General features: G+C 42.0%; 1 protein-coding gene and 1 long non-coding RNA gene across 4 annotated transcripts; one reads left to right on the top strand and one right to left on the bottom strand.

Moving 5' to 3' along the window:
* Positions 1-15,637: 15,637 nt before the first annotated feature.
* Positions 15,638-24,322, bottom strand: LOC146589872 (uncharacterized). 3 transcript variants are annotated; one of them, XR_014897097.1, is made up of 2 exons: positions 23,015-24,322; positions 15,638-22,126 (listed from the first exon to the last, which is right to left on the bottom strand). It is a non-coding gene; the product is annotated as an uncharacterized LOC146589872 (long non-coding RNA). The 3 variants fall into 3 exon arrangements; XR_014897098.1 differs by having other exon boundaries at positions 15,638-22,079; XR_014897099.1 differs by having other exon boundaries at positions 15,638-18,256.
* A 2,251-nt stretch (positions 24,323-26,573) lies between these two features.
* On the top strand, positions 26,574-48,595 carry TSNAX (translin associated factor X). The gene is made up of 5 exons (XM_085315479.1): positions 26,574-26,761; positions 28,053-28,167; positions 29,704-29,834; positions 45,228-45,355; positions 46,801-48,595. The coding sequence occupies exons 1-5, from the start codon at positions 26,746-26,748 to the stop codon at positions 47,164-47,166; spliced, it is 756 nt and encodes a 251-aa protein (XP_085171605.1). The 5' UTR covers positions 26,574-26,745; the 3' UTR covers positions 47,167-48,595.
* The last annotated feature ends 23,494 nt before the right edge of the window (positions 48,596-72,089 follow it).

Below are 72,089 nucleotides of genomic sequence, written 5' to 3'. Positions count from 1 at the left end.
AGCAATAGTATGCGTTACAGAACTGTAATTAGGGCTGAGTTGTATCTGAGTCTTCCTATCACACTACATCAGTTTGTCACTGTTAGAATTATTACCCCTGAACCTGTTCCTTGCTCACCCAGCTAGCTAATTAGTGACCTAGAGATAAGATGGCATTTATTGGTAGTAGAAGAAATGGCCTTTCATTTTTACACAGAAGCAAAAAAACAGGTCAGCAAGCAGTTTACACATTCTTCATCCACCCACAGTGCAATGGAAGATGATAATGCTTATCTTTTCAGGAGGCAGATTTCACTTTTTTCCTTACTGTTCCAACAGGTTTGCATTTTCTCCCTTGCACTATTCTTTTCTTTTTTTCTTTCTTTTTTTTTTTTTATATTTTTTTTTATAACTTCAGACTGTGTCTAATGCTAGGACCATGTTCAAGATTTTTCATTAAAATAGATTCCTAGGAGGGATCCTCAGAATACAGTTTCCTTACTATGTGATATAGATAGAGTTGAACTGGAGGGAATAAGGAAAGAACAGATAGARACTCTGTCCTCGCCTATTTACCAAATTGCAAGTGTTGTTGAAATTTGGGTGGGAGGCACAGCTCCTCCCTTGTGCAAACATATCTTCCATTAAAAGCTATGTGGTGTGAGCAAAAGTGGGTAACGGCTTTCTTTTATTTATTTATTTTTTWAAATAAACAACAACTTATCGATGCAAGAGGCCTAAGATGGCTAGCTCATATACACACAAAGGCTTGTGTGTCTGTGGATATGCCTACTCTGCACACCCAGCCTGCCATCACCTATTTTAGCTAGGGTGACCATTCCTCCCCTATTTTAAGAAATATTCCTTATTTCATTTGTCACATGAGTAAAAAAAAATGCTGAATCATATCTTTGTAGAGCAACAYTCAGCAATGCCTCTGTTAATTGAACCTTAGTTTTAGTTTAAAAATACCAGCCTCAAGAGACTGAGTCTTGTAAGAAAAAGCTACAGCACAAAGCTAAAAACAGTTCTTCCTCTGTATTATCTTAAGATAGCACAGAGTTGCACACCTAGAATAAAAATTGGGAATCTGGGTTCCYATTTGAGAATCTGCCCCAAACCTCTGATTTTGTGTTTGTAATCCAGATGAGGAGGAGGCACAGAAGGAAGATATTTTTTTCAAAGGTTCGTTAATGGCAAGGTAAACATCATGCTTGCCTCATACATGCACTATGTATTTTACTGCAGAGGTTTAGCGAATGCTAAATGCAAGGGAAAGCTTTGAAGCATGGTAGCAAATTAGTTTGCCTTTGTAAACCTTCAGTGCAGCTAGATGGGAGCTCTTCCAGAAAGCTCCCTGGAAATTTTCATCCAGCTTCAGCAATCTATAAATAGAGGAGGTCTTCATCTCCTAGGAGGTTTTGCAATGCCGTTGTGCAGACGAGCTCCGAGCTCCTCYGGAGGCCACAGAGGGCAAGTTACAGAGCCATATGTTGGTGCCGGGAAGCAAAACAGGCTCTCTTTGAATTTAAGGTGAGATCTGCTGACAGGTTCAGAGSAGAATTAGCATGGAAGGCTTTTCCTGAAAATGTGCATGTGTGTGAAAGGAGAAATTCCATTAGATCCTGCACTGAATGTGCTGCTGTAGACCAAAAAATCCAGCCACAATGAGCTTCAGTTGCAAATGACTGAGAAAGATATCTGAGAAAGATGACTGTAAGACACTCTTCCTGAAAGCTGTTTCATTTCTCACAGAATAATAGTTCATGTTTAGGCTGAACATTTAAAATAGAAGTGACTGTCATGGAAATACAAAAAGGTGAGTTTGAAATACATTCCCAGAACAACAACTTAAAATAGCTGCACCAATGTTTTCCCCATATGTGTACCTTCTCGGTATCAAAGATAATTTTACACCATGGGCAGATTCTGGCTGCATGGGGCACAGTATGAGCCATCTAATTACCCAATATACCCAGCTCAGAGCCAGCTGTTACTATTCTCTTGGATGGATCACAGCCCTGATTACAGTACTAACATTCCCTCAATCAGTCAAGAAACATCCCTGAAGAGGAAAAGACTTTCCAGAATGAATGGAGAAATTATTTCACTGGTATCAACGAAAACAGCAATAAATGCCATATGAATTACTGTAGCTTACAGAGATGAATTTTTTTAATTGCTCAGATGCAGTATCATGTGTGAGATAATACGCCAATCACAAATACAACTCCAGAGTACGTTCCTAGAGCGAAATACTTGAACCTTGTTTCTAAGAAATAGGTAGATATAAGAGAGAAACAGCTGACTGCTACAGAAGCTAGAAAAGTATGTCCTACTACCACCCATTTTCATTAAGATGGATCCCTTGATCATGATGGCGGATTAAAAAGTATTGTCTTCCAAAATATAGTTTAAATGTGGGACAAAAATCTTGATAGGGTCAAACTTTGCCTATTATTTTCAAAAGAAATAACTGTAATTGTGACTGAAAAGGGAAAATCTCCCTCTGCCACTTCTGATACCTCAGAATTCTAGAAATACCAAAATCTATGTTGCTACACATTTGAAAGAAGAATTGTACATTATTTCCTTGATTATTTTCTGGTAACTTCAATAGGGAAATCTGAAAATATAAGAGGAGGCTTGATTTTGACAGAGCACTGTAATTTGGAGCCAGTGATGGTAATTTTGGAGACAACAGTCTGTCTACAGAAGAATGAAAATGAAAACAAATCATTTTCCTGCTCACAAATTGCATATTGAACAAATTGRACTGTAGATAAGTTATCGTTTGATCTCCAAAACCTTTGATATGCAATCTTAAACATTTTCCTTCCTGCCAATGGAGTTTCAGAATTAAATCTTTATTTTGTTGATATAAAAAGAATATGAGAATGATAATATGGGAAGATAAAGCCCTTGCCCCATAGGATAGCCATCTCTTGGCCTTCCTCAAAGTGTCAGCTGGGTACAACTTATTTAAAAGTAAGGGAGACTAAATTTCAGTGTCAGAACATTACTCATTTCTTTCAGTGTGCTACAGGTTTTATGTTCATCTTAAAATTGGAACAATCTGACCTTACATGTGCTAGAGTGTATGATACAATGTGCTAATTAAAAGGTACATTAAAATAAAAATAATAATGGCAAATTACTTGGTCACATGGATGTTTCTTAAGTAAAAGTACATCATAATAAAACATGAAAAAAATGGAGAAGTATTTCATGCACTAGTAGGCACTAACTACCAACCATTTCCCTTTGCATATTGTTTCCAGTGAACATAATTACCCTTGGCTGTTTCACCTAAAAAAAATGGACCTTTCAGAAAACAACTAGCCATTCCGAAGGGCTACATCTTACTAAAAGTCTGCATTATTGTTACTTTGTATGCTGATGTGTACTGAGGCATTCAGGAGAGCCCATGTCTGCATGTGTCCAGAAAGTCTTGTATGAGGAGGAATTCTAAAATACAAATTTCAAGTCCTAGTTTTCTCAGTTTCTTAAACTCGTGGATTCCTTGCCTAGTGCAATCTCAAATGCAAGAGTGGAAGGAGTTTTCATTCTGTAAACAACCTTGTTTACATACATATGAAGAGCAGTTATTCTAATGTTAGTGTAATCCTTCTGAGCAGCTTCACAGAAACCTTAAGGGTGTACTTTCTAAGTGGTGCACACGTAGCTCAGATGTGTACAGTGGTTTTCAGAATATTTTGCTAAGTACTGAAATACGTTGTTCATAAGTTGGTCTGGCTGCACACTGTGTTGGTGTGAGTGTGCCTGAGAAGGAAGGGAGAGGCCAGAACTTTCCAAATGGTTTAGTGAATATTAGACTCTCATATCCAGATAAAAGCAAATAACCTGATATATGCATTACAACAGTGCACAGTCTCACGTTCTCCCTCCTCGCATCGTATTTCCTATCTGGGTCATGGTGCAGTGCGAGGCTGTTGGTTTACCAGATGTTTCCTCACGTTAACCCAGAGGCGGTGATGCCAGGCATGCTTGCAGGTTGCTTATGTGAACCACTGGCGTCTCGAGCCTGCTCCTGGCACAGATTCCTACCTTTTTCCTTGCTGGTTAGGTGCCTGGTACAGCTTGCCCAGCCTTACAGAGGGAATTGGCTATACTGACATCTGAATAGCTTTGCAGATAAAGCCATCTTGCTGTCAGCCTGTCAAGCATAAATTCCATCACTATCCTGCTACTACTTTTTAATTAAATTTCCTGCCAGGCATACTCTGGTTTAATGAGTTTCGTGAGTCATGGCAGCAACAGGAATGGAGAGTCCCTCAAAACAAGAATGGGCACAARCATCTTCTTGATAATCATCTTATTTGGAGAGAATAAGGTTCTTTCTTGTCCAAAGAAGCAAACAGCAGCTCTCCTCAGACCCTTTGTCAAGGCATCTCACACTGATGCTCACCAAAATGCCCAGAGAAAGTGATTTTGTGGTTCTGAATCACATAAAACTCTGATTATGAGCACACACAAGGAAGCTGGCTGTTTTGATGGTGCAGTGTATCAGCATGAGAGCGCTTGAGAAGGAAGGAAGGGGTGATAGCATGCAAATGCGGATATATGTTCTCATAAGCTCAAACCCAAACAAGTCTATATGCCAGGACATTTATTACATGTGTGAGAAGAGCATTTCTCACTCCCTTACCTTGCCAGATCCTGGCAGTCAAAATCCCAGAGTTTAAAGCAGCACAGAAACAACTCCTTCAGAGGTACAAGAAACTAAGTGTGTGAAATGTTTTGGTGCACAAAGGCAGCTCTGTGACCCCATTCTCCTGACCCTTGCAGAGGCAGAGGGGTGCATGCTGTGTGTCACCAGGACCAGCCACACTCCAGTGCTTTCATACCTTGCTCCAGCAGATAAGGTCTCTGTCCCAGAAAACTTCCACAAGGCAGTGTGGCTTTGCTGGCCCCGCAGGGAACTGTACCATTTAGCCTTAGATATCTGCCAAAGCAGGGAAGAGGCAATCCAAGAGTGCATAGGGATGAGAGCGAGCTGTGCACATCTGGAATCTACCTGACCATACTCTCCCTCTCAGTGTAGCATACATCAAACATGATGAGCAATCAAAAGCAAGAGTCGTGTGCTGTAGCTACTTTATGCATGGAGCAAGCTACCAAACTGGTGCATAGGCCAATCTTTCAGCTCCAGTTTTGTCACCTGAACAGATTACCATCCTGCCAAGCAGTCAGATCCCTCCCCCCACTGCCACCAGCTTTCCTTGACCCATTTACTAACAATGAACTAGATTCAGGCAGACCTTGTATTTCAACTGTTCAAGCTAACTTGGCTCATTTTAACTCCAGAAGTCTGAGGGAAGCACACACAGGCATTTTGGCTGACAGACTTGGGAGAGCAGCTCCAACGAGCAGGAGAACAGYGATGAGCAGCATGGGGTAAGCAGGGGGCACTAACCGCTTCAGTTAGAGCAGGAAGAAGACTTGGGTCTCCAGCCGGGTTGTAGCCATGTGGCTGGGCGCAGGCTATGATTGTCCCAGGAAGGGCTTTGAGAAGGGTTGTTGCCTCTCCTTCTTTCCCCATGGAGCCCAGAAGGTGTTACARGTGCCCTGCCTGCTCCCCTGCTGCTGCCCTGTGTCCTCATGGCATTGCCCAGGRCAAGCGCTGTGTCCTTACACAAGGCTGAGACAAACTCTTCTGAGCCAGCTTGTGGCTGGTGCTGGCAACGATGCACAGCACGAACAATGYGGCTATCTGCCTTCCGCTCGAAGGGGTGAGGGTCCGCCACAATCACGGTCCCTCTGCTCACCTTGTCCTTTCACCTTAAGCTCTGTCTTGGCCCTTTGCAAATGCCAGATTAAACCCTTAGTGCCCTTGAGCAGGGATGGAAGGTTAAATCAGATGAAAGATTACAATACCAAAGCAGGATTTATGCTGAACTAAGTCTAAAACTGAAGTCCCAAGTGCCCCTGTCAGCTGGCTACGCTGCTGGTGGTGCTCCTTCTCACCGACTTCTCCCCATACGAGTCATTAGCTCCCAGCCGGAGCTGCTTTTGTGGGGGCAGCCTGACGCCTACCTGTTCAATGTCAGGGCACTCGCTGTTCTCTCACTTGAAGCCTCATTTGGTAGGCATCCTAATACCTCAACAGGAGCACAGGGCACAAAAATAATTTGCAACTATTTTCTTCCAGTATCATGGTGGTGTATTTGACAGGGGCTTAGTGGTTTGAGCACTCATGCAAAATCCTAGTGTCCGAGGCCCATTTTCCCCCACACCCAAAGCAGTAGCATCAAGTCTTGTGATCAGAGTACTTCTGAGGGAGAAGTGAATTTAATCCTTCTCAGGCTTGCAGTGTAAAGGCGGTGTGTTTGTTTTTTGATTTTGAGTGAGGCTTCTACCCACAAGCTCTATAGAATGAGAGAAACACCAGGCATTTTTTTAGAAGTAGCAAGTGAACTGCTGTCAGTTTTCTGAAAGCCAGCTAGTAGGGGAGATTCAGCAATACAGACCCCATACAAAATCCCATAGTTTATGGAGTGCAAAACTCTGCAAACACGAGCTGGATGTGTGGCTTGCCAAAAGGAGTAGGACTTCACACACAGCCTTCTCTTCTAAACACAGCTAATCATTTGCTTCTCCCATTTTCAGCCCACCAGGTAGTTCTTAAGATACCTGCTTGAGGTGCTAGCAGGAAACAGGCTTGTGCAAGCAGGAAACATGACGCATACATGAGAAGCACAGAAGGTCTAGCATACAGCTCGCTCAGTGTGTACGTGCTAGGAAGAATGAAAAAAAAAACAGTAAAGAAAACTGCTTGTTTTGACTAGAGATTGTGACTAGGTAATATCATTTAGTATAATTTAGTTTTAGTTTCTTGGTCTTTTATAAGCTGTGAAGCTCATGTTGATTTTCTGTATCTCGTATGATTTTCTGAATCTTCATAGGCATCAGCTTCAATTCTGACCTCTTTTTAAATCTTGACATTCATGCTATTTTTAGCCTTGCGGATTATTTTTGGATAATAACTCCAAGATACGGTCTTTCTTATCCCACTTTACAGCACAACTGTGCCACACTCTTCTTGTTTTGCTTGCTACAACATCCTTTTCTCTTGTTCTGAGACACATATGCTGTTGCCTTGCTGATATTTATTCACAGTGCTGCTGCAAAGATTATTTTCGTTGCCTGCCACTTTGTCGCCCCTTGCTGTGTATCATTCCACTGACATCGTTACCTCCGTAAGAGAAGCACTCAATCTGCTTGGCTACACAAGCCTGTATGTCTTCTGGCTCAGTGTACTACTCTATACGTGCAGGTTGATTGTCCACACATGCAGAGCAGATCAAGCGATTTTGCTACACTCCAGGTTACTGCGGGAAAGAGCATGGCTGGAGGTGCCCTGCTGCTAGCGCGCTGTTGAGCGCAGGGCTCGAGGGGAGGGAGCTGCAGGCCATTGAATTGCTGACAGTGGCTGTTGGTTTCCAGCACCGCCTTTCCTGGTGTCCCAGGGGCCCCATCACTGTCACATCAAGGATATGCACCACTCCCAGGATGGGTGGGAGCACAGGGAGCCGTGGGGAAAGGCRGCTGCAGGGTGCCAGAACAGGCTGCCACCGCTGGAACAAATTCCTCCAGCCTGCAGCCTAGTTGCTGTGAGATCCCAGCTGCCTCAGGAAACAGGTCACCAACCAAGGGCTCTAGGCCAAATGATCTGATTTTCGCTTGTGTAATGCATGAATTGGTCACTCCGAAGCAAATTGCATATTCAGGTGGCCCAGAGCCCCTTCCTCTCTAGTAGTTTCCCTGAGAGGAACCTGCACGGACTCCTTCTCCTTCACCAGGGCTCCTGTCTCGGCTCTAACATCGTACACATTACTTGGAGACTTATTTTAAGGAGCAGCACAGCACGAAGCTGTTCTAATGTACCTGCTATACATGTGGAAATACCGCAAAGCTGCTCTCAACAAGCACAGATTGAGYATCCCCTGGTTTTATATTATCAAACACAGCTGCATGTCTTTGCTTTCAAAGCCCTCCAAGCCAAGCCTATATCCATTCCCTTCACTGACAAATACAAGGTGAAATCCCACCTCCAAGGACGCAATGTTCTCAATCCCTACCGCGTACTTCTTACATTTTATGCCTGCAACTTTGTGCTCTCTGTCATGCAGCTTTCTGCTTTCAGGAGATGCTTGCAGTGAACATCCTCTTTCTAAAAACTTCTTAGAGCCATCTGCAGCCAAACTGATAATGCCAAGGCTGCTGGTACCCCCGCACACACTGCCTCTTTGGCAGGCCAGGCACTGACAAGTGCAATAGTGACACCGCAGCGGTAGCGTATTTCCAAAAGGATATGCTACTAAGTAGTATCACATATAGAAGGCATGTTGCAAACAGATTAACTCAGATTTCAAAAAAAATTAAACAGAAATATATAGGTTCTGGGTTCAAGCAGCTGGTTGTTCATGTAGCTTGGGATATAAAGATCCCAAGCCTGATAAAAAAGCGGACACATTCTAGATTTCTTTGTGACTTCTATTTTCTTGTATCAGATGAGATTTGCATTGCAGATTAATTTCCTGGGGCATCAATCTACTTTATTTTTTATAAGATAGTAGTTTTTCCATTCCAAAACCATGTTCTAATGTTAGGATTTAACAAARTATAAGAAATATTTAGACATTTTAGCTTGTCTGTGATATAGAATGGTATTGTTATAATGATGCAGAAGTAATGATCCCCACATATTGTGCAGACAGAATGAAACAATTTTATACTAGAATAGCAATTCCCATATGGTAACTGAAAGAAATTTAACAGTATAAGTCACCTCTCTATCATCCAAAATAGGCCTTTTGCCAGTATAAACTAGTTTGGTTACAAAACATCACAGCCCTACTGCAATTATTATACTAGGAAAACTAGTAGATCCAGACTGCCTGCAGAAACGTGACTCTAGCAGCCACCAATATCCTGAGGACTTGTTATGCCAAAGTCAGGCCAGTTGTAACTCTTGATTTCATTAAAAGTTATTCCAAGAATCACTTTGTCCCACTGGACTGGATTCCCTTTCATAACAACAGGGTAAGTACACTTCTAGTAAAATCATATATGCCAGGAAATGTGTAAAAAGTAAATTTTTTGTGGTTGGGGAGGGACTGCTGTGTGCAAATGAGTCATTTAGGTCTTGCTGCGGGAATTTTGCCACTCTAGTAAATATCCAGCCTCCTGTGAGGATGCTAGCCCTGCTATTTTGCAGGCTCTTGAGATTTTGCAGCTCCAGCCGGCCTCTTTTTTTTTTTTTTTTTCCTCCTAGATAGTACAGCTTGGCCTTAGAGTCAAAAAAGCCAGCTCAACAGAACTTTTTTTAGCCTGATAAATATATCTGCCGTGAAGGTGTTGCCCAGTGTGTGTGCCTCCTGAYGGGGCTGAGGTGCGGGCTGGGCAGCGAGCAGCTCGGGACGTAGCCGGCCACGTGCTCAGCAGGAGGCACYGGCTATCCCCGCTGCAAGAGAGAGGCTGGGATGCGAGCGTTAAAAACTACTGCCCCTGCTCCCATCTCCGCTCTGTCCCCCTCCRCCGATGGCATTAGGGGCGCGTCTTCTTCCAGCTCCCTCTTCCAGCTCAGCCGTCCCCGTCCTCCCGCGGCTGGTGCGAGCCAGCCCCAGTCCTGAGCTCCTACCCGTGAAGCGGCCGAGCCCGCTCTGCCGGCTCCGCTGAGCAGCCCGGCGCGCCAGCTTCGCCCCGGCAGACCCGGCCGCGCGTRCCCCGAAGTGCCGCGCTCCCTGCGTGTGCGCCAACAAGCCCAAGGCCCAGAGATAGCACGTTTTGGTAAGYTTTCTTCGCTCGCAGCTAATGCTCATTCGTTTTCTTTCGTGCTGCAGCAGCCGGGGAGAGCGCCCGCGGTCCGTGCCTAGACCTCAACTGGGAGGATGGTCAGGTATAGAAACGCCTTCGCTCCCGGCCTTTGCACCGTGCGTCAGACGCTGTGCTCGCAGCTGAGGGGTGCTCGCCCAGCCCAGCACAGGCAGCATCTCCCCCCGGGCTGCCCCACGTGGCGCTAGCTCGGACTGTGTGCACGTAGGTSTGGGGCGCTCTGGAGAGACGCTCTGTTGGCAGGACGTGTGCAGCTCCACGGGATCTATGGCATGGCGAACCCCCTCGCAGGCGGGGGACCTGCTCTGCCCTGAACATGGCCCAGACTCTCCGTGTCCCTCACCACACCGGGYGCCCGGGGCATCTGCGCACAGCGGGTGCAGACTACCACCGTTCATATTTACAGATGACTTTGCCCTGATACAAGCGACTCTGTCACCTGAGGTGGTTTACCTCAGTGGAGAAACATGCCTTGGACTTCTGTGCACCCCCTTGCCTGGACTGGGGTTACTCCTGCCCGCTGAGGCTGCAGACTTGCAGACACAGGCAGGCATAAGCGGGAGGACTGAGCGACCACCCAGCCCGCTGCTCCCCTCTGGAAATCATTCCCCCCCACACCCCATACAGCTGAGCCCTGCGTGAAGCAGGTCCTGAACCACTGCAGCTTACGATCTGCTGTATTAACCTAATTCCACATCAGTGTCAGTTTGTTGTAACATGTCAGATTGTAAGCTTTGGTGGTACAGGAGCTGCTTCACATGACGTTCAGCTACCCCATCTCAGTGGAGCAGCCTTCAGGGCAAGAGGAGAGTGGAAAGTGAAGCAGAGACCCTGCATCTACGGGACTCTGCCTGTGTGGATGAGTTAACTTTCCTTGCCTGCTTTTGTAAAACACTGCATGGTTTATCCACGGCATTAGGATAGGATGTTACCTTTCTGTTACAAACCTCGTGGGTAGTCCCCTTCTTTATCCGTTGCGCAGAACTGTGGTTTCTCCTAACTTGGCATTTGGAAAAATTTTGTCACCCAAGTAACATTAGCAGAAGGTGAAAGCAAACAAGGAGGAAATAAGGACAACTGCATTTATTCCATGTGGGTAGATTACTTGTTCTTTTTCTGTGGAACAACTGTGGATGTTTTCTTAGTAAAAAAAAAAGARAAAGAAAAAGAAAAAAACAAAAGAAAATACAACACAAAACCTCTGGCTAACTACCAGCTTCAGCTACACCAGCTATACCCAGCTGTAAGCGTGTAGCTGAGTGATCCCTCCGCAGAGCAGGACACATTCCAGTTACTTGGCTCTTTGGGATTAACTGTCCCTTCCATCAAGTTGGCTTGGACTAATGTTGCTGTTGATCATGTAATGCAAATCTTCCTGAGAAAGACATTTAGGCTATTGATTACAAAACATACGCATTTAAACAACCATTACATAACAAAAATTAAGCCCTAGATGTTGCAGACATTTGTTATAATTAATAGCAACTGTTTACTGATCATGGCCAGATACGTAAATATGCATCCTTTATACTACGTGAGCTTGAATATCTAGTGTAGCAAGATGAAAGTGATCATTGATGTCACTTGGGGGAAGGAGCTCTGCCAGAACGTGGGAGGACGTACGATATCTAACATCCTACCGAACACGTAATGGCTGAGAACAGCACGCAGGCAAAGAATTTACACTGCTTCTGCATGGGAAACRTACTGCCTGAGAAGCAGAAGGGCCTGGATTTACCCCTGCCTCATTTTAGGTGTCTGAATGAGTATCTGTGTCAGGAGCACAATTGTCCTGGGTGCTCTCTCAGAAAGATACACTTTGATTTGAGGAGGGATAAACTGCTTTCTGTGGGTACCTCRCAGTCTGTGGATTGCAGAGGAAGACTAGGTTGCTCCTCACCTGGCACGAGTCTAGTTGCAGCTGGGGCGGTGGGAGAGCAGAAACACWGTTGCAGGGAAGATAGATAGTGCTAGCTGTTTGGGGCCAGTCTTAAGAAGGGGAAGGGGAAACTCTAAAATGAGGTGAGGGGGGACATGCAAAGCCCTCAGAAAGCAGCATACACAGGAGATCCTGCTAGCTCCAGCCCAGAGGTGTTTTCAGAGAGGAAGGTGCCAGGCGGTGCTGGAACAGTCCCCTGAGATAAGAACCTCCTGTGATGTCAGCCCCAAAGCTACTGTGATTTACACTAGGATCAAAATAGCCCTCAGAGGTTTTACGCTAGCGAAAGGTCAGCCAGACTAGGCGATTAGGAACATCTAAAGGAACAGGAGGCATAGCAACTTTTCTCCCTATGTGCTAGACTTCTGCTCTAAAAATGGACTTTTGAACTATTTCTTGGGACAACTGTCYCCGCCGCCCAGGTTTACATCTGAATGCTGTAGCCATTAGTATTGTTATCGAATAGTTTTGTAGGAGCACCAGGCTTAGGCCAGCACTGTACTGTGCTAGCAGAGAATTTAAACTATGCTCCTGTCCCATGTCCCCTGCCTCCAAAGAGTTTGTTCTGAATGTGTCCTCTGTTAATGCTTTCTGTGACAACTGGCCAGGTTCCCTTCTCAAAGTCCATAGAGTGGCACCAGCACAAGGACTCCACTACRCTAACTGAGCTTAACCAGGTGAGCTGCAAAGACGTAAAGTTTCAGTGCGGCTTCTTGATGCAAACATGCTCGAAGGAAAAGCCAGCTTTTACTTTCCCAGCAATCCCTGCTTTCACTGGCAGCAGGGGAATACCCTGGAGGTGCATACTCATTCCACTGACCACAGAAAGCAGCAGCCAACAAGGAGGGAGAGGGAAAGSGGCCCGGCTTCAGTGAGGACCTGGAAAAAGCTCCAGTTATTGCAAGGCCAGTTCCATGCTCGAGAAAAGAGGTGGGTGGTTCAGTAAACCTGGAACGGCTAGCCGTGCTAGAGTGACAAAGGGCATTTTCCTGGCCATCAGCCTCGAGCTTGTGGTGTGGGCCAGCAGCATGTCAAGGCAGCAGAGGCAGAAATGTGCATAGCTGCAAACACATACACAAAGCCAGTCCTTGGGAAATTTTCAGTGGTTTTGGAGGTATGAGTTTCTCCAGCTGTGTTGACTTGACTGGCAGAACTCATGTCCTGCACTCGCCCTGCTCCTTCTCCCAAGCATCAGGCTTTAGAGTTCATAAATAGGAAGTTGTGCTTCTGTAATGTGCTTTACCACTTGACCAGCCACCATGGTCAATGCATTGTTTTTAAAGCAGTTGGATCTTAAAAAAAATGATGATGTTATATTTTTCACAATATACATTTCTTTCCCACTGTGAAAAAGGTGGCTGGCCCACCACAGACATGTAGCTCAACATGGATAGTTAGCAGTAGCTGCACGCCTTCTCCTCTTCTCTCTCACTATATGAGTCCATGCGCACTCTCCTGGTAACTGCACTGACTTGTCTGGTAAGTCCCCACAAATGCTTGTGCCACCACAGTTGAAAGCGGGGCACGCTGCAGCCCCGGGCGCAGGCACGAACAGCAGCGAGGTGGCAGGGGCAGAAATATTGGACGGAGGCTCAGTGCACACCTCCCTCTTGCAGAGCCTGGTTATTCCGTGATAACTTGGCAGAGGAAGCACCAGGACTGGAGAAATGAGCCATTTAACTACCGCCTACGATCAAAATGGAGTGCGTTTGGAATAGTGGCAAGTATTAAGTAAGGCCTGGGGCAGTTGGAGAAACAGAAGAGTATTTTGTTTTGCACAGCACTGTGAGAAAAAGGAGCAACCTTCCTCGAGGGCTGGGAGACAGAAGTTCAAAGATCTGCCTCATAGTCTGTGCAACCAGTGAGACATCTGCTTGTGAAAGATCAGACTCCAGGAGCACGTTACTGGGACACCACCAGCAGCCGCTCTGGGAACAAGAACGAGAGAGAGATGGAAAGGATTCCTTGAATCATTGCGTCTGCTCCTTGGTCACTGCAGGCAGCCACATCATACAGGGTCTTTAGAAATGAATTATGCTTCATACTGAACATCATTAACATTTGTTTACCTCTGTCTCCATCAGCGGGAAGACTGTTCTTCACACCTTTGGTGGCTAGCAGCTTCCCTCTACTGTTAGGACACGGTCTGTTGACAGCAAGTTTGCACTCACATATTTTTATGTCAAACTGTCCTTCAAATTGAATAATTCATCTTTTTTCTTCATGTTTCCCCCAGGTATTTATGGAAATAAATCATAGGCCATCTCACCCTTTGCTTTGTTGAAATACTTCCAGTGTTTTATAGGAGAGGCTGGCCATTCTCTATAATTATCCTGGTATAATCTCTTCTCAGCACCTGTCCCAATTTGATTTTTTTTTAATACAACTAACTTGAACTGTATACAATACTCCAGACAAAGTTTCTCCAGCACCTCTTTTACAATGCCATTAGCAGCATTTCTGTCTCTTTTGAGAATACGTTAACTGTATGTCCCAAGACTGGATTTGTCTTTTCTGCAGTTGCATTACACTGGGGGCTCACAATCATCCTGTGGCGATCTTCAAGATTCAAATTCACCTTCTCAGTCATTTCAAGCCCTGCTTGCTGCAGAAATTCTTGTTACTAGTTCCCAAGTGTGTGCCTTTGTACTACTACATTTCACTCTGTATAACTTCAGCACCTAGGGATCTCTCCTTATGAGATCCGTAATTTCTTGAGTACTGGCCACACCCTCCAGCTTTCTGCTAATGACAGATTTCATCACAAATCTGACTGACAACACTCCTGCTTTTCATATTTAATCTGTCAATCAAAAATACTAAAAGTGCTAAGATTAGTTTTGTGGACGCCCTCATTTCAGCACAATACCTTTCCAACATTACTTGTCTTCCATTCAAGCAGCTCTTTTTACCCCTTTACACTTTGCCTAYTAATTTCCATCCTTTCCAATTTGCCTTTCAATCACCTAAGTGACACTTAACCAAATGCTTTATTGAAGTCCAGTAGGTGAGATCTACCACGTTTCCTTTGACAAAGAGATTGGGTTATCAGGTCTAAGAAAAGTAATTGCTTAGTTTAGCATGATCTAGTTTTGAAAGATTCACCTCGCATCTCTCCTATTTTCTACCTATTATATGTAATTTGGAATTATTCATTCCTCTAAATTTGTTCCAAAGGTTTCAATATGCAGTTGGTTGATATCTGGTGAGGATGTGTTCCATGCACTTYCACGCTTTCTTTAGGTAAATCAGATTTTTGTGTGACAGATCTAAGTAACACACTATGCTTACTTGCATTTTCATCAGTTTTTAACAYGGTCTGGTTTTAACTCGTATTAGTTGGGGGAGTGCTTGCCCTTGAAGGTGTAGGTAGACTCCCTGACCTTATTCAGGACCTACCATGCAAGCTTTATGTGTTTTCGTATCTTTTATGAGTTTAACTCTCACATTGTGCTCTGTATGAACGCTTTATGCCTTCAGGCTCTGGGGGGAATGGGTTGTAAAATTTACAAAGCGTTGCTTGGCTGACTGTAGAATATAAAAGTAGTGTTTGAAAGGAGAGAGCAAAACAGATAGAGTAAATAGAATACTTCTGCATCGAGTCACTCRGGTTCTTTGACAGCTGCAGCACTGCAGTAGCAACTCAGTACCAAGGGAAAACAAATTCCTGGAATTTGTTTTCCTCCGAGAGATGTTCTCCCTGCCAAGCTGGCCATAGCTGTGGGTGAAGTCTCAACAGTGAGGCCTGGCCTTTGGTGCRCTTTCGGCAGCTAGATGGTGGACTTTCCATGTGCTAGATGGGGAAGGTGAGGATGCTGGGTAGGCTGTGGAGGAGCTTGAAGGGAAAGAACATAAGCAGCCTCTTTGGAGCATATTCTTTAATAGCAATAACAGTGGTTTACGACCTGATCATAATATCCAAGGGCTGCTACTGAATCTCTGCATGCATCTTTCTTGCCCTTTTCAACTAACCCAGATTCTGCTCATTGACTGATTCCCCCAATTCTTACATCAAAATGACCCCCCTTTTCACCAGTAAATGAGTGACAGACTGTGACCTTCACCTCCTGGTTCTTTTCCTTCTCCTTTCTGCCATTTCTTTTCTTGTTTCAGGAACTCTTGTCATTTTGAACTACAATAATGCTCTTCATAGTGATCTCTACGAGCTCTCCAAACATCTCTTCTTTGATCTCTAGTTAGTGAGATGCTGGATGGCAGTGAACAAATTTCCCTGAGGATTTGCACATTACAAGGGTAGAATCCATAAGGCGAGAAAAACAACAAGTAATTGTGTAATGCTCAGTTTTCCAGTATAGCAAAGAAAAAGCTTCTTTCGCTCCTCAGGCTGTTTGCCACAGCCATTTTGAGGATCGTTTCCACTGCCTGCTTTCTATAGGAGACTGTGGAGATGGTAAGTTTGTTTCTAGCTTTCATCTTGTATCAAATCTCCCTGGTTCATGGATCTAACATCTGGTGTTATCTCCACAGTATTTCCACTGTATTTCATCTAGCATGGGAGGGAGATTCCTTCAGATTAAGTATGTAGCAACCATCTTGGGGCATGGCCCAAGATAAGAGTTAGAGGGGAAGCTGATGAGCCCAGCCTGGTGATTGTGTTTGCACTTTTGCAACTAATTCGGGTGTTGGAGGGTGTGTTCCCCAGTCATGTGAGGAAACGGCAAAGAAAATACCTATTTGCAAAGGTGAAGGGGAGGTCAACAAGATGAGCATTGCCATTATTTGCTAGAATGGAGCCTCCCAATGTTCTCTACAGACAAATACAGACACTGATCTGGGAAGCTAAGAAAAGATAGCCATGACCCTGTGGATATAGAAATATGCTAAAACATTTTGTGCTTCTTAAACTCCATTTCAGATTCCTACAAACAGGCTAAAATTTCACTACGGTGAGTAGTTATGGGAGTGCTAAGGCACAGTATACTATTCATGTTTTGAAAAATGCTGCCTACATGTATTTGATATACTACTGTCATATACCCAACATAATCTCTTTCTCTCACTGCCAGGCACATAAGGCAGATACCTGTCATCACCAACCACTTCTATCCTGGGCCAGTCCCTTTCAGATGTTCCAGGTGCTGACTTGCAATGTTGCGGCTTAACTCATTATTGTGTTTCCTAGCATTCCTTGGGGTCACTGTCTCTTCTTTCTTCTTCATGCTGAAAGAAGGCTTGTTTAAGGACCTAGTTATCTGGCACTCTCAAAACATGGCCAAGGTCAATCTGTCTTCTTCCCTGTACTGTTTGTATAGCTGTGGGTAATCACGCGGGTGCTGAAATCTCAGCATTCCTTATGTTCTCTGACTGCTTTATGACCACTGTTCCCTGCAGGCATCCACACTGAAAGCACTTTGACTTTGCGGGGATAGACATATTCTTCCAAGACTTCAACTCGTACAGCTGTATGTCTAATGTATTTTTATAAGGATGGCTCAAAAGAGCTTACAGAGAAGCTTAGTACTGATGCTGAAGACGTCCATATGGGAAGTATTCCTGTCATGGAAACAGAGGAAAGATTCCACCCATTTTGATCTCATATCATTAGACCAGTGAATAGAGATGTGTATGTCATATATAGGTATCCTGAAAAGCCCCCTGCTTCAAGCTCACTCTGTGTTGTATTACCATTACATAGCCCACAGGAAAATTAGAAACCATTAATAAAGTCTTTAACATTAAAAGCGTTAAGATTAAAATCTGGTTATTACAGTTTTCTAAACAATTATTTATTCTCTAGGATTTGTTGATACAAATAAACAGATTTTCCTGGAGGACAGAGAAATTAAATGGGGTTGCAAATGCCCATATCAAACTTTTACTAGTTTGCTGTCCTGTGCCTTTGCACTATGACAGAGCTATAAAATGTTCAGTCAGTAATGAACATAGTTTCGTAACAATATCATTTTTCTAGGCTGGAGCTGGCCACACAGTGCAGCACACAGGGAGAACAAGGTCAAAATTTTGGAGACACATGGTGAAGTAACAGACTATGACCAGGTTACAGCATTGGCGTGTAGCTTCAGCACAGAGGTTTTCCACCTTACTGTCCTCAGCATCTTCAAGGTCAAACACATGACATGGAATTATATTCTTAGATTAGTACCTCTTGACAGAGTTATCTCCAGCTCATTGTCAAGAGACAGAGTTTGGAAAGCTACTGTCCATCATCTATTTGTGTTCAAATTCTTTGTCTTGATGCAACTTTGTAAGGGAAGAGAATTCATCCTTCTACGATGCCCAACATAAAAGTCTTGGGTTTTATGCCTGGATTCAACACATCTTTGCCTTTCTCCAGAGAATGACAGGTAAAACATGTTGGTGCGATACCAAGACATTGTTCCTAGAGTGGACAGAGTTCRCTCTGTTCTTAGACTTCCTGGAGCATCTGGATACAAAAAGGCAGAACCAACTCTGCATTTGCATTTAAACAAGGAGGAAACCTGGTCAGCRCTGGTCTACCTGGAGCAGAAGAAACCTGGGTGCAAGCAGCAGGTAGATGTGGGGGAAGGTATAAAGCTGTGTGGGATGGTAGATGAAAGACCACCAACACACTTGGGAGCAGAGAGGCATGCACACAAAGAATTCTTCAACATAAACTCCTTCCTTGTAAAATTTCTTATGGCTCAATAGGGATAAATCATGTAGAAGAAGTCCAGTACAAATAGCTGGTGCAAATGTAACTATCTTTACACCARGGCAATCAGATTTACTGTAGTGTAAATAGCTCACATAGCTGATTCCCCAGTCTAACAAAAAGCAATAGGTGGCTCCTCAGCTCTGCACTGGGGAAGGGGTCTACCAAGCGGAGTGGTGAGTCACCTACAGAGAGAAACACAGTCTGACAAGTCAAAGACGGTTCTTGAAACCTGCAGTACCAGCAGAGTGCAAGCTCAGGGGACACTTGTCATCTCCATTTTTTCCTATAATCACAAACATAGCCACTACACATGCATCAGCCTCTAATGCTAGTGTTGCAGAAGACAGAGGGTTTTGCATTGAAGTATGTAGGAGGGATGGGTATTTAGTTTGTTTCCTTATCCCACAGAACCAGGGAAGTTCTTTGTTGTGGTTTGGAGTCTGTCGCTGGGAGTGGTTAATATGAGGTGTGCATGATAACTTATGGGAAGAAGGTTCCCCTAACCTGTCATTTCTTGTGTGGGTGTGTTTTGCCCTGAAGCAGCCTTAACTGTTTTTTAACAGAACTTTTTGGTGGGAATTGTTGGGAAAGTGTTTCGCTGTTATAACTATCTGAGCCTTGCTATGTTTTTTTGGCCCTACCTATACCACAGCATAAAATATTCTGTATACTGGGAATTCTCAAGCCTTGATAGTCATCTCAATGGTGTTCAATTTAAACAGAATTATTCCTGATTTACATTGGCAGAAATGAGTATTTTCCATATATAATGTTATTTTACCTCTCTCAGATGTACACAGCAACATAATTCTGAGACTCCTTTATACAGAGGGTTAACTGCAGATGCATCAGATTAAATCTTTTGCTAATAGTCATTCCCCCAAACCTGGGCATTAAGGAGGACTGAGAAGATGAAGGAGAATATGCATCTGGCACTGCTTAACCAGGGGGTACTGAAGACCATAAGTACTGAAGAGTGTCATCAAGTTCGGCAAGGTTCAGATTAGAGGCCTCGATATGTTTTAAAAAATTATGCAGATTATGCTGTTACATGATTTGATTTACCTGTTTCTGAAGCGTACTGCACCTTCAGGCTCCCTTGCTTAAGTGACCTCAGCTTTGAAAGTCCTATAGCTAAATGCAAGTATTTTTCTTTTCTTTCTTTTTTTTTTGTTTGTGTTTGCAGCTGTTATTCCATCAGCACCTTTTCCTAAATTACATTAAACCTTAGCTCAAGCCTGTACTTTCTCTGTGTTCTGCCATGATGGTAGAAAAGCCCAGTTTCACCAAGCTGATAATTCCCCTGCCTAATTGAGATAGCAAGAAATGTAAAGGATGATATCATATTAGGTATAACTTGCAAGGGGACCCAGGCACAGAGAGGGGCATGGAAGAGATGAAAGAGAAAGGTTAGTCTCTGCATTTCAGTTTTACTACGTGAAGGGTGTTGATGTTGCTGTAGATGCAGAATAAAGATATTCTCACCTTCAGTTCCTCCACAGCAATTCTTTCATGTGGTTGCCTCAATAAAATGAAATCTTTATGAAATAGCCAGCACACCCACCTAGACATAAGCCAGGCACTAAATGTTCATGTTTAGAAACAAACTTTCCCCATGGGTACATTATTCATAGCCAGTCACTTGCCAGTTTTCTCTTGGAAGATATAAACTAAACATTAGGAAAAAAAGGCAATGCACAGTTGTGGATGTTTTTTTCTTCAGCTGGATGTTGCAGCAACCTGGGAGGTTCTTTCTGTCCTTCTCTTTCACAATTATTTACCATTATTTAAACCTATGGTGCATTCCCAAGATCTCTGTGCCAACCCACTCAAAGGCTGCACCATAGCGTAATAACACTTGACAGGATCTTGCCACTTCTAAGAGAAGTCCCAAATTCAATGGACTGAAAAACATGTGTAGTTTTCAAATATTATTCCAGGAAAAGAGGAAATTATCCTCTTGATTCATGACTGCCAAAAGACTATGGGCATCTCTGTTGCCTGAGAAACATAACAGGTTGTTGTTATAACAACTAGAGACCAGCTGACTTCCCACTTCCTTTAGTCAACCAGCTGCAAAACTCCTCGCTCATGTAACAGTCTCAAACTGAACATCTGACCCCAGTTTATGCAACTCCCCTGCGACAGTTTCGTAAGCTTTTTGTCACTTCACCTCACTCAGTCATTTGTTGAAAGCATTCACAGTTACATTGTTTAATGTGAACATTTCMGTACGATAGCCTTATGCTTAAGCCCTCCATCTCCAAGACAACCTCATAACCCTGCTCTAAGAGTACGCAGTGCCGTAAGACAAAAAGAAAACAAAAGGATACAGAGAGATACTTCCATCTGGAATTATCCATGGAATTATCCATAGTGTTATTGCTTTCACAGTGACTTTAACAGACATTCCCAGGCTATTTATTTAAACACAGGAGGGCATCCCAAAGATAGCATTTCTTGCTAAAGCTATAGAGGCACACAGTGTCCACAAAGAGAGCATCATGACCTCTGCGGGTAAACCTGGAACACTGTATTTTAAACATCTTTCAAAGAGCTACATTTAAAAGACTGAGGGCATGAAGACAGAGTGGTTTCATAGCTCTGCCAAAGCAGTTAGGCCCTACCTCTCTACAGCTCCCTTATTTGAAGTTGTAGGTGTTGAAGTAGCTTCACGAGTGCAGTCCTTGMGTTGGACCCGTCACCACTCCTGTTTGGCTGTGTCTGCTCTTACACAGTATCCAGCTGAGTTACACAGTATCTATCAGATTCAGGCTTTTCCAGAGAAAGAAAGATTCACTCTCCACTTTCCTGAGCATCATTTCAATGTGGTCTCTGCTGACACTACAGCATCAGAGCAAAAGCCTCACTTATGAACATTGTATGAGAGTGTTATTAATGGAGGTCCTTGCCCAGAGCAGCAGAACTCAGGAATATAATGAACGAAGAAGTTCCTGCCTCCTACACCTGTTGTTTTCAGTTGGTTTGCCCACTCAGAAAGGCACAGATGATATTTGGTCCACCTACTCCTGCTTCTTTCTCACAGCCATGAGCCTTGAAAAACATTCTTTTCCAAACGAAAGCTGAGTTACTGACCTTGTCCTGGGTTCTGGAGCACAGCCATACATAACCCATATGCAGTATCTCAAGGTGACCTTAAGTCTCTGAGGAAACCCTGTTTGTTTGTTGTTGGTTTGTTCGGGAGGTTTTTCTGCCCAACCCTAAAACCTTGCACTTCCTTTCTATTACCATTTATTCCTCCAAAATGTTGCTATTCTTCCTTTACATATAGTAGTACGTGAAGATGTCATTCTCTTCAGACATAAAGGAAACAGAACTAAAATGGTGTGTTTGGGGGGGGAGGTAAAAAGGTCAGAAAGAAGAAAGGAGAAGATACTGCAAAAATAAACCTGTTGCCAAAGTGGTGTAACACTACTGCATTTTAAAGTATTGTTTCAGAAAAGCATTTCTTATTCATGAAAACATCTCAGTGATGTCAAGCAAGACTTCAGGTATCTCTGGGTACATATAGAGTGTCACTGAGTCTAACAGAGATCAGCAGAAGATCAAATCCCCACTGTCCATGTCTGGCTGAAAATTCTCCACCACTGGGAAACATCTGAACACTGGTATTCTTTCACTCTCCTGCAACGTCAACAGAACCAAAACCATTCCGTTTTCTATCTAAATAGCTTCAGAGAACGGGGAAATATCACAGTAAAAAAAAAAAGAAAAGAAAAGAAAAGAAAAGAGAGAGAGAGAGAGAAAAGGTATGTTTCCAGAAGCTGCTTTGCATATCTTCCAAAACAAAAGGCCGTGCTTAAACAAGTGCTGCGATAATGCAGACACAAATTATTTCACGTTCTCATTGTTGCTACGTAGGATGCAGAAAGCTCCTCTGCAGCTGGCAACGCAGCAATCAAAACTGTTGCATAACTCAATATGCAGATCAGGCCTGAGGAAGTTCTGCCAGGATCCTCTTTGTACTCTGTTTTTTAATTGTGATTAACATCTGTTTCTTATATTAGGGAATTGGAGAGTTTTATGCTAAATTTCTGAATAATTTTGAACACTGCATGACAGAATCTTTGTTCTAAATATGTAGAAGCATTAGGTTTTGGCAACTCCTGCTTTGCTGCAGAAGACTGTTTAAAGTGTTATGTCAAAGGTTTTCTCTCAGACTGCCTGGATTAGGTAATTTACTATCCTTCTGATGTTGTAATCTCTTGTCCTGATGGATCTGTTGACAGATTCACCTGGTATTCAGGTTTGCTAACAGCTACCTTTTTTATTTGTTAAACATAAAGGCCTGAGTGAGGGTTGGTTTCTCTRCTTTGTCAGAGCTCCTGAAAGTCGAGCTCTGCTGAAGGTTGGACTCCGCAGCATTTGCATCTCATGGCTGCAATTCTCTGGTTTCTAATAAGGTGCAAGTTCCACTCAAAACTTTTCCCCTAGTCAGGATGTTTATAATCACTCCTGGAGGCTCTTTCCCTCTGTCAAATCAGACTGACCAACTGACCAACAGATTAAAAAATTATTAAGGGTGGGGAGGAAGGACAGGCACACACACGCACACTCACACACAAAGGCAGTGAGCACTCTGCCTTTGTGCTCATATGGGCTTCGTTTCCTTGGGAGTCCAGATACTACCACAGGCAACCACTGTGAACAAGAAATTAAATCTAATTAAAACAGCAATAAGGCTGATGACTTATAAGCAACACACTAATTTAACCTTTTTGTCTGAGGATTTGCAACATGCATTCCTTCTTTAAATTTGGTATGGGATGCATCAGGATGCACGTCTAGGAAAGCCAAACAGGAATAATTCAGTGGTAGAAGCAGACTTTCTGTAGCCTACCACTGTAAGAACTGAAGTGTCATCTAGTACCCTCTGTGCAGGGGGGCATTTACCATGTGCATCCCATGCCATATGTCTCCCATGAATACTCACATTAGTTCCCTAATAGAAAAATACAGTTTTTAGCAAGTCAGGCAAAATATAGGCTGCAAATGACCCAGGCACAATGACTTGTACCAAGTAAGATCAGAAAAACAATTTTGGTGTCATCCCTTAGGGACAGTCCAGTGACGATAAGAAACAGCCAAGAGTCTCACAGTTCCCCCACACTGTCTTCTCCTGACCTTCAGGCTCTGGACCTCTAGTCTGCTGTGGCCATTGCTTCCCTTGTGTCAGCAGCTACCTCTGCTGCATCTCGGATTTCTTTTCCATGTCGCAGGTGGCTGTGCTATCAGATCTTCTGTAGTACAGTGAATGTCTCAGGTTTCCAGCTCATGTCTCACCCTCATCTCTGGCCTCCTTCACTTGATCTACTTCTCTTGTTGGAAGCCAGGGACCCTGTCCCAGGCGGGCSTTACGCAGAGCGATGCAGCGCTCCACGCTTCAGTCCAGCTCACCTGGCGGGAAGGCAGCTCCTTGGCACGGCCGTGGGACGCCAAGGCAGCAAGGAGTGGGGAGGCGAGACGGAGGTGGGGAGAGGGCCGGGAAGAAAGGGAGCAGCGCCGGGGCGCCGTGTGGACAGCCAAGGGCCGGGAGCAGCCCGGGGCGCTGCCGCCTCCAGCGGGGGCGCCTCTTCCCGGGAGAAGGGGCTCAGCCCCTCACCCCGCCCCCGCAGCCCGGCCTCCGCTGCCGCTGCCGCTGCCGCCGCGCCGCGTTTCGGGTCGCAGCGCCCCGGGCGGGCCGCGGGGGCCGCCAGCGGGCTCAGTCCCACTTCGCGCCACCCTCCGGTACTTCCTCCGACTTTTGCCACGGGAAGTGCCCGGCCCAACGCAACGCGCCCCCCCCCCCCCCCTCCCGCGGGGCCGCGCGGGGGCCCCCCCCACGCGGGCACCGCCCGCGCCGCGCCTCCGGCGCCCACGCGGCAGCCCCGCCTGCTGGACTGCATTTCCCAGCATGCCTCGGCCGCGCGAGGCCCCCAACGGCGGAGCTTCCATGTAGCTGTCCCGAGAGCCGCCTGCTCGAAAAGGCGGCCCGGCTTTGGGCGCTACTCCGATTTCGCGGAGGAGAAAGGGCTCATATCACCTTCCGCGCCACCACAGCTCTTCCCCGCGCCTCCCCCTCCGCGGCCGCAGTGCCGGCGGGTGTCGCTGAGGCGGCGCCTTGCCGTGAGGCAGCCGCGCGGGGCGCCCGGCGGTGGCGCTGTAGGGGCGGGGCAGCGGCGGAGGGGCGGGCGCGGCGGCTCGCGCCTCCCCGGCCCTTCCCTGCGCCCGGCGCCGCCCGGCGGCCGTTGGTGCCGGCGCGGATCTGTGCGGCCCGCGGTGCCGCTGTGGCGCGCAGGTGCGGGCGGCCCCTGGCGCCGGGCTGGCCGGGCCGGTGCGGCCTGGGCTGGCGGCGGCCCGCGCAGCTGCCGGAGGCGGCAGGAAACGAACGCCGTGAGGAGAGGAGCGAGGAGCTGGATCCGCCCAAAGAGGGCGGGGGTGCGRCCCTCCGGCAGCGAACTAGTTGGGTCTTCAGCTGTGCTGTCGCRTTGTGGTGTTGTCCTGAATTAGGTCTATTTGTGTGCAGGTGCTTGGGTATTACAGATGCATCTGTGGATATAGTGTAGAAGTCTTCGTCCTTGCCGATAAAAAGCAGCTGTTACAGCAAAAGTAAAAGAGGCCTTTGAAGGGCTTGTAGCAGTAGCTAACTGTGTTCACTTTGCTGCATGCGTGATGTATTGGTCTAGGCAATGTCACAGACCTCCTTTTAGCCAAGAAACAGGATCTTCACTAGGAAGCTTTTTTTTTTTTTTTTTTTTTTTTTTTTTCCCTTCCTACATTAAGTTGCTCTTACTACAGTCTGTGGTTTTCTGATAGTCAGGATAGTAGTCAGTGTCTGACAGTTACATGGTAGAACTTTTTTTTTTTCACCTCTTTCTGTTTATCTTTCTTTCTTTTTTGTTTCTCTCCTATCGCAGCAGGCCTGTCTTTTTTTCTTTCTTTTCTTTTTTTTTATCCTGTACCTCATTATGATGCATCCAACAACATTTGTAAAACTGCAGAGTTTAATTCTGTGTAGTGTTTCAGAGGTTGTCTCTGTAATATTTTCAACTGCTACAGGAAAAACAAAACCCTGAACTTGTGTCCTAACAGAAGAGAAAGAAAAAATGATTCTCACTTTCCTCTTTTAGAAAGTAACTACACCCACTTCTGGTTTTTGATTTGATAATAATAAACAATTAAATGGAAACATCCTAAAACCCAGTATTCTTCTGTAACTTTTAATTGGCTTCCTTTTGTTTTTCTTCTGAGGAAATTAGTAGAACTCTGTGTATTCAAAACGGTATGTTTGTATGTAAGAGTAAATTTTCGCCACTGCTGGGAACACAAAACTTAAAGCTGTCACAAAAGGGAGGTAGTGAGAGGGAGGAACTGTTGAAATATAAATGAAATATAAGTCAGTCTTAGATGAAGCAAGGACAAAAGGAAGAAACAGCACAAAGTATAAGTCAGCAGTCAAATGCAATCCAAAATAGATGATTTTTTTAATAGGGGTTTGAAAATGGAGACTAAGGAAGAGACATATAAGCCTGGTTGTAGAGAACAGCATTGCTGAAGTGAGAGGAGAAGAAATCTATGAATGGGCAGAGTGTAAGGACCTAGAGATGTCAAACTGTAGGAGATTAACTTGAATAGTTCTTAATGATAGTCTACTTAAATTATTCCTTCAATTCTTTTCTGATTACTGAAGCCCCATGACATAAATAATCACAGTAATGAAAAGCTTTCAGATATTTTACATTAATATGACTCCTGTCATGCTGAACATTTAAAATGATTTCTAAGAAATGCCATGGACAAATTGTGTAGGCCCTTGCTCACACAAGAAGTTCATTCCATGCTTAGGTCTTAACTGCAAGTCTCACCCAGTGGAATGCAACTGTTCCCTTATAAGCAGGAAACTTAAGAGGCTGTGAAGGCCTTAAGGAAAAGGGCATGGGATACTTATCCATTGAGATCAGTAGGGGGTTTTCTACCTTTCACTGGGAAAGTGGTGGAACAGGTACTATGCTAGTGAGAAGATGATGTCTGTTAGTAATGTCTCATACTATAACCTTTACAGTTCATCCCGTTACCTTACTGTATTCTGTAAAATACGGATGTAATGGGAAATGCTCTGAAGAGAGACTTGTGATGTTGCTCATTTTGTGGCAAAATTGCTTGGATTTTACATATCCTTTTCTGTGTGTGTTTTTAATTTTTTTTAATTTTATTACTCGGACTAGGTGGGTTCAGGAAACGAAAGCATGAGAATTTTCCACATGGCCAAAGAAGAGAAGAAAAAGAGAATGTGAATCCATCATCAGCTTTGATGATGTCCTTTAAATGTAAGTAAGAATTTCAAAAACTAGTTTATAAAAATGTGCAGTGTAGAATTGCATGTGCAGTGCAATTCTAGATTATAAAATCATGCCATAGGAATGATGAGAATTTAGTGATGGGATAAACCACCTTTCTCTCAGAAGAAATTTGAAACTAGTTGGGCACATACGCTTTTATACTTTAAAGGACCGATATGCGGGGCATGTTAAAATTCTATGAGTATTTGTTAACAGTTTATTTAGAGGAATAATGATCATAAAACGCTATTATCTGTGAAGCATTTATAATATTTTCACTGTGATAAMTAATTACACTTCCTCACTCTTCTATTTGTTCATTTTAGTTAGGCAGAGAGAACTTATATCAGTAAGTTGGAAGCATTCTTTCAAATAATTGATCTCCTTTTGCTTTTGTACTTCTGGTTCTGAAGGAGTATTAAAATCACTTGAGTTTTGATCAAACCTAGCTTTTAGATGAAATGTAACTATTCTTTTTACTAATCTCTGTATTTTCAACAGCAGATATGCTTGCCTTAGTCAAATGCTTACTTTTCTTATTATTGCTGTTTTTTAATTTTTAGAGAATGATTAATCTTCCTTACTAATAATTGCAGATTTTTATATGTGGATTTATTTCTTCCTGCAGTTGCGTGAAAATTGAACTTAACTTTGTGAACAACAGTTTTGCAGAACTGATTTTATTAGTTCAAACAAATGTTTTAGTCTATGAGTGTTTAGGCTACCTTAAAACTCTGTCAGGGTTGAGGTATTTAAAACCGATTTATTAAGCAAAAGTAGTAATAAATGCACTTGATAAATTAACAGCTTTTTTTGCTCTTCATGACTGACAATTCAAAGATGCATAGTTGCCTAAAGACAGAGGTTGGTCTATTGTACAGCTTTTCAGTGGTCCTTGAGTAAGTTATATTCAAAGAGCTAAAGTCACGTAGAGGTGCCTATGTGCTTGTGAGTGCTGTGCTTGGCACGTTGCTGCACTGTACAGCACATCATGCTCTATTCAGAGGTGATTTCACGTTTTTGCTCAGTGCAAAATATGCTTGGAGCATAGGCTGAGGCACTGCTCTGCAGTGCCAGCAGATGGTGGGTGGTAGTCACCTTTGCAACTGTGCCCCATGCAGCAGAAGCTACCTCGCCCACCCTGGGAAAAAGGTACCCCAAAGAAAAGGCCAGTGGGGTAGCGCCAGTAGCAGTTAACTGTAACACAGGCTCTCTGCTCTTCCCTTGCATTGGAAGCACGTCATAATCGTGCCTGTTACTGCTGTTATTGACTCTGCAGCGTTTCAACTGGAGCTTGACACCAGACATGATAAATACGAACGTCTTGTGAAGCTCAGTCGTGATATAACTATTGAAAGCAAAAGAACAATATTTCTGCTCCACAGGTTTACCAGGTAAGTCATGCTGTTTATGAAGAGTTTCATGCTCATCTGGAAGCTGCCTTGCAGTGTTCTCTGTATTTGTGAAGAACAACTGCAATGTTCTGTTAAGAGGGAACTGATTAACTTTCCATAAGCATCCTTTAGGGTGGTTGTGAGCTAGTGAGTGCACACTCCAGTTAGAGAATTAAAAGATGCTAGTTGAAGTTTCTTAGTTGTCTTTACTGAAGTATGATTGAGGAGACTATAACAGAAGAGAGCTTTCCAGCTTCCAGCATACTGGGAGAGAAGAGCTGGAAGAGGTGAACATACACCCTTTCTTCAGGTTAGTTGCTTCTGCAGTTGCTTCTCTATTTTGGTTTCTGTAGTCCCACCCTAGCTCATCAGTGGAACCTAAGAGGTTTTTGTGCAAAGTTTCCATATGTTCTGTCCCCTCATGAGCTTTCAAGCAATCATTAGAAGTGGCATATGGAATGGAAGAGTTAACAGGAAAATTTGAAGCTTTCCACAGCCTCTTGTACAAAATGTTTACATTTCAGACATTACTCTTACCTATATCAGGTGTAACAACTCCCCCTGTTCCCCCTGCCAATTATCTTTTGCTACCTACACATGCAGTTCTGCTATATTAGTAGGGGTTAGGAAGTTGCCTTCTTCTTAACTTTGTCTTGTTATGAAAAGAGATGTTGTGGTAATTTTAGTAAAAACCGCAGCTTTGACTGTAAATAGGTGCTCCCTCTACAGGGGCTAGATATGCTGAGAACTGGTAGAGGAAAGAGCAGCAGCAAAAACCCCACCCTTTACTCTGAATTTTAAATTACTGTTTTGAAAAAAAAAAATTGTTTTGCTGAGAGTGGGAGTTTTCCACGCAGTGTTCCTGCTTCCCTCTCCTTTTCTTTGAGCCACTATTGTGGCTTTACTTTTAGAAATCTCTTTGCTTTTAAATGCTTTTTCAAGACCAATCTATGAGTTATCCCAAAATATATTGTAAACCTAATATAACCAGCAGATTATTTGGGAGGGGGGAGTTCAAAGGATATTAGATAAACTAAACTTTAAATGCTAAGTTTATATTGTGGATAAGATATTTCAGCTGTTCTGTAATAGCACAATCCACAATTATTTTATAAAAAAACACATGTGAAGTAGATCATGTGTGCTCGATGTATTGCAAAATACTGAATTATTTTAAAAGTCAAAGACTTCTGCAAATACTGTGAGATTTCTAGAATACTTTTTTTTGAAGCCTTTGCATGTGTTTCTCATTGCTCTTACTTAAGTAAGAGCAATAATTATAGTCAGGAGAAAGAACCGTGCTGCCGAAACTGTGTGTGATTGGTTGATTATCTTCAAAGCAAGAGGGAAGTACTTCAGAATCTACAGTAGGTGTCAATGAAAGCTAATCAAACTTTCTTATTCCGGTATGTTCTTAGTTTTTTCCTGATGTAATTGAATATGTGTTGGTTAGTAAACGAGAAAATGTGTAGTATCTTTTAACTATTTGCTCATATTCTGATGGCAGCTATTTCAATTTTTGTTTTATGATTGCAGTGCTCCCAATGGTGAAGAAATATTAAATGAATCTGAAGCCAAGTTAGATGCTGTCAGGCGAAAGATTAAGCAGGTTGCACAAGAACTGATTGGAGAAGACATGTATCAGTTCCACAGAGCTATATCTCCAGGTAAATAATGTCGAAATAGGAAAATGTGCTATTTTGGACTAAAATATTTATCTTTACCTAGCACTGGTTGGTTCATCTTGCATCAGGTCTGAATTTTGCACGTGCCTACAGCTACATCAGGACTTAGATTCATCTTTGCTGTCAAAGCCAGCACTGATACAGGAGAAACTATTGTTCCACAGACTTTTCAGCATTGCAGCTAAACAGGGATTGAATGGGATCTTGCACCTGCGGCAGTTTGGACTCTGACCTAAACGTAAATTGGTGGTAGTTTTCACAAATGTGCTAGGCAGTCATCTCTGACTGAGAGGAATAAATGCAAGATACCCATTTACCCCAACTGAAGGGTTATCATTTCTGTGAGGAGAAGGGGGAGTGACTCAATTGTGAAATTATCCTATTCAGAATTGTTCAAGTTCCCAAATTAAAATCTTTAGTAGGTTTTTTTTAAAGACTCACAATGTACTTCTCTCTGAGTTCAAACATCAGATCACAGTGTGTATCTGTTTGAATCACATCTCCTTCTATGTTAGGCTGCCTTTGTGGCAACATTTGAGTAAAATCTGCCTCTGCTTCTTTACCATCTTGGTAGAACTGTAAAAGTATCACATGTTTATCAAATCTTATTTTAAATGTTTTGAAATCTTTTATGTCTTACCTTGTTCAGGCAAGACTTCTATTAGATTGAGGAGAGCTGAAGATTTGCCCTGAATGATTGAATTGTTTAAAAATATTCTTCTGATTGTTTTTGTGAACTAGCAGCAGGTACATCTATAAAGAGATGTTATTTACAAAACATACAGTGCACAGGTTAACATGTGACATGTTAACTTATGTCTGTGAACCTAAGCTTGTATAAGAGTAACATAGGAGGTGAAAGCTAAGTTTGATGCTTCTGACCTAGGAGGAGCTTGCCATGTCCTCAATGGCTAATTCAGTTACACAGTCCTTTTACCTGTGATGTATTTCTTTATTCAAATTGCATATGAATACTTAGTCTCAGAAAAGCCAGTTAAAATCAATGTGCATGTTGCTGCCATTTTAGCTCAGTACTGTAACGATGCAAGGAAAAGCAGAACAAGACAACTCAAAACTCTGATGCTTTTGCAAGGTAGATGCCCTCAAACTGTGAGCAACGCTGGTCAAAATATATTTTGTTCTTGCTGAATATCAGTTCAAATTTTCCTGTTAAGTACTGCTTTGAACTGAACTGAACTTGCATTCAGTTTTTGGGTGTTTGAACTGATAACCACTTTGAGCAAAATTTAAAAGCTTCACTGAGACTTGTAAACCTTGCCAGAATAACTTATGAAACCCATAGTCCCCTGTGGTTCTGCATAACATTCTTTGTTATCTATATAGCAGCAGCTTTTGAGATGTAGAAGTTGTTCCTGGGTCTTTGGAGACCTTGTTGTAGAAGCTCTTGGCTTTGACACCTGAGTAAAATTTATGCTAGGTAATGAGCTATCGTGCATCAGCTGCTTTGCAAGAATCTATCTTTTTGTCTTTTTATCTGTCTTTTTTTGGTATGTGGTTCACCATGGGTAAATTCAAAGTGATGTACCTACCTCTGTTTCATTAAGGAGGCAGTTGCCTCGAATTAGCTTGCATTTATCTCGTGCTTAACTGTGTATGCCTACGTAGCAGACATACAGAAACTTGATAATTCCATGATAACTTCTGTGTGCACCCCTATCCTATAAAGCAAATGATCAAACTTGAYGCTACCTCCAGATTCTCTCCTCTTAGGAAATAAATCACTAGTTTTACTTTTTTAAAAAAAGAAAATACATCTTTACCAACTTGAAAAGTCGGGCTTTTATATAAAATATATGTAAACTTAATTTAGCAGTAGCAACCTGTAGCTAAACAAACTAATGGAAAAATTTTTCTCTGTTCAAGTTTGCTTTATTTACTCAGTAAACATTAATACGCCGTTATCCTGATTCTTTTTATAATCAGTTTCTGATTTGCATAAAGATGCTTATAAATATCAGGATGGAGCTGAATAAACTGTTTACAAAGCAACTGAAAATACACTCTCAGAAAAGTTCAACATTTCTAATGCTTTTCCCCAGTGTTTTAAACCTGTCTCATAAAATGATTAAGTTATATTTGTCTATTGTAGAGCAGGCCAAATTACTCTAGACTTCTGTCAGAGGAAGTTAGAGGCCTGCTGCCTGTGGATGATGACTCAACGCCTCCACAGCTGCAAGGCACAACCCCACCACTTGAACATGATTTGGAGCAGAGAGAGATTGTCACAGAATTAAAGAATTTTCTTAAGAGAATGAATCTTACTGACTTCTCTAGGCAGAAAGAAAGGAAGACAGAGAGGTGTCAGTGCACTAAATCATAAGGGGCAACAAAAGTAGACTAYGCTCCCCATCCTTCCTGTTGATCAGGAGTACAGTCTCTCAAACAAATGCCTGAACTCTGCAGTTTTGTGGTCTGATACAGAAGACAGAAATATGCAGCCTCAATTGTGTTTCTGGGGCAACTGTAAGTTGCATTGATTGGAGTGGGATTTCTTGGAGTAACAAATGGCAAACGGCTGTGCTTTTACCTTTTTTCCCTTATTTTCTCATGAGTCAGTGGCAAGTCTGTGTAGTCTCTTCAGTTGCAACATACTGTCTGGCCCTCAGATCTCCCAGTTGTTTCTGTAATTAGGTAACTCTTGCCTCATTAAGAAGACTGGATATAAAATCCAGCTGAAATTTGGTGGCCTTTGTTCCATTTCTGTAGGCCATCTACAGTATCTACTTTAGTTCTGGCTCTTCTACATGATGCACCTCTGAGGGGAGTTTCTGCCAGCTAGCGTCCATCATGCATGTTCTTTAAGGGCATGCGTTCAAATATATGCACTTATTACTGAGAAGACAGGCAATGCTTTCAGACCTGCTCTAAATGAACTAATATGAATGTAAGTAGAAGATGCAATTTTTTTCCCTAAGCTTTACTCTCACCTTATTCACTGAATCTTCCACTCTCCAGTTAGTTTTAGGAATGACAAAAAGGGACATGCAGGCTTTGAGATTTACAGGTCTTGACCATGCTGAAGCTGAGCTCAAGAAGGTGGCAAAGATGTAAAAATTCTTGCTGTCAGGATTATGAAGCTGAGCTAGAAAACCTAGAGGCATAAGGAATGAGGGGACATTTAGATAAAGAACTTTTTTTTTCCACCAACACTATTTATGAAGACCTTAAATTGGGAGAAAATAATCATGACAGAGTTTAAGACAGTATTGCTATTGAGTTTGTGTTTTTAAGTCTGGAGTTTTTAATTGTTGCTTTGCAGTGAAATAGTTTGCATGCCTTTTTGAAAATTAGTGTAGCTGGGAAAAATGCTAGATCTTTTCCCTTTATATATTTCCCAGAGTTGTATGTCTTGACCATCTGTTAACTTAGTTCTCAATTCCGATTTTGTATTTTGAAGAAATTCTGGAGAACAAGTTAAAAAAAGGTTGATGAACAAAAAAGTTGCAGTTAGGAGAAAAAAAAAAAAAAACTGAAGAGATGCCTATGTCCCATATCTTGAAAGCAGCATGCCCAATCAGCCTCAAACTTCCTAAAAATATTCGCTTATGTCTTGAAACCAAGCATGAGACATCCTCCTGTTCATCACCCTACCTCTCCCAGAAAGGATAAGAGGGATCAAAACTGGACTTAAAATGGAAACCGTCTTAGCAGACTTAATTGAGGAATCATGACTGCATCTGCATAATAAAGCTGCCTAATACGTATTTTATTCAGTATAATAACTGTTAGTCTATAAATAGAACAGTGCTATGAGTATAATGCTTGGGAATATTGTTTGCCGCTTGTAATTGTTAAATGCTTTTTTTGGGGTTACTCCAAACAGTTGTTCTTTTGACTTGAAGATAAAACAATTCTGGCAGAGCACTAAAGGAGTTTCATGCTTTTCCTCATTAAGAATAGTGCTAATGGCACGCAGGACATTTCCCCAAAGGACACTTGCATGAGCTCAAACACTGAGTATAGCACTAATTGAACAACAACAAAAACTGATGACTGTTTTCTACACGTTTCTTAACAGTACAGATTGTCCCAGGGGATGGTTAAACAAGCAAACAAAGAGATACTGAAATAATGAAGTCTTTTTTTTAATGTAGGGCTCTTCATTTGTTATGTTAGAATGTTCTGCTTTGTTGATATTTTTAAAGCTTTACTATTTGTAATATAGAATTCCTGCTCCTTTGCCCCACTTTGCAGTGTATACCTTATATATCCTGTGAGGAAATGTGTACTGTTTCTTTAAAATTCTTGCGAGATACCATGGAAGAAAAGAGCTGAAAAAGATCATGTGCGTTAATGAAGCAGAGGGAAGAAACTTTTCACTATTTATATTATATGTAGCTCTAATAAAATATTATAGTAAAATATCAATAGTAAACAGCAAAGACCTGTATGAACCTTAAAAACATGAAAGTGTAGGCTCTGTAAAGTATCAGAATTTGTGAAAATATTTTAAGTATCATCTAAATCCACTCTGTGTACATGTAACAACACTACATTTGCATGTAACACTTGTGTAATGCAGAGGTATGAGTAAAACAAGTAAATTAAGATAGAATTGCACCATAGGTGGGCATTGCATGGAAATGAATGAAATACCTTTTTAATATGTTTTGTTAAATCAAATCTCCAGCTGCTTGAAGCCTTACTCAATCTTCTTGTCTACTAAAGATGAGGGATTGGTGACAATGATTTTCTATAGGTCAACTAGAGTGAAAGCACTCTTAGGAGTGATAGTTCAAGCTACATGCTGATGTTTTTACAACCAGGCTATCAGATTTTGCTAGCAGCAAGTGTAGGGTGTAGTGTTATCTTTATGGCTAATAGCTGTACATAAGACAAAACATAGAATTTAAGCCTGTATTCCTTTTGGGGCCTCTTTGCTAGGGTAGTGTGGAGTGATGATAATACATGTAACTAGAATGTTACTGCCTGGCGTTTCTGTTCCCTGTGCCTGTGCTGGTTGTAGTGGTAAATGGAGTGGTTTGCACACAGAAGCTTATTAGTTCCTTGTCGTGTCTGCACTTGCTCTGAATAGGATTAGATGATAAGACTGTAAAGTGCCAGCACCTCGTCAAAGCTATTACTCTATGACTGCTTTTGCTGATGATTATGCGTGAAATTCTGTGCAAAGATTCAGCATTGACACGGTCTAGCGCATTTATCTTGGGCAGGCACTATTTGTGTTGTGAGTGGAAGGAGTGATGTAGCTTATTCCTGTCTCCTGCCTTTTCCCATTTAGAGTCACTTCAGGGGTCTAATCATACTGTATAAAGCATCAGAACAAATTGTGTTGCTTAGTTGGATGAAATCAATGAAGTCTGCGTAATTGAGAAGGAAATATTTTGATTGTGCTAGAGTACTGTATTTTAACTTCAGCATCTAGGACCACTGAACATGGTGCTGTTAGAAATACTATGGGGATGGGTGAGGGCTGTCCAAGTAGTACAGATGCAGGTTATTGATTACTTAGAAGTAATTTGAGATGGATTTTTCTTTTGAATCATATGCAGGATTCTGATTGGAACACAAACTAAACCTACATAGAAGACATTATGTCTTCTTTAACTTCTACTTTGTTTTTAACCTTTTTCACTCATCTTATGTAATGAACATCTCATACTTAAGGTACACTAGATACCTTTCCATATATATGTATTTTTAAAATAAAATCAGTTAAGAACAATTTTACATACCAGAAGCAGTAGAAAATTTTTTTTTATTCTTAACATTAAAAATGTAATAAAAATAGATGATGTATTTAATCGCATGTTCAGATATAAAGGAAAAACATTTTACTGCCTGAGGAAGGTGTAATGATTCATTGTAAACGTCTCACCTAGGAAGAGACTTAAATACACCTAAAACTTAAAAGGAAAGCTATCCATGAAGGAAGCAATCAGATTTCTGAAAGATGGTGGGAGAACATAATAACACAGGAACAGGATGTAGCTGAAGAATTAAAGTTCATCTCCTTGCAGTTGTGGGTGAKAGGTAAGACGCCAGAAATGGAAACAAAGTTTCCTGATGCTACTGAAAAATTAATGGAATTTGCAGTGAATAAGCTAATGTTTATCAGACCTAATTTTGTTAATTTTTCTGTTTAATCACCAAATATGTTAGAAAAAAAACCCAAACAAAACAAAACAAAAAAAAAAAACTTAGTCAGACCAGTCTTCCTTGCCCTCTAAATTGCCTTTTCTTGAAACTTTATACCTTTGACTTCTTGCATCTTACTGTCCTTTAATTATGTCTGGTTCATGCCTTTTTTTTTCCCCATGTTCTTCAGAGGAAGGTAAATGTCAGCCACTGTAAAGCCTCTTTACTTTCTGCTGTAGTATTTTTGTGATCATACACAAGAAATCAAACCTAGGAATAAGAATGTGAATTCAGCCATGGCCAAACAGGGTATATTCTATGTGATTATCAGCTAATCCTTGAAGGAGCCATTGAGTTAGGCAGCATGAGACTCTGAGAAGCTACATACAGTCTTCTGAAGATATGTATGGTGAGTTGGACTGAGTAAAGATCGTCCTTTCTTGTCTGAAGTTTTGCAATATTATTATGGCCAATACTGCAGCTGTTTATTTGAAAACCTAAAGTTATGAAGAATTTAATGAATCATTTGTCTGTAAATTCAGTTTCATAGCTAGTGAATGGAGGAATCCTTGTGCTGTGACTGAGGAGTTTTTTAAACTTGGCAGCTCTATACATCAGTCATTCACAAGAGCTCTGTAGCCTTTGCAAAAAGCAATTGCAGGAGGAAAATGACAGAGAACCAAGAAGTATCTATTAAATCTTTTTACATTATTGTTTTTTTGTTAGATCAGATAGAAGATATTGCCTATACACCAATGCACGCAGCATGGGGAATAAACAGGAGGGGCTGGAGATCTGTGTRCAGTCGCAGGGCCATGATCTCTTTGCGATTAGAGACATGGTGGGATAGCTTGCATGACTGGAACGCTGTCATGGATCGCTATGTGCTTTTTAGGAAAGACAGACCAGGAAGGCGAGGGGGTGGAGTTGCTCTTTCTGTGAGAGAGCAACTGGAATGCATCATACTCTGCCTACGGGTGGAGGAGGAGGCAGTCAAGAGCTTATGGGTGAAGATCAAAGGACAAGCTAGCATGGAGGACGCTGTTGTGGGTGTCTGCTACAGGCCACCTGACCAGGAAGAGGAAGTAGATGAGGCCTTCTATGGACAGCTGGAAGTAGCCTCGTGATCCCAGGCGCTGGTTCTCATGGGAGACTTCAACCACCCTGACATCTGCCTGAAGGACAACACAGCTAGGCACAAACAATCTAGGAAGCTCCTGCAGAGCATCAGTGCTAACTTTTCAACACAGGTGGTAGAGGAGCCAATGAGGAGGGTGTCCTGCTGGACCTTGTACTAGTAAATGAAGACAGACTGGAGATCTGCGCTCAGAAGTTGCCCTCAACCTTTGCTGCAGTGACCATGAAATGGTGGAGTTCAGAATCCTGCATGTAGGAAGCAAGGCAATAAGTAGGATCACAACCCTGGACTTCAGGGAACTGCTTGGAGGAATCCCATGGGTTAGGGCCCTGGAAGGAAAGGGGGTCCAGGAGAGCTGGTTAGTATTCAAGCATCGCTTTCTCCAAGCTCAAAAGCAGTGCATCCCAAGGAGAAAAGTTCAGCAAAGGGGGCAGGAGACCTGCATGGGGGAGCAAGGAGCGCCTAATGAAATTCAAACAGAAGAAGGAAGTATACAGAATGTGGACGAGGGGACAGGCCACTTGGGAGGAATATAGGAACATTGTCAGAGTCTGCAGGGATGTGACGAGGAAGGTTAAGGCCCATTTGGAGTTAAATCTGCTAAGGATTGTCAAGGACAGCAAGAAGGGCTTCTTCAAATACATCAGTAGTAAAAGAAAGATGGAAAATGTGGGCCYGCTACTGAATGGGGTGGGGGCCCTGGTGATGAAGGATATAGAGAAAGTAGGATTACTGAATGCCTTCTTTGCTTCAGTCTTCACTGCTAAGGCCAGCCATCAGGAATCCCAGAGTCTGGAGACAAGAGAGAGAGTCTGGAGAAAGAAAGACTTTTCATTGGTCAGGGAGGATTGGGTTAGAGATTTCTGGGCAAACTTGACACTCAAAAATCCATGGGCCCTGATGGGATGCACCCATGGGTACTGAGGGAGCTGGCGAATGTTGTTGCCAGGCTGCTCTCAATCATCTTTGAAAGGTTGTGGAGAACTGGAAAGGTGCCTGAGGACTGGAAGAAAGCCAGTGTCACTCCAGTCTTCAAAAAGGGCAAGAAAGAGGACCCAGGCAACTATAGGCCAGTCAGCCTCATCTCCATCCCTGGAAAGGTGATGGAACAGCTCCTTCTGGATGTCATCTCCAGACATATGGAGGAAAAGAAGGTGATCAGGAGTAGGCAGCATGGATTCAGCAAGGGGAAATCCTGCTTAACCAACCTTAATAGCCTTCTATGTTGGGATGACTGCCTGGGTAGATGAGGGCAGAGCAGTGTACCTTGTGTATGTTGTGTACCTTGACTTCAGCAAGGCTTTTGACACTGTCTCMCATAACATCCTCCTAGATAAGCTCAGGAAGTGTGGGTTAGATGTGAGGTGGCTTGAGAACTGGCTGAAAGGCAGAGCTCAGAGGGTTGTTGTCAGTGGCGTGGAGTCTAGTTGGAGGCCTGAGGCTAGTGGTGTCCCCCAGGGCTCAGTACTGGGTCCCATCCTGTTCAACTTCTTCATCAGTGACCTGGATGAGAGGACAGAGTGCCTCCTCAGCAAGTTTGCTGATGATACCAAGCTGGGAGGAGTGGCCGATACACCTGAGGGCTGTGCTGCCATTCAGAGAGACCTGGACAGGCTGGAGAGCTGGGCAGAGAGGAACCTCCTGAGGTTCAGCAAGGGCAAGTGCAGAGTCCTGCACCTAGGGAAAAACAACCCTACGCACCAGTATAAGCTGGGGGCTGACCTTCTGGAGAGCAGCTCTGCAGAGAAAGACCTGGGAGTGCTGGTGGATGACAAGTTGACCATGAGCAAGCAATGAATGTGCCCTTGTGGCCAAGAAAGCCAATGGTCTCCTGGGGTGCATTGGGAAGAGTGTTGCCAGCAGGTGGAGGGAGGTGATCCTGCTCCTCTGCCCAGCCCTGGAGAGGCCTCATCTCGAGTCCTGTGTCCAATCCTGGGCTCCCCGGTACAAGAGAGACATGGAGCTACTGGAGAGAGTCCAGCGTAGGGCTACAAAGATGATCAGAGGGCTGGAGCACCTGCCCTGTGAGGAACGGCTGCGAGAGCTGGGCCTTTTCGTCCTGGGGAAGAGAAGACTGAGGGGGGATCTTATCAATGTCTACAAGTACCTGGAGGGAGGGTGTCAAGGAGATGAGGTTAAACAGTTTTCATTTGTCCCATGCGACAGGACAAGAGGCAACAGTCAAAAACTGAATCACAGAAAGTTCCGCCTGAGCTTGAGGGGGAATTTCTTCCCTGTGAGAGTGACGGAGCACTGGACCAGGTTGCCCAGAGAGGTTGTGGAGTCTCCTTCTCTGGAGATATTCAAGGCCTGCCTGGATGCAACCCTGTCTACCATGCTCGAGGTGACCCTGCTTGAGAGGGAGGTTGGACTAGGTGATCTCCAGAGGTCCCTTCCAACTTTACCCATTCTGTGATAGAAGAATGTGTCACAGAGGAACTCCATCCCAGAAAACAAAACTACACAGTATGATTAGATTTTTTTGTTCTACAGTCATTTGGCGAGAAACATGGGTGTTGGGGATTTCTTTTATAATTACCTCCCCAAAACTATATTTATGAGGATAAGTGGTCGTCATTGGTGCTTCAGATCTGCTGGTGAGTTTGGGCATTTATGCAGAAACAGCATCATTTTAGAGAGCTTTCACTGGGGTTTCAGCTGGTCAGAGAAGCTGTATTGCCTTGAGTATTCTTCCTTCTTTGATCATTGGCCACACTAGCACTATTGCTCCTTGTGACCTGTTGAAACTTAAGCTGATTTGGAGCTTCCTTTCTTTGGTATCTTGAACACTTGCCCTCAAGGCTATTTGTAGTGAAAAGTTTGCCATCTAACTGAATGATTTTTAAATCTATATTTCAGTTCTCAGCACAGCAATAGAAGATACTCAAGAGAGCAGGGAAACCTACTTATTCATATGTAATTCGTATTAGCTAACTAGGTAGGAGCAACGTACTAACTTGTGAATTTCTCATCCAAGATGAGCAATCTGCAGAAAAAACATATATTTCTACAAGCAATAACAAAAAAGGCTTCATTAAACTATTCTCTGCAATGTGAGATTAGGCTATTCTCTGCAGTTTTTTACAGGGTTTTTGTGTCTATTTGGGAAATAAATTTCTCTCTTATGGACACCTATGCTAGTTACACAGGGAAGCTATATTTGTTTCTTTAGTTATTGGGAAAACAGACAAACCTTTGGATTACTTTTCTCCTCACTTTGGTGTGTGATTTGGTGGCCTAAACTTTAAGTAAACAAAGTGCAAACAATGTTAACACTTCAATATCTGAAATGCAGCACTTCAACCCATAGAGCTAGAACAGAATGGAACTTCATAGTGGTTATGGATGTAATAGCGATTGACAAACCATTCAGGGCTCAACATGAGAAATTTGCATCAGTTTGACTATTGCAATTAATATTAAACTAGGTTAGACAAATCAATGCTAGACATGATATGCATCTTTATTTTAGTCATATTCTATTAGTAACCAATTCAAGCTAATTAAATATAAGCTTCTCTGACTGTTACAAGCATTCTCATCCAGGTTTATACTGATTACTAAATTGATTTTGAAACTGAATTGATAAACTGGACCATCTTGTTGATGTGGATGTGGACTGAGCTGTATTTTTTCTTCCCAGTTCTCTTAAAAATTCAAAGACTTTGTATAGGTCTGCTTGGCATAATGACTCAGTATTTGAAGCATTACTAAGTGAATAGAAATAGTAACAAAAGACACTTTTCAAATTTAAAAGTTCTTATGAACATTTGCACTAGTACTTTTTTTTAGTTATTCCTATTGTATAAAATCAATTATTTAATGAAATTACAATTCTTTTAAACTTTTTTTTCAGAACAGGATGTCCAGATCTGAAGTGTCTGAGGATAGCTGGCTCTATATCTTTTCTGTATACTGTTATAAAATTAACCTTTGACTTCATACTCACAACCAACTAAGTAACTGTTAGATTGTTTCACTACCTCAGTTTTAATTTAACTACTTAAGCTTTTACTACTTGACACTAGGAAGAGAACTGTGAAGGTAGGAAAGGTGGTGTTGCAGACTGTACAGACAACTCTAAATTGAAATGACTGAGGTGTGGATTGTGAGTTTCATCTTCATACAATGCTGACTCTGAAGAATAATCATCTAATATATGTTTTAATACTTTTGAGTTTATTGCTTGAACTTCTTTCAGCTAACGTATTTAGTTAATTATTTCCTTATTTTGCTAATTCTCCCTCTCATTGACCAACAAGCTTGTACAAGTAGGTTCTTCAAATTTACTGCCCTCCCCATATTCTGCAGAGTTGAGGAATAYGGGCTTTCTGTTTAACTTTTTTTTTGTCTCTTTTCAGGATTTCCAGAAGAATAAGACTTTTTAAGAGGGTAACTCGATAGCCTAAACATCATGATAAGATAGAGCTATAGATGTTCACAAATTGGTAGTTTCACTTGACTCACTCCATAAATCATGCAGCCCTTATGTTCTATAGTGATACTGGAAGGCAATTGCTGAAATTAACTCTCTGTATTTTCCTAACGTCTTTCTAGTGGCTGCTGTAGGCCCATGATTCCTGCTGCATGGTTTAGGGGAGGGAATGGGAAGGGACATAATACAGGCTGTTGTCTACTCATTTCCTGACTGTCAGCAGAGACCATGCTGTGAATGGGGGAGAAAAAAGATAGAARGAGGAGGGAAAGAAGTTGGAGAGAAGGAATATAAGTATGAGAAGAAACAGGGAGAGACAAAGGTTATTCTGGAAGTTTACACATAATGTTGGCATTGCTAACCTTAAGAACTCAAAGCTACGAAATTTGTTTTAGCCTCATTTTTAACTGTTGAACTTACCTAGAAAGGAGAAACTAAACACATTTTAGGAGGAAACTTTCATCTTGTCTGAGCATCATTCTAAATTAAAGCTTCAGTGCATGCATGAACTTTTACTTAGGTGGGATTAAATTCTATTTATCCTAACCCTGCTCCTCCAATTAAGGAACTTCTATTTTTTACCTATTTCTTTTTAGATATATCTATCTTTTCCTGCCTCTTACCATTCATTTGACTCTTGGATTGAATGCACCAATGACTTGGGTTTTTGAAGAAACCTAATTTCTTGCTAGTATGGTTTTAAGTATCTTAGAGAAACCGATAACAGTTGTTTCTCACAGAGTTTGTATATGTAGACAAAGGCAAAAATCTTTAATTAATCAGCTGATGCAGATGGCAAAAAATGGCAAAGTCTCATTTTTTATTGGAAGTACAGGCAATATGGGCTCAGAGCAACTTTTCCATTCTTGCATAGAAAATATATTTTAAAAATACAGATGAAAACTATTATACTGGATCACTGTACTTGTCACTAGTATAAGCTATTTATACAGAGTAGATGTAATAAAATATCAAAATACCTAAGCATTCTGTTACCGTACATCTGTATTTTTAAGGAACGCTAGTAGAAATAATCAAATGCTTTTAATCYGGATTTCTGGTATGTGTACTAAAAAAAACCAAAATGAATCATATAACAGGCAGTCTTACAAATTGTTGCATTACTGGCAGCTCAATCCGTAAATAATCCAATTTTGGACTAAATCCAAAACAAGAGCATGAGGGGAAAGATATTGTTGGATGGAGTAGTGAAATGGGATGGGATTTTTCACCTTGGGGATTATTTGCTGAAAATAGCGGATGTCCTTCCATTAAGCTAAAACATAACATGTTTAAACATCCTTTTACCTGCACATGAAAACACCTTATTTCAAGGTCTTGGGTCATTGAAATGTCATATTTTAGCTCCTAGAAGGAGGACYTGGGGGGGAGGGGGAATATTTTTGCAAAGGAGTTGCTATCAGTCTATTTGTCTATCAGTTTCAAATAAGGTTTTGTAAGGCTTGCTTGTAAAAAGTGGAAGGTAGGTCTCCTAATCCTGAAGAGGAGGTGAAAGTAGATGACAAACCAGACTGACTCTGTGTGTGGCTTTCACCTGGCGGTATTAAACAGAAGCAGTGAGGAGGGTAGTGGAACGTGGCAGCTAGAATGGGAAGAGAAAAGATTATATATGAGAAGGAGCCATACGTTTGTCCTGGAGAGTGACAAAATGTGTGTAGGGAAGGACTGAACTGTGGAGTGAATTGAAGTTAGAGGTTATGGTCAATCAATAAACTATATACTAGAAAGTTTTAGAATTGATTTGGTGTCTCTGAGAAGCTGGGTGAATGCCAGGTTGATTCTTCATGTGTGATGGCCTTGTCCGCAGACAGCAGAGAGATGTTCTCACAGGTGCTGTTACATTAAATGCTGCTGCATCTGGTAGCTTAAAACTTATGCACAGAAACAGCCAAAATGTTATAATAAATCACTAGTCATGTAACAACTGCATTAGCAGGATCAGTCAGGAAAAGAACAGGTGATTAAATCCACCTCTCTGCTACTTCTGAAGTTATTAATCTTAGATGATCCTGATTAGTTTTCCTCTAGTATTCTTCCATTACTTATGCTCCAACTGCTTTACCTAAATTCAGTAGACAAACAATTGTGTTTATTTGGCCTTGCAGCTCCTTGGGTTTGTGGAAAAAAGGATGGCATGTTCCCACTTGTGGAAAAGCAGTGCTGAGTGGCTTTGGCTACTGGTTGTTTGTTCTGCTTTTCCCATTACTATCATGCAGAAGCATAAAGGGTGCAAACTGGCCTTCTGAATTGCCTCCATTCAACTTCCAAATACACACACACACAGATATATGAAAAAATACAGGTCACTCATGAGACTTTTGTGATTGTAATGTGAAAGGCCATCTATAATTGACCTTCCCCTTCTGGTCCCTTCCAGTTTTTCTGGGATATTTCCACCCTGCTCGAGTCTATGTTCTCTTCTTTTTGGTTTGGATTTTTGTTTGGATCCAGATGAAGTCTAAAATTTTTTGCTGTCTCCTGCATAATCTCCACAGACCAGGATCCTGACCCTATAGAGGTCAGTTGGGGATTTTTAAGAATATCCTAATAGAGCCAGGATTCTACTTCTGGAACCCTCATGGACCTCCCAAGTTTTCTCATTTTGCATACTGACAAAATTACTGCTTAGTCCTGTCCCAGTTGCAGCTTGATATAACAGTGTCATCTGCTTTGCTCCTCTTAATGTGAAATCGTTCTCTTAAAGTTTTTCAAAATGCCTCTGCGAAGATGATCTGTGTCATCTTACAGTCTGTTCTTTTAACTTCCTCCTCTGGCTTGTTCTCTGTGCATAGGTCAGATAAAAATGTATTGTTTTTGTCTTCAAAACTCTTTAGTTTAGTCCTACCATGCTTTTTCCTCCAGGTTCATTTCTGCTTTTTTCCACCAGCAGTACCAACTTCAGCTGTCTGCTTATGAGCTTTTTTTTTTAACATGCTTTCCCCAAATCTGCCCTCTTCAAATAAGAAAAAATTGTCAGAATTCATGAAATCACTATCTGAACATTCAAGTTCCTTTTTAGATCTCACCTTTGCTATAATGCAGAAAATTGCCATTTGCTTATTAGGTTGTGGGAGGTAATTGTGATAGGTGGCTGCAGATGGCATACAGATCTGATACAAGCTGTATTTATTTGTTATCCCAGTTTTTATTTCCTTTCCAGCACACTAACTTCTTTTGTTCCCCCTGTATGCCTTGCTTTTCTTTTTGGACATTACAGCCCTGTCTGATTTTTTATTATTTATTTATTTATTTATTGGTCTGAACAGGAGTGATTTGTAACAACAGAAGCTTTGTCCTGGGCATGAACTTCACCCAACCTATATGTTTTAAGGACTCTGTTCACTAATTCCCACAAGACAGAAGTGGGAAATTCAGGTTTAAATAGGTATCTACTGTCACTAATGAGATGAAATGAAGGATTTTTGGATGAAAAATGACATTGGAGTAAAAACACTTATCTGCTGTGCTTTTGGTTTGATTTTCATATTTGAGATGAGTGTTTTGTTAAATTAGCTTTTCATGTTACTTCTAAATTATCTCAGTTTTCAGCTTTTACTAGTAACGTTAAAATAACCTCATTTAAAAGATTTCTAAAATAATTCTAAGCATGGATCATTATTGGGAAGTCTGAATCATTATTTTAATTCTTCTGTTGTTTTCACAGGACTTCAAGAGTATGTTGAGGCAGTCTCATTTCAGTATTTTATCAAAACACGATCTTTAGTTAGTGTTGAAGAGATCAACAATCAACTAATATTTACAGCAGAAGACAAAGAAGAAATAACAAATACGGTAAAAGTTTTCCTTTTCTCATATGAGAGAAGACTCTCACAAGTCCTTGCAGTCACTTGGCTTAGTTGCATCTTTTTGGCGTATCGTTAAATAAGTTCAGTTAGAGTCGTGGAGTTAGATGTACATGTGGACTTTGACTCACTTGTTCAAAACATACTCTTTATTCTGACAAGTAGTAGTCTAAATCTGTGGGATAGAAGTTGTAATCGTTTCACATCCTCTTCATTCAGGGCAAACTGAGCTCCTTCTGATAGATGGAAAGATCCAGGATAGTAAATGTAGAGGAGAGTTTTTTTTTATGGCTGTGACTATGTCTGTAAGTCTGCTGGTGAACAGTGGTGTAGCAAAGGTTGGAGGAGACAAATGAATCCAAGAGACAGTGAACTCTGTGGAAATCTTATCATTCAGTAACGAAATAATCACAGGAGGCATTGGCAAAGAGCAAACTGTACTCAACTGCTATTAAAATGCATTTTCCATGTCTTCGCTCAGTCTTTTGAATCTTCCCTGGAGCTGATCCTGTCGGAGGACAAATTGTGTACCATCTCACTAATCCTGTATCTGCTGTTTCTTGACAAACCTGTGCTCCTACCCTGCCCTAAATAAAACTTTTTGTATGGGGACAAACTACTACCACTGATCAGTTACCTGGATGCAGTTTGATTGACTGGGGGAAAGAGGGGATTCTACAGAGGAGCACAGTGTTACTGCTTTGGATGAATTTTAGAGAGTGCTGCTGTTGAAGAGATTCTGCTCTAAAACACTTTTTTCTTCATTCTCTTAGTAATAAGATATTTGCAAGCAAAAATGAGTTTCCAGCTTAAGTTTTTGTTCTTACCAGAAGCAAAGTCATTGCGACACACTTGTTTTCACAGACTGTGAAGTTGTTAAACCACTCCCCCAAAACCCTAACTAGACTTGTCCATTTAGGTGAAAGCATGTTGTGGGAACAAGTGAACAGAAACAAACTCATGTTGTTTCCTGAGTGGCCAATGTTTTGGAGATAAAAATATGAGAAATTAGAATACCGGAGCTTTTGTCACTTTATGACAAGTTTTCTTCAATAAGTTGGTTTAGATATTTAATAAATTGAGTTGATATACAACAGGTCTGACAAAACTACATCTATTCTATCTAGCATCCTGTAGACATTCTGTTTGCAACTGGGGATGCTAGATGCAGGGTCTGTTCATTATGCTTGCCAGAATGGAAATCACATCTCAAGTGGAAATAATGCTTTCATACTTCACAGAATACTGGAGGGAGAGATTAGCAACTAGTACTTCCGAAAATCAAACTCTGTGGAAGTGCCATGGAATTTATTTTTCCATAATGTTTTTAATTACCATTGCTTTGCAATTATGTTAAGGTCATACATATTTGAGCTGTCATGGACTACTTTTTCCTAGTTCTCTGTACTAAACTTTGTTCTATTCTGTCTTCAGACTTCCARTTCACAGGATAACACTTGGAGCCTGAAGGTAACACCTGTAGATTACCTGCTGGGAGTGGCTGATCTAACTGGAGAGCTGATGCGACTGTGCATCACCAGTGTTGGAAATGGTGACATAGACACGCCCTTTGAACTGAGCCAGTTTTTACGTCAGATTTATGATGGTTTTACTTTCATTGGCAATACTGGACCTTACGAAGTGTCTAAGAAGCTGTATACCTTGAAACAGAGCCTGGCCAAAGTAGAGAATGCCTGCTACACATTAAAAGTACGGGGATCTGAAATCCCAAAGCACATGCTAGCTGATGTGTTCTCCACCAAAACAGAACTGATTGACCAAGAGGAAGGTCTTTCCTAAAATAAGGAGACTGTTGCAACCCAGAAGGGAAGTGGACTTATAGTGGAGAAAACTTGTTAGGGTTTGTGTTTGACCCTTCTCAGAGCTTTTTAGGTAGAGATGTTGTTAGTTTTGTCTATGAGAAGATTGTTTGCAGTGGTGATTTGTAACCAAAAATACTTTTTATGATGTGCAAGAGAACAAATGTTTGACTTTGTCCTCTCAGCATGGAATTTCCTGTATTGCTCCATTGTATCTTTCAGAATGACCAAATGTTCCACTGTGCTCTACACCAGTGATTGTCAATTCTGTGAGTCACCTCAAACTTGTGGTTGCTATTATCGGTTTTCAGCCAGCACAGCAGTGCAAAAATGGTTAGGTACTGTGATTCAGCATTATCTACAGGTTTATGCTGAGCCCTTTTTTCTGAGTACTTGGTTTCTGTATTCATATCAGAGCTAAAACAGTGCACCTGTGTATGTATAAATTCATACTTTGGCTTGAAACTGATGTAGTGTTAAAGGTGCAATGTAACGTAAATTTTGTCTGGTTAATGCTTTTGGCATGAAACTAAAGCTAGGTCAACTTTTCACCAATTGATCGAGTAAATATTACTGAGCATTCATCTTTTTAGCACTCAGTTCAAATTCAGCTCTGTAAATTATACTGGTGCTTTACAATTTTGATGTTAGCTAGAAAACTCTGTAAAAAACCCCAAAACATAGAATGTATTGGTTTACATTTTTTTGTAACACATTTTAATGCAGAATCTGCCATCTTTCTGTTCCTAGACAAAAGCAGAAAACCTGCCAGATAGGCTTAACATGGATAATTCATCATTAGGGCAAGCGGGTTTTGTCCAAAACAAATGTGCTGTGGTATTGGAATTCTACTGTCCTCTATGTTTGTGTTGTCCTGAGGACCTCCAGTGGGATTGAACTGGTATAAATGAAAGAGGGCCAGCTTGAAATAGCTGTTAGCAGGAGCTGTAGCATGTGCATGTTCCTATGGAAAGGAAATAGCAAACAGAAACAAGGCAGACATTCTGGCTTCCACATTTATCTTTGAGGTGAGTATGTCACTGTTGGCAAAAAATCAGAATTTTCTGCCGGTGTCTGAAGTTATGAAAGTCTGATAGTGTGCGTTATGCTAAAGGAAAACAGATAAAATAACATGATCTTTAGACTCCAGGAAGTAGGCCTCCCAACTGCAAATGAAAATACTGCATGTTTTTTATTTCTACTTCCATATGCTGTGATACTGCCAATATTTTTCCCATGAGCATGTCATAAGTAGCTTGGATCATCTGATATATGGACAAGAATGGGCAAATACATCTCTTTCATGTTTGTCCATTGTTTCCATGTAAAGCAATATGTGGTGAGTTGAAAAAGTGTTTTTCCAAATGTTTAATACTTTTTTACAATAAATTCTGAAAAGTATTTACTAATGTATGTTGGTTCTTTTGCCTCTTGGTCCTAATGGCAAATAAGGATTCAAGTTTCCTTCTTATGTGCAGACTTGATTCAGAGTTTCACGTTATTCCTATAATCGTACTTGGAGTGGCACCTTCTGATCCTGAACCTCTTTCCTTTCTCATGAGTTTTATTCTGTGAAGCCTAAAAGCTAACTAGGATTCAGACTACATGAGATCCTCTGAATTAAAAAAATGAAAAAGATTCAGAAAACAAAACAAGTTTATCACTGCAATAAATCTGCAACAGTACCCACATTTTTAAATCTTGTTTTTTCTCTGCTTTTTTTTTTTTTTTTTTGGATGGAAGGAGGGGAAAGAAAGGAGAAAGATGCCTATTAATAATGAATGCTTTGTTTTTCAGGAATGCCTGCATCTAAAGCTTCAGTTGAATCAGGTAAGAGTATAGTGCTATTTCTTTTGGCATAGCTTAATTTACCACAAGTAACTGAAAGCGAGATGTACAAATGTGAAGCAAAAGTAGGTATTTACTAGGAGTACTTTGCAATATTAAACAGAGGTGTTTCTTAACTTTCATCTGATAGCTGCTAGAATAGACAAAATTTTCATGGCACAATTTAGAAAGGGATGAGATCAACTCCAGCAAGCCAGCAGTTCTTAGCAGAGTAACATTGCAGAGCTTGCGTGTGTAGCATTAGCCATGGATGAGTACGCAGTGGCCATCACTTCAGTCATACAGCCATTGCTTTTGTGCAGTCACTCATTGTTTTTAAATTACAGATCTATTAAAGTGCACATTTTCTAGCAATCTTTTATAATTCTTTTAAAAATTCTTTCAAAAAATACCTACTAGCTCCAACATTTTGCAATTTAAATATATTTTCCATAAGGCTAGAGAAAACTTTTTAATAATAGATGTGATTTCTAAGCTTCTTCAAGCTGCCTATCTAATCAAAGCTGTGAATTTTTTCTAATAGAGAGCAAAGTGTATGTGTGGTGTATTAAAACACCAGCACAGATGGGAAATAGCTAATAGCCTGCAAACCTCCTGCTCAAGGAAATATTTTCCCCCCAAAACAATTACACTGTAGCTATTTGAAAAGTGACAGACATTTATCAGCAAAACAAGCTGCTAAACAAGCAATGGCAGTTTTCCCATTTCTTATCCCATTACTCTGTGGAGCCATTGATGTGCTTGGTCTATAGCCAGCACAGGACGACGTCATAGCAGATGTTTCACAAGAGCAGCTTTGCGTGCTAAAAATCATCTGCCTTTCTAAAATCCCCTTTCTCAGAAATGATTTTTTTGTGTGTTCACTTTTGTACTGACTATTAATTTGCAGTGAGGAAAATAAACCCAGCCACATTTAGCTTTCCACAACTGCCAGAGAAGTTATGCAAGAGAAACTTCCTGTTGACAGGACATGTCTGTCTGCTTATAGTCCTGCTTATTTGGATTTTCGTAGAGTTTATCACAAATCAAACATGTAAGATTTAAACTAGGATCTTCTGTAATATATAGAATATTGGGTGCTAGATGGAATTCTGTGGACCAGATTCTGGCACTGTCCCAAAGTGCTCATAATTTAAGATTAGGCAAAAGAGTAATCATAACCATAAAGGAGATGGTAGAAAGGAGGAGGACAGGCTTTTTACCAGGCTGTGTGATAGTAGTTTGGTTTACCACTTCTCATTTTGGGAAGGAAACCTTTTCTAAACTTTGGAAAGTTTTGAAGTGAGACAGTAAAGGGTTAGCTGGGAAGGGAAAAGGCAGTGGAGAGGCAAAATGGAAGGAAGTGAGGTGGAGACAGACAAAGGAGGGAAGAGTGGCAAGGAGTGGGGCAGCACTGAGGAAGAGCTGGGTGAGCTGCAGGACAGGGGGTGCACATGTGAGTGAGGTGGGACTGAGGAGGATGCAAGGGACAGGAAGACTAACCTGCAAGAAGTTGGAAACAACACTTAAAAGCCAGGTGACTCAGCTAAAAGTGAAACTTGGAGTTGACTGCAACTGCTAAATTTAAAAAGACAAGATCCCCAAAGCATGTATCCATCAATGCATCATAAATAAGAGGAACCTGATTTTCTGAGAGCTAAGAACTTGCAGGTCCTGCATTAAGCCGGGTGTGCAAGGTTCCAGCCATACTATCACAAATGAACCACCAGTTGTTCATTCCCAAACCACCAGCTCCTTGGTCTCATTCCACCCAATTTTCCATGCATGATCCCGTCATTCCCATACTGGTAGCCACAATCCTTGATGTGTGAACCCCCAGCATTTGCAACCATTATAAACATTGTTAGATATATTCTTTAATATAAAGAATGCTTACGGTGATCGCTGTTTTCCCCTTTTGTGCTGTTTACATGTCCATTTTGCTGACATTGCTGCTTCTACCCCATTTCTGTTTCTTCCCTGTCTTTACTTTCTTATCCTTTCATGAGGCTGTACCATTGTTTTGAGCCATTGGTTGTGACAATCCCATGGTTCAGTCCTTTCCTTGTCTAGTTGGCATCCTGGGGTAAAACATCTCCATGCAGGAAGAGGAATCTGTTGGTTTCCTAGGACAGGTTTGTTTAATTGCTCCTCCAAATTTGGAAACAGTGTTCTGGCTGCGAGGGGAGAGGTCTGGTATTCCTGCATTCAGAAGGCCTGGTACATGTGTCCTGCAACAGCCATGACGTCATGTGTCAGGATGGATGGGTGGACAGATCTCATGCTGCTTATGCAGGTAAGCAAACCTTTGTTATTCTGAGGTTTGCAGTCATCAAGCCAAGGCAAGCTGTCTACAAACTTGAAAGTAATTTCTTCTCCAGTCTGAGGAAAGTTGTCTTTGAGGAATATTATTTCCCACCAATTCTGCCTCTTTTTACCTGACTCATTATCCCTTTGAAAGAGCTATTTGCAGATGTTAGCAGAGGAGACTTGCATATGACTTCTGGAGCCAGTTGGTGCCTCCTCAAACACTGGCCAAATGTGATGCGATGGCTCCTTTCTCAGCTCCTCCCATAGGCAGGGCAGGCTGACTCTGGTGTTCCTAATGCTGCCCTCCTCCTGTCTTCTTGTGGCTGAACACTGAGCTGCTTCTATTGGATTTCTGAGACCAGTGGCATGTGGGTTCATCTTTCTTTCCCCTCCCTCCCCCTCCATACTGTTGTCTTTCATATGCGTGCTCACTCCTCCCAAAGAAAGAGGCTGCTGTTGTGTAGGCTCTGTTGCTATAACAGGCCAGAYGACATCCTGAGCCCATCACCAAATACTGTTTCTTGACTATTGGTGCAGTGCAGGTTTCATGCAACACCGCCTGTCTTTGGGCCCTTCTCCCACAGCCCTGTGCTTTCCTGTAGGCTTGCAATTCCCAATTAGTCCAGCAGGGTCCTACCATTTCTCTTTAATTCTTCCTCAAGATCCTCTCCTCTCACGACACCGGAAAGAATTGCTGACAGAACTGATTATGCATCTAGAAATAGCCCAACTTGTCTTGAAATCAAACTTTGAACGTTTTAGGGCAGAGACCAAACAGGTGAAAKATGCAGTTGTATGTGCTGACAATGCTGGGTGTTTTGATGTCGCAGTAACGTCAAGTGCCCACACTGTTGTTTTAGGAAGAGGATTGTTTCTCTCTTTGCAGCAAGAACCATTGGCAGGTATGATTTGCCCTCTTACACCTGATGGTGAAGATGGCAAACAGGAGATGTCAAGACTGTGAGGGAAAATGAGAAAGTGATGCAAGATCATATAGCAGATCAGTCGCAGAGCTAGTAATTAGACTCAAGTCTTTCAGCTTCCAGCCTGGCCTACATTGCTTCTAATACAGGTTCTTTTTAAGCTCCAGAGCCAGCTAACACAAGAAGCTGCTCTGATCCTTTTGTAGGACTAAAACATGAAGGTTGCTTACACATGCATTTCTATCATGTGAAATGTGTGTGCGCAACATCCAGTAGGCAGGTAACAGTGTTAAAAACACTGATGCTGAACTTAATGCCAACTTTAATAAAATTCTGTTGTGTGTTATTTTCTTAATGTAACTTGTTTTTCTAATTGTTTCCTTGTTTATTAAGCTGTATTTGCACTTAAATGAATAGAAGTGCCACAAACCTCCAAGCCAGGTCAGCAGGTTATCTTCTCCTTTTAACAATGCAAGGACAGATGCTCTAGCGTGGCAACAGGAGTACGGGGCCGGGGCAGAGAAACCCTGGGCATGGGGATAGCAGAGGGCACAGACTGCTGGCTAGAGCAGGCAACTGGCTAGGTGGATGCTGACATCTCGTGGTGCAGAAGATTCTGCACCCCCCACTCCTAGTTTATCTGTGATGGCTTTCAGTTTACATGCTGTTTAAACAGACATACTTCCTCTTTTAAGAAATGTTGTTTTAAAGGAGCAGAGATATTACTTATTTTATGCAACTGTAGCATATTTTTATCTCTATTTCTTGTTTTTAGGCAGGAAATCTGGGAAGACAGCAGGTGACTTTGGAGGCAATGTCCTATTGATTTTGCAGTTAGATTGGTGTTCCTAAATCATTTGAGCATGTCTGAGATTTTCATCTGCATGTGAAGACTTTTATTCTCTATTAAAAGTTAGAGTAGAGTTTGTCTGGATCCTACTTTAAAAATGTGTTGTATGGGAAACGGGAGGCCATTGGCACTTGTCCTGCAGAGATCTTAGTTTGTGATTAAATTGCTAAATAGTAGGTAACGCTCATGGTAAAGGAGATAAAAGATGTAAACCTAGTTTCAGCAGGCCCTGTACTCTGCAATAACTGATCAGAAAAGGTAGAAAGCCTGTAAAGCCTTCAAATTGTTTTAAATGTACACTGTATTTTAACTATTGCTTTTCTTTGTGTGCTGGCTGTCTTACTAACAAGATAGAGTACTGAATTATTGGAGAAAATATATTTATTCTGCCATCTAGTGTCCAGCTCTAGAAATAATCAAAACAAGCTTTCAAACATATTTTTGGAGTTAAAAGTTGCTGGTTGTCCTCTTCTTAAGTTCTTTTAGAAAAAATTAATGGTGGAGTGTAAGCTACTTTTTGACTTAGGTCTCTAATAGTAAAAAAAGTTATAATTCAGTTAACATCTGCTTTCCTGCTATTTTGAAATCTTGTGAATAACAAATAGCAACATGTTTATTCTATATCTCATCATACATATGCTTTGAAGACAATGTCATGGGGAACAAGCAGCTCTGAGCAAATTAGACTGGACTTTTTTGCTCATTTGAAGTAATATATATAAAGAATATTTGTGCTAATAAGGATTCATTAACTTGACTCCTAAATTCCTTAATTTATATTATAAGCATGCTACCTGCATGAGGAAATGCAAGCCTTTTGTGGGTATGCTATGTTATATGTAAACAGAATGGGACTGGGTTTGGTTATTTAAGGACTGGAATGTTTCCCAGTCAATGCTAAACTTCAGATCTGTGTCCCCTTTGGTTATATTCAAACTGCTACTCCATTGGCAATGCTTTCATCCTGGAAAGACTTGTAAGGCACTGAATACTTTCAATGACTCCAGATCACTCACTTGTGGAAAAAGGAGATGCCTTTAAAGTTGTTTTCCTATCTCTAGAGGCATGTTTCAGTGTCATGGTATTTCTTTTGTTCCTCTAATGGAAGAATGAATGTGAGGGCGAAGCTGCCTGGGATGCCTTGGGGTTGCATGATGATGCCTCTGCTGCATTCAAGGGAGGGATGAACTTCTTCCTAAATGCCAGCAAGTCTCCACGTTGAGCAGGTACCACCTGGGGTGACTGCTGCACTTTGCTTTACCCTATATTACCTCTGTACATACAAAGGACRCAGTAAGTAGACTTCATCCTGTTTCGCTCTGGTTTCCTAACAAGAGTCAAGCGGAAGAGCGAATGTTAATTGAGGCTCAGCCTGAAGCTTTTAGGCTTAAAGTTTCAAGCTTTGAGGGCAGGACTGTGTTCAAAACAAGTCCTGAGACACCATCCCTACTACCAGGGAGTCCCACTAGGACTTTGGGACAGCTCATGAAGGGCACCAGGGAAAGGGATTCAGCCTGCAGGACTAAGAACTGCTTTGTGTAGCTTCCTCYCCTTCCACGTGGATCTGCAGACTAGCCCAGTTGCTCCCAGCCTGCAGATCCCACCTTTGGTATGTTACAAATTTGCCATCTCCTTGCAGCTGGCTGAACAATTCACATGTGCTGCAAACTACCACCAAGGTCTTCCTGCTCTCCCCTAGCACGTGCCCTGAAGCATGTACCTGTCCCATGTCACCTGTAGTCGCTGCTAGATGCTCAGCAAGTGCCAACAACTGGCTGTGGTCTGTCACCAAGGGACAGCAGGGGCAGGGCTGGGGCGAGCTGCCTTCCTGCCGTGAGGCTTTATAAAGCCTATAGGCTCTGCTGCTGCGACATCACCAGCTTCTCTGTTCAGAGCCATGCGGCTCCTTCCTACTGTCCTGGTGCAGCCTTGTGGTTCTCCCTCAGCCTGTGCCATTCAGGGGTGCTCCCCAGGCTCCACCAGTAGGTCGCAGCAGGCACCAAAGCGGAGGGCGTTGTAAAACGCTTCAGTGTGCTTTTAAAGCATGTGAGGTGACCGAAGTTGTTACCGGGATTGCCCCAGTGGAAAGGCATTGATACCAATTAGTTCGAGTATTATTTAAGGCCTTGTTCCGTAGAGCCCATTCATTACTGAGTACTTTCTAAGTGATGCCCACTCTGGAACTAAAAACAGCTTAGCAACATGTAGATATCCTGTTCTTATATTAAAAGTTTCTGCTTTTTCTACACCTATGTGTTTTTACCACCTTCAAGATAGTGGGCTGGCACACTGGAAACTGTCACTCAAGATATGTGTGTGAGCACACAGCTGTAGACTTCTATTGCTATCTGGGCACATTCTACAATACAAAATTAGCCCTGGTTTATACTATATTGTCACAGTTATATTTGAGCATCTTTGGCTTTTTGTAGTTTAGCTGGGGGCCAGATACCCAATAATGTCAACTACTTTCYGGATTGCTGCCATAGGAGGAAGGAGAGGCTAGTTTGTTTTCGAACAGTTCCTTTGCCTTTGGATGATCATAGATTACAGACAGTTTTCTGACTTTTCTCACTACAACTTAATACAGACATATTTCGTGTGAACCTCTGAATTTATAGGACTCAACTCCCACTGCGTATAAAAAAAGAGGGGAGAACTGAAGTTCCTGTAAGTGTTTTGGATACGCCTGGGTGAAATATTGCTGGTGTTTTCAGCATAAATACTTTGACATCCGTAGCTCTTGCGTGGGAGTTGGGAGCATTGCTCACCAGCTGAAACTCGGCTGCATCCAATAGATCTGGCTCAGGTCAAAGTTCTCTGAAATCATCAGGAGCTGTGAAGCTCCCATTGAACTTYATGCTCTTTCTAGGCAGCAGGAAAACTTGGAGGTAGGCAGCCATAAAAGTGTCTGTGCACTTAGGCAGCCTTTCCTTGGCCTGTCTGCGGCCCTGCTTCTTTTCTGGTTCTAGTCTCTTTTACTTTGGAGAATTGCATGCTGTAGAGTGTTATTAGAGTGCTTTTTTGGATGCAGAACCTTAAAATAGAATAACCAATATGTTTATATATGCACCTATGTTTATGTATTATTGCCTGTGCAAGCAACCCTTGTCTTTGCACACACACTTTATGTATTCATAAAGATACAGGAAAGRAGGTGATCTGAGAGTTAAGAAAATTTCTAATCATACTGAGATATCCACTGTAGTAAGCACAACAGCCGATTGAAAAAATGCAGAATACAATTGTAAGACTACTGTATGATAGGATGGGGAAATAGATTGAATATAAATAAATATGAAGTGATATACATCAGGGAAAAAAAATACAGTGCCCTGCTTCAAGATCAAAATGGKAGGACAGGTTCCATGAAAATATCAACTCAGTGGTTGGCAGCAAGAGAAAAAAAAAAGCCAGTTAAATGTTAGAAATTATTAGGAAAAGGCTAGGGAATAAAAAGAGGCTGTGGTGTAAAAATGACAGCGTATGAATCTATGCTTCACCTGCTCTTGAATCCAGTTCTGATCCCTTCATCTCAGAAAGTGTATAGCAGAGCTGGAAAGGGGTTAGAGAAAGGCCACAAGGATTACCAAAGATAAGGAACAGTTTTCATATGAAAAATAACTGTGAAATTCCACTGGGCTGGAATCCTTTAGCCTGGAAATAAATGACTCAAAGGAGGGTATAACAGAGGTGTACAGAAATGTATGCACCATAAAGAAAGTGGATATGGAGCAACTATTCACTGTCTCTGCCAACAGAAGAATTAGAGACCATCACAGCAGGAGCTAGTTCTCCACGCAGTGGGCATAGACCTGAGAAACTCCTTTTCGGTTATGCTGCGGCTATCAAAAGGGAGGCTGGACAACCAGAGCAAGACCTATTGCAAGTAACTGACTAGATGAACCAAATCAAGGTCAGGATATCCCCTAAGCTGATGCTGGCAAGAGTCTGAGAGGGTATAAAGGGGAGGTATTTTCAATGCTTGCCTTATTCCTATCCTTTCCTAGGCAGCTCCAGGGTTTTCTGTTTGTTTGTTTATTTATTTGTTCATTCTTGTCCAAATGGTATTGCCAGAAGCTGGCTGAGGCTGAAAGGATAGTATGAATATCATGTTGTCTCTGCTCCAGGGATGCTTGTGTGCAGCACTCATTAGCTGGCCTAGTGCTCAGGTCCCATCACTCATACCTGCAGCCATGTGTACAAGTAGGTCATCCTGCCCCTTTTGGACTCTAGTTCAGGTTGACAGTGCTTTCAGCTGGAGGGACACTCCTCCGTGAGCTTTACGCTTCTCCCTCCCATGGGAAATTCACACAGTCATGGTTTGATAGCAACTGGGATGTTTCACATCTGTGGAAAATTAGTTTGCAGCCTGGACCAGATGCTTCTGGTGTTTTCCCATCTTTTTCCCAGGAGGAGGACACAGCAGGTCTTTTGAGAGGCATATTTGTACAGAGGCAGCCCCAAACAAGAGGGTAGAAGAGCACTTGGTCTAAGCCACTGTGGCCATTCTTATGCTCTCAAGTGTTTCAGCACAGGAGTATAGAGCACAACAGCATTTCCTGGCTCTTCAGAGACCACGCTTTTCTATCAGAGACAACTTTGTCTTATACCTTTGCAGCTCCCATGCAAATGAGTTAGGTTCCTCCTGGGGGGGGGCACAGGACAGGGGAGGAGGACAAGGTGAGGGTCACCACAGCTGCTAACATGCTGTAGCTTGGCCCTGGAAGCAGTGGGGATTTGGAGATGACTTACAGCAATGCACAGGAAAGCCTATCTGCGTGTGTGGGGCCACCTGAGCACAAAGTTATTCCTTGGCACTCTTTAGGCACAATCCTATAATGCAAATAAGACCATGGCAGCATCCCCCAGGCTTTACCTGACATCTTGTCTAGCCACAAAATTTGCACCACTTGAGCTAATGCAGGTTTTGATGTGGATGTCTGTAGATTGTTTGTAACAGGCTTGTATTGATTTAAGTTAATTTGGTTACCAAAAAGGGTTATGTTGATTGCTCTAAATGGATTAAATGGTGATTTTTAGTTAAAGTGATGGCTGCGTTGTGTGTAGACAGCGCCTGGAGCTTTGTAGGCTAATGTCTTGGCAGTAACATGATGAGTACCTTTCAGATGGCTGAGACCAAGCTGCCTTTTTTAATACAAGACCGTAAGTGTTACTATTCTAGTAAATGATTCCCAAACATGATAATTTTCTACTAATTTAGGCTTCTTCTGGAGCCTGGCCAATCTGTTTGCTAACTCTCATTTTTCTGATAAGAATTTCATAGGTACTGTTAATCTAAATGTTGGATTAAACAAAAATTAAAAATGGTTGTTTCTATTTCTCCATGGAAAACTTCATTTTTTTGGCAAAATTTTCGAATTTTTTGTTCACTTTCCTGGTCTATTAAATTTCCCACTTTTTTTGGCAATGGAAAACAGAAGTTTGTTTTCATTGTTTATAAAGATCTAGATATTTTGAAGAAAAATGTAAATGAGCCCAGTTCTTGCTGACACCAGAGACCTCTTTCCACAAGTAAGGTCTGAGGGTAACTCCAGAAGCAGCCTATTTAATTTCTTCATTCATCATTTCACCTATTCAATTTCTTCATTCAGAAAGGAGGAAGGGTGAGTTTTATCCTTGGTCATTAAGTCCTTCAACCCCACATCATCTCAATGGGAGGAAAACACTGTATTTGCATAATGTCTTTCATATCTGCTTCTTATCCAGCTACCYGAGCTACTGCCAGGTAAATCAGCCTTTGTAGGTCTTTTATCTATCAAACTGCAATTCCAAACTGCAAACCATTTTCCAATGGTTTGAAGAGAACGTGGCTCCAGACTTACGAGTTGTCGAACACTGGTTATCTGCTGTTTGCAAGAACGCCTACTGAGATACTGAGGCTTAGCTCAGAAAAACAATATCCAGCAGATTGGCTGTGAGCCCCTCTTTCAGGCAGAGTGTTTTATGAAACAAAAAGCAGAAAGCTGGAGCAGGGATGAGAGGAAACTCTATGCCTCAGAGGAGAGAGAGAGAGAAAAGGAGGAAGGCAGAGCTCAGGGATACCTACAAGACTGTATGACTGGAGACCAAGAATCTGAATTGCCTAGAGAAATAAGTACATGGTAACCCCCTATGCCTTAAGAAAAATTTTTGATGAAGACGTGTCTATGCAGCTAGAGTCTCTTGGACACTGGATTTTTCTGGGGGAGCAGGATCCCAATAACCTGGAGTGCACATAAAAATGAAGCTGTGGGAAGGGTGCATTACACAGGTAAAGTGCTGGGGGTTAAGACATTTTTGAAGGAACTGGATTACCAGCAAGGCATAACAAACTGATTCTGTGCCGAGAAAATAGGCAAAAGACATCAAGAGAACCAGCAGTTTAAAAGCAAGTGGGTTCAGAGTATGATCCAAATGCAGCAGCTTGCTGGAGATGATGGTCAGCAAGAGGAAAAGAAGYGTGAAAGCACGGCCAGGAGACAAGTGACAGAGATGAGGTTGTTAGCCAGGCAGCTTGGCCCTCCTCCAGGGTCCTGTGGTGCGAATCCTCTGCTTTGAGTGATCTCAGGAGGGAGGGGAGAGAGAAAACTCCTTCCCAGGCAGTTGYAGCAGGCAGTGCAATACCAGTACCCTCCCAATACTGAGTCTGGATATAGAACTTCACTGAGGGCAAGAGGAAAAACAGCTTCAGTTTGGGAAAATCCTCCAACAATAAACTGACCATCTGCTTATAACCCAACAATAAGAAGTACTGGGAAGCCATTCCTTTCTTCATTAACCTGCTCACCAGAGGGAGCTTCCAGTGGATGATTACCATTTTTCCCCTTCTAACTTGCAGGGTGTCCACAGCCATTTGCACAACACCTGGGTTTGCAAGTGCATGCATCCCTCTCATGTACATCCTTGACACCCATGACCAAAATATGTCAGCATCTCACAACCACTGACATCTTGCCCTTGCTCCTCTGCAGGGCTTGGAGGGAAGTTTTCTTCCACTGCTTTCCAGCCAGGGAGCTGGCACATAGCAAGCATAAACACTTTGGCTAAGGATACAGGAAGGTTGTGGCAAGGCAGGACATTCGATCTACATCTCTCCCAGACCCCCATTCATTCCAGCTCATCACTCATCCGTGCAGGGTATAAATAGCATGCAGGGCCCATAAAGTGGATCTCCACCACAAGCKAGGAGCTCCTCCACATTGTGTGCCCTGCTCTACAGATTCACGAARCAAGGCTCAGGGTCTGATCGTTGCAGCTTCTTATCCCCAGCCTATTCAGTCTAGGGATATTGGAGGTACTTGTCAAATAATAATTACAGTATCATTTCCTGGCTCTGATACCTGAAATGTAGATGAATGAATCTTAACCAAACTGACAAAAAAATTTACACAGAGATGATGAGGCAACTAAGTTGTACATAAGGCCATTTTTCTCTTCCTCTGTTTTGCCATCAGGTAGTGTCTGGAAGCTCCTTGACAGCTTCAAAGCTATTCCAGGTTCACACCAGAAAACCTTGTCCATGGGGGATTCCTACCCAGGAATACAGTATTCCCTGGGCAATGAAAAGTAAACTCTTGAATCAAAACGGCCACCTTTGCTACAAAAGAATACAAAGCTCCCAGCAAGTAAAAGAATACCTTACAAAATCCTTCCTCATACTTCCCGGAACTTCTTCCTTGAAACAATTAGTGGATGCTCTTGTTTTGAACTCCATGAGTCAYTCTCATAATTCAGTTGTGGTTTGTGATCACTCAACTGCTCARTGCAGTGCAGGAAAGTAGGCAATTGTGAGAATTTCCTCTCTCTCTCTCTCAACCCTTTTTGTAATTCTACAGTACATAATACTGCAGCTCCATATGATCAGTGCGGAGGTTTGCATCCCAGATGTGCTGGCTCACCATTTGGGCATGCTTTCTTCACAGTATTAAAATGTGATCAGGAAGGTTTCTCAAAGAGAGAATGCACTTTGCTACATTTTACAGTACTTTGTGATACAAGTACTGTACTTATAGTTGGATTAATTTTCTTAATAGTTACATTGTGGCTTGGCTCTAGCAGAGTTTCATTTCCATGTTTGTATCTTCTGTGTGTGTGTGTGTGTGTGTGTGTGTGTGTGTGTGTGTGTGCACATTATTTCTAAGACTCCATTAAAGATAATAGACTCTATTAAAGCAATTACATTAGCTAATGTCTCCCACAGTCTTGTCTATTAACCATGTATAACTTTGTCAGTCGGCAGCATATTTACTGTTATGAACTAGTAAGTTATTTTTAATCATTGATTCTTTATATTTGCATAACTTTCCAAGTATATGATGYGTATAGAAGACATTTAACCATTAAAATAGAAGTAGATTCCAGAGATTCCTGGTATCCACAGGATACCAGGAGGCTTCTCTGTGCTTAGCTTGCCTTGGTCATGTCATGAGTTTTGGCAGCTGAGCAAGGAAAAAAATCTTCAGTAATTTGCCAGTATTTAATATCTAAARGAGAAGGAAAATATGAAACTTCCTGCTAGTACCACACCACTGAGTCTGAAACTTTGCTATCTGTCCATCAAACAGTGCTGTAAGTATGCTATGACAGTCATTGCATTCTCTTGCTGCTGGCTCCTGAGTGCTAAATCCCTGCATTTAACACAAATAGCAGAAAGGGCCAATGCAGGAGTCACCTAGAAGGAGCAGGAGGGAGCAAGCCGCACTGTCTTTCATGGAGGGTTTCCTCCAGCTCTCCAGGGATGTCTGAGTCAGCAACTCCTTTGTAACGTTTTGGAAGCAAGGGCTTTTCTGCATGACCATCACTTTTGACTTCCCTCTGCTTTGCTCCTTTCTCTTGGGCACTTTCTTCCCCTTAGTCTCTTAGCTTTTTTCCCTTCCCCTGTTGCTTTTTCTTAATACTTAACTTCGTTTAATTCCATTTCTCCCTCTGTTCCTCTTTTGATTTTGCTATTTCTCTTTTTTTCTCCTCTTGCTTTCTGCCTACCTTCTCCCTTTCAAATCATTTCCATGGGTGCTCAACCATAGCAGCTCTGTTTGCACAGCCATTTCTACAGCSTAGACTCATCTCCCCCAACTTTGGGCACTTAGCTCGGGGCCATGATCTTCTTTGGCTCCCTATGCAGTCAAGGAAGAGTGAGGGAGCCTCCAGAAGGTGATTCCGTTTTTTAAGAGTGTTGAAAGAACTTTTGAAGACACTGGTCTCTTGGCATGGTCTCTCAGTAGTTTCCTGGTTTAGGAAGAGTATTTTCCCTCTAGCCAAAGCTGTCTGCCCAGTTCTCACAAGTTCATAGACTTCTGCCTGCAGTTTGATGGTAAGTCCAAGCTGCACCRGCAGAACAGCAGCTGACTTGCTGACAGACCCCTGTAACAACTTCTCCACATGCTGAAGTCCTGTCTCCATTTCATTCAACCCTCTTTCATAATTTGAGAGGGCATTTTTACTCTATTTATTTTTTACTCTTAAAATAAATATAGTGTAAGGAATAAGGAAATAAAAATGAAATGGGAAGCAGAACTTTCATTCTTATCTGGTTACTTTAATCTGGTTATGGCTTCTGCATAGTTCTAGCTGCTTTCATTTCATTAGGTTATACTTTAACATCTGGTTATGGCTTCTGCATAGTTCTACCTGCTTTCATTTCATTAGGTTATATTTTAACATCTGGTTACAGCTTCTGCATAGTTCTACCTGCTTCCATTTCATTAGGAGATTGTTTCCCACGGGCTAACTTTAACATTTTGAGTGAATCCATGTTTAGTCTTTTCAACAGCRAAGCACACAGGAACTGTGAACTGCAAATGTAACCTTATTTCCATCTAGACATTCACTCTCAATGAGATTTTTCAGTTCTCTGAGATAAGAMAAAGAAAATATGTGAGACTTGATAATAATCCTTTAGAGTTTCTGAGTAGGGACATTCTATGGTAACCTGAGGCTGCTGACAAGCTGCTATATGCCAGAGGTCCTTTTWGTACTATTTTAGTAGCTATGGGTAGAACTCTGGTCCCACTGTCTGTCYAGGAGATTTTGTCAGTGGCCTTCCTAGGATTTCATCCTGAACCCAGATCATGGCTTTTATGGTCTGCTGGTTCAGTAACGCAATGAAGTCGCTGAAGTCCTCTTCTCGGGTCCTTCCCTTTTAAGTATGGTGAAGTACCTGTGGGCACAGGAGGGACAGCTATCCTCCCTGACCCCTCCTGCAGCCTTCAGGACTTGTCCCTGGGACAGGCTCCCAGAACAGGACTCAGCTGCACGCTCTCTCCCCCGCTGCTTTGCCAGGCAGCTGCAWCCCTTCTCAGCAGCTCGCTGGTGGRGGGAAGAGTGGGAATGCATCCATTTCTTTGGCCCAGAAAACCCCTGGGTGTATTTTTGGTTAATTTTATCACTSACYGCTAGAAATGGTGTAACAGAAAAGTTTAATTGCTTGGCCCTGTGTCTAACCAAGGTGGCTGTTTTGTGGGTGGCCACTACAGCTCTCTCTCTTACCCCTTTGATTGCCATCCTGTGTGCAGCTGACCTGATGGCTTCGATAATCAATTTTTTATTAGCTTGTTAAGTCAAATCCTGGCATTGAGCCACTGGCAAGGTATAAAGCTGGCCAAATATTGGAACAATAATTCACTCGCATGGAATGTTGTTCATTTAAAGGAATTGTATATTTCCTGAATGGAAAGGAATCTCCTGTAAGGATTTGGTTTAGATTAGTTCACTGCACCATTTACTTTAGCCCTATTATTATACCCCTGATACATAAAGTAGGTTCATATATACAGCAAAAGAACTAGACCTTGGTTGTACTAGGAGAAAATGTGGTATGCACTAACATATATTATAAATGTGGAGATAAAAGGCCTAAGAAGTCCAGCTGGCACACTTCCATGTATTATCTCACAAGGATTGCTCCCAGCCAGTAGACATTTTTGTACTGCAGAAGACAGGTTATTTATATTATGCATTAGGCCTAAACTGTAATAACATCCTCTGGCAAAGGTATTATCTGATGGTGTCTGACATGAAACTGGCTTTCCTATTTCCAGGCATTAACAAGTGACAGTCTGTGTCATCTCATGGTATTTCCTGAATTTGAGAATAAAATGAGGAGGGTTTTTAATTCATATGGTTTATTTCTTAAAAAGTAAAAATCTATTTCAGATAACCTGGTTTCCTAGAATTGTTCAGTGTGGTTTGTGCCACAAACCAGAGTAATATTGCCTTTATAATTCTAATCATGCAGAAACAACAGTACTGCTAGTAAGACCCCAGCTCTTGGTTTAGTACAGTCAGAAAAATACCTGTGAATAAGCAAGGCTTGTGAAGGTCRCAGAGGAGAATGTGTTTTTTTCCTRTTACCTCAGAAGTATCTAGATGCCTACTATATTACCCATGAGCTCATTATGCATGTCCTCAAGTAAACGCTGCATTAGTGGTGATGTGAACTCAGCAATTAGTTGTATTGCAGTATGTTTTAAAAATCTTAGGCAGAGACAAATCTTAGTGTTGAGACAGGCTCATTAGTCAATGTAGCTGTTCTATCTCACAGCTATGACAAAGAAAAAGCAGGAGGACAGGGTACTTGGAYTGCATGAAGGTATTTAAGGTGCTTTCCAGTTCTTCAGTAACTCATGAGGATGTCATGAATAACAGGAAAATGGCAGGTCTGGGTTACCTGCTTCCTCCCCAGGCACAGGACTTGGCCAAGGAGAYCTGTGGCCTGCTGATGTTTGCTTTATATGAATGTTGGAGCCTTACACAGCCCCAGAAGGTTAGGATCTGCTAATGCCCTGCTTCTACTCCCAAAGGGAGATTAGCCTGACTTGAGGAACTCTAGGCAGGTTAGCTTAACCTCTGCCCTGAGCAAAGTCATTAAAAATAATTTAATTACTGGTAAAGAATTCAATGAACAGTGAATTGAAGATGCTGATGCAATTAGTTCATTGGCTTTAATGAAAACAGGTCTTGTCAGGCTTGAGTTCACTTCAGTGGTCATCTTTGATGATAGTAGAGCTTTGGTGGATAAGGATCATCACAGACATAAGAGATTTCTGGTAGTTACTTGACCAGGTATCACGCAACAGTCTGATTTTAAAAAACAAAAAGTAACCCTATATAATACTAATATATTCAGTGGTGTGAAACCTGGTAGATTGAAAAGAAATAGCTCTTCAAGGGGAACTGTTAAGGGATGGGAGTGACTACAGAGAAGCCTGCAAGGAGCTCAGACTCATTGCTACTCAGTATTTGCATCACTATCTAAGAGTATACATAAAATTGCTGATAAGAAATTGAATAATGCAAACGTTGATAGGGTGGCAAATAATGAGAACAAGAATCACATACAGTGGCTGCAATAGTTCATTACTGAGCCCATCCAGACCAGTGATGTCTCAGCACAGTCCTAAGACATCTAGCTAAATTAGATATCTAAGGAGAAGGAATACAGGTCATACTTATAGGAGGTTAGTTTAGGAGGGACTTTCTGGCAAGCAGCGACTCTGAAAATGTCTTCAAAAGGTCAGAATACAGAAGCAACTGGGTAGGAGTCCCCAGTGAGATGGTGGGAGAAAAGGTGTTGACTGTCTTTGGATATGCAATTGGTAAGAAGTGTGTAGGGATCAAAAGCCTTGTGAAACTGTTGCTGGAATATATATGTGCTGGAGTGCTCCCCTTTAAAAAGGGYACTGAAGAATTTTCCACCAGTATATCAGAAAGCCACAGAAATACTTCAAGAACTGGTAAAAAGTCCTTTCTTTAGCAGCTGTAGARTTAATTTAGTTTATTCAAAGGACAATCAGGATATCAGACTTCATCACTCAGAGTATAGATATTTACACTGGGTAAAACAACAGTATGATTCAATTRCCTAAACTTGGCTACTATACATCATGAGGGAAGGATTAATTAACCTGTCAAGACCCTGTCCAATCCTGTGTCCAGGAGTCATCTGGATATACCACAAACTCAAAGTTAGGCATTGTGTGCGCTCCCTGTTCTGAGCCCTTCAGTCCTTCATCTGTCAGCAAATTCCCACAACTGCTCAAAAGGCTCTGCAAGTAACAAAAGAGCTGTTTTAACACAGCAGCGAAAACAAATACCGCACTTACTGCTAACATAATATCACTTGCAATCAAAGGCTAACCTGCAGCTCCTGGTATGGACTCCGAGGACAGTCTCAGTATAGACAGATGTAGATCAGGAACTTCAGGCTGAACGCACAGAACTTGAAGCCAGACCCCCTCCTGCAGCTGGAGATGCAGGTTTCAATCCCCTGACTCCAGGCCCTGCAAACCTCTTCGGATTTCTGGCATGCCATTCTCTCTCCTAATGGGAAAAGTGTCTTGAGTTGCCTTACATGTTTGCACTTGTCTTATCTTGTATTTGTATTTGATAAATCATTTTAAAGTTCCTACAAATACACAGTATATTGGCATGTAAATTTTTAAGAAAAACAAAGGAGGCAAGAATTTACTTCACTTATTTCCAAAGCTTCTGGTCAGTTATCGTAGTCTCTTACAATAACATAAAAGCAATAATCATATGAACAGCACCAGCAGCAAAGAGCATCCTATTCCCCCATCACAGAGTCTTATTTCCCCATTCAGGTCACACTATGAGTTACTCCTTCCTTCCTGTCCTTACAGGTACCTAAGGGTGACACATGCATTTTTTTTGTTTGCATATGCCATGTCTGTAAAGCATCAGTGCCTTTGCTTCCACAGCTAGTAACAGTGCTTGCCTGTGTAGGACGGATGGCCACAACAACATGGATGGCTTTAGCACTTGGTATGCAAGCAGTWTTTTAGGTAAAATCATCCTACTGCTGGCCTCCAAAGTAAGCATTCTACTGCTGTCCTGCAGTTGCCAGATGTGTGATTAAAACTTCAGCCTAAAATATTGAAATGCAGTCCCATGAGCTATGGTAGCAGGCAGTACAAAGATTCCAGTCCAATATCAACAGACAGAGGAAACAGCATTCTAGCCTTGTTATTGGGAAAGAAATACTGTCTTTGCGTTGTCTAAATAGATAAATATTACAGCTCCCCTASGTATCCTGACGCCATTCCCTTTGTCAGTGTATCCCATGCTGGGTTTCCGCAACTCTAGTTTTGTGGGTGCCTGTGGCAAGCAAAGCAGTCAGATGACAGTCCTTGATAGCTAACATGTTTGCGTGCTCTTCGTGGCCGGGTACATGAGCACCTCTGAGGGGCCAAGTACAACCCAGGACACTCATTATCTCAGTGCCTGCCTCTCTGCTGTTCTTTCAGGCACAACCATGTTGAGCAGCTGTGGCCAAGTCACGGTCTCATATCTGAGCTAGTAGATGTCTTGGCACCAGCAGGTCATCTGATAGCACCAATGATGCAGTTAGTCAGGGACTGAGAGGAACATGAGAAGGCCAGCAAGATCCAACCTGCTGTGCACTGCTATGGTTTCTCTCGGTTTCCATGTCCTACGGCTGCTTGATGGGACAATCTATTCTCACAGCTCCACGAAGGGCTGCAGTAAGCGTATGCGAGGGACTCTGTGCCAGAGTCACTGCCAGTAATCCCAGGTGTGCCCCACTATATCTCCCACTCAATCTGTGCAGGGAAATTCTTCACCATGCAACATGCACGGGCCATCAGCACCTGCTGTAGGTGGTTGTCCTTCCATAACTTACCACTGCTTTCCAGGAATCAGAAATCAATGGTGAGGCTGTACACAACTGTCTTGCTCTTATTTACATGGTGACATCTTAAACAGCAAACATCTATTAAACTACATGCTGCAGACAGATACAATGATAAACTCAAATCCAGATAAGCATTTTCTGTGAAAAAAGCATAATAATGGTAGCTAAACAGAACATAACTGCATAACCAGATGTAAATAGATAAATTCRGGAATGGTTGTTGACTTAGTGGCTGTACTGCAATGTAAAAATACTAGTTTCTGGCAAAGGACAGATACTGAAGAGTACAAGACCTAGAAATAACTTTGAGGTAATTGAGGATTTGTGGAGTTTAGTGCAGTGAAAGGGTAGTTGCTGAGAAAATTATGTTTATTCTGTTTTTTAAAGCCCCAGTTGTGATTCTGCTTTCATTTCCTCTGGTTTTGTTCTTAGTTGATCTATTAACTCAGAATTATTGCTGGCCCAACTACTATAAGTAGAAGGGGCCTAAAATCCATTTTAAAGCCTTGAGAACAGCAACATGAATCCCCAGCTTGTTTGCTAGTGATCAAGTGTCTCTAGGGAAAATAATTCTTTTCTTGCGCTAATTTAAGTTTATAGGAAGACATGCAGTGAAAATAAACATTCAAAGTCTTAACTTTTTTCATTTCTATATCCATTGGATTAGGACTTTAAACATTTTTGAGTTATCTATAATATAATATTATTAATCCTGTAAGTATTTTGAACTGAGTCGTAATGAGCCWTCAGCTTTACTCTTGTTCCGAAGTCTTCCCTGACACCAGAAAAACATACAGTTGAGTCATTGTGTTTGGAACAGGATCAGAAAATGATGCCAGTGAAGTCAACCAGCTGCTGCCTCACAGCTGGAGATGAACAATGAAAAAGATGGACTGGAAAATGAAATGTGTTTTATGTAAGGCAAAACCTTTTTTTTCTGAATTTGATTTGAATTCGCAAATAGAGCTGGCTTTCCTTCAATGACATGTTTCAGTAAATTGTTTTTTTCAGTGGTAAACAACCTAAATGTCTACWGCGTAGCAGAGATGTATTCACAACAATGACATTAAAGCCATGCCAGCTTCTTTTGGATTCTTAATAGTTCGTTTTAAAAAAAAGTTTAAACATTTTTTAACAAAATCCTGGCTCAGTAGAAGTCAGTAGGAGCTCTGAGGTTTAATACCTGGGACTGGGACTTTTGTTGTTTGCACCAAACGCTCTCTGATTTACTACAAAGATCACCGTTATGAAAACCATATCACAAAGCATGTTCCAGAGTTACTGTCAGTACTGGCAGAGTTAACTAACACACCATCAATTTTTGTATATCTTGTTTTGGACAGGGCATGATAGTATGATATCTAAGCTAAGTACTGATTAAAGCTATATGAAAAATTAGGTTTCAGTTTAGTAGATGAACTGAAAATGTGTATACTTAAAGGTTCATTTGAGATTAACCCAAAAAGTGTTTATTATTACTGGTTTTTGATAGAAAAAAATCCTTTGTAGATGAACTGCACCACTGCAAATGAAATGAGTGTTTATGTTTTTGGACATTTTAATGTCTTATGAAGGAAACATGGAAGAAAGTGTTAGCTGTCTGCATAGAGGGTGTTGCCAAGAGGAAAGAGGAGGTGGTGAGCTGAGCTGGGAAGGTATGCAGGTGGAGAGCAACAGCTCAGAGGTGGTGGCTCCAACAGGGCGAAGCAGTGAGGAAGTCCCAAGTGGGATCCCATGGCCACCGCGCGTCCCTGAGAAGAACTGCCCTCTCTCATCCCCCTAGCCACTCACCGTTATCATCATCTCTTGTCCTGAGCCTTTGGAGAGATGTGACAGCTCTTGGGTGCCCTACATCCTCACAGGCCTGGCCTCCTGCTTGTTCTGGTCCGTGCCACTCCACACTGCTGCCCCGCACTGGCCCCGTCTCTGCCCCAGCCACTTGCTCCCAGCCTCCCTCTTCGTTGCAGCTTCCCTAGTCCCTAGTGGAGCCATTGCTCGAAAACTGTCGCGTTTGAAAACTGCCGTGTAAATGGTTTCTGACCTATGAAGGAGAGATGAGGACAAAAAATAGCTTGAGACCCTCTATATCAGAATATAAAGACAATGATCATGATAGTTGGCTACTCTTCTGCTCTGTGATAGATGCTAAGTGTCACATGCGGATTCAGCTTTAGAAAAATCAAGATGTCTTCATTTTGGGAAAATCAAAATAAACAGGTCTAACATTTCTGACTTTCTTCATTTTTATGTGAGGCAAAACCTTTTTTTCTGAAATTGATTTGAGTTCGCAGATAGAGCTGGCTTTTCCTTCAGTGACATGTTTCACTAAATTGTTTTTTTCAGTGGTAAACAACCTAAAGGTCTACAGTGTAGCAGTGACTGAGCAGAGAGTAAAAACCACARATGAACACAAAAAGATGAAAAGCAGAGTTTGCAAGTGAGCTGTGAGATGAAACAGKGGTTGTAAGGGGCAGCAACAAGACGTTCATGACGGCAGCAGCGCAGGTCCCACACAAAGAAGTAGCCATGTGCAGGCAATGAGAAACGGAGCCAGAGACAAGGATGGGAAGAAGGAGAGCAATTTTAAACTGGCACCAGGGCTCAGGAAGTAGTTTCAAAAAGAAAGAGGCAGCACACTGCATTCAGCACAGGGGAGCGATTGTTAAAATTTGCCAGGGTTTCTGACGCAGCAYGAAATGTTGTAGCTTCAGTCACTTTCAACTCGAGAAAGGATTTTAGTTGGGGTGGGGTGGGGGGAAGGTTTAAATCCACATCTGTTCCCAGTTTACTGTAGAACCAGGCAAATGCTAGCACAAAAGCAGATAGGAGCGTGGGGGAGGGAAGGAAAGCACAAATGGAAAAGTAGCAGCAGGGGGGACAGGCAGGAGAATTTCTTTGGACAACTGTGCCAGTTTATGCCAGTTTAAGGAAACCTTGAAATTAAGAAATAGCAAGGCACTCCAGGTCCCTGTTGTCTAATCTGGAATAGAAGACAACCATATAGCTTCTGCTGCTGTGTATGATCTTTGGCACAAGTTCTTATTCCCCTCCTCACACTTCAGACACCTGACCACCTTCTAGAAGTGCAGAAAGGCTATATCAGCTGGTAGATGCCTTCGTAAACTCAAGATATCACATGGTCACCTGGATCAGACTTTCTATGGAGGGCTCAGTTCACACACAGCATTAAAAACTAAAAGACCGTTTTCACCTATTAGCGTTTGCTTCAAAAGTTTATCTGCTTCCTATATCTTTACTCTAGGCATGCTTACAGTCCTTCAGTATTTAGTGTTTAAATAAACACACTGATATGAATACGTAGGAGGCAAGACAAAGTCACTTGAAGCAAAAGTGGTGAAGTCTGGTGTAACCCACACTGTGCARTCTGAACATGGGATCACATGATGTGGCATCAACAGATACTAAAGTCATGACAGGTTGGGATGGGGTGGGTAATGATCACCATTTCTTTAAGCATAGAAGTCCTGGCAGCCGTTAAAGAAAACTGGTCATAGCCAGGCCAAAACCAAACAAAAGGAGCTGCTTCCTCATGCAGTGGGCCCAGACTCAGGCAACTTCTCACCAAAGGATGGTGTGTATGCCAAAGGCTGAAGTGGGTTCAGAGAGAGGCAGGACAAGCATTTAGGAGAGGGTGAGATCCACTGCAAGTTACTGATTAGACAAACCAAATCAAAGTCAGGAAATGCCCTGATTTGACATTGGTCAGAGTTATTGTGTGTGTGTGTGTGTGTGTGTGTGTGTGTGTGTGTGTGTATTTGTACACACACACACACTAAATTTACCTTTTTCCTACTTATCTCTAGGCAACTGCATGTGACCACTGCTGCAGGCAAGACAGAGCTAGATGGGCCCTTTGTGTGAACCAATAGGGCTGTTCTTTTATAACAAGTTTCTCCCTGAGGCACTGATGTAAGCGGACATCATCAGGATCAGATTCACTGCAGCAAGTCTGAAGAAAGGAGGAGGAGGAGGAACTCCTTCCTGAATGATGTGTTAGCTATTTCTGGCACGTGAGGCACAGCTGCTCACTATCTTCTTTCAAAACTCAGGAAGGATTGGAGTATGAGGTCAAAACTCCCTTAGAGTCTCCTGTGAAGCTAGACAGTACATGATGGAGGACTGAAAACTACCTACACCACAAAATAGGAGAGGGAGTTCTAGCAAAAATCTATGTTGTTGTAATGATATGAAAGCTCATCAGGACAGCATCAGGAAATTTGGAGTGGTCTTAGTAGAAAAAGGACCCCCCCCCCCCCTCCGTGGCCAGTTTGAGCTAATATCAAATTCCTGGGACTGACCAC

The sequence above is a fragment of the Rhea americana genome, unplaced genomic scaffold (assembly GCF_003343005.1).
Source record: "Rhea americana isolate MKP2758 unplaced genomic scaffold, rheAme1 scaffold_43, whole genome shotgun sequence".
NCBI classification, from domain to species: domain Eukaryota; kingdom Metazoa; phylum Chordata; class Aves; order Rheiformes; family Rheidae; genus Rhea; species Rhea americana.
Note: the sequence above shows the minus strand (reverse complement) of the source record. Positions and strands in the feature narration are given on the sequence as shown.